Consider the following 54,681-nt stretch of genomic DNA (forward strand, 5'->3'; position numbering starts at 1 on the left):
TTATGCAATTTTTTAGAACGACCCAATACTTTCAATTCGGAAGACGCCTTGGAGCCGCTCAATCTGGACTCATGCTGTTCGCATTCGCCATCCCGTTTGTAAGTCCCCAAAGGTTGGAGTAAAAGTACAATCTCTGACATTCGTGAACACGAGTCATCTTCATCTACTGAACAATGTCTCTGTCTTTTTATTCTTAGATCATAGTCCAAATACTAAGCGGCATCTACATATCCAAAACGGGACGATACTTGCGACTACTTACATTTGGATATATTTTGGCAGCAGCGGGTGCTTCTTGGCAGTCCACTTTTGGAAGTGCTACATCGTGGGCTCAAGTTCTGGTTTGCTATGCGGTAAGAAGTTTGGCAGGTTATGGTCTTTCAATGTCTTCGTTTGAAGGATTCTCCATGAAGTCTATCGTCGTTTTTTGTCACATTCACTCTCATCTCGCGATCTCTAACCCATCACTTCCACAATCATTTAGGTACTGGGAACAGGTATCGCAATGATGGTGCCGCCGCTCGGAATAACCCAACAATGCGTCGCAACAACATTCGAAGAGTTGTCTGCGTGTGCGTCCGCAACGCCATTCTATCTGAGCTTGGGAGGTGCATTAGGAATCAACGCTTTCACTACTGCCCTGAACGACTTATGGATTTCGTATTTGCCCACTCCGTTGGCTTCAATGTTTGCTAGTGGCAATTTTGATTTGAGTACTTTGGATGGTCTCAATGAGAGTGATAGAGATGGAGTGTTGGATGCCTTCTATTCGGCGTTTCGAGTCACATTGTGTGAGTTTGCACTCGTTGGTAACCTTCAGTTTGTTCTGCTCGGCATCTGACTCATTCTCGTCTTCTTTGTAGATGGATACGCGGTGGTGTACGGAGCGTCACTGATACTCACATTCTTCTTAAAGCACAAGGATTTGAGCGAATCACTCATCGTCAGGGCACCTGATGATATAAAACTGGAAGAAAGCCCTGCAGAGACTCAAGTTGTCTCTGTAGATGATGATATACCCAAACCAGTGAATGAAAGGCTTTTGGAGGAAGGCGGATCTTCTCAATGATTTGGGAACAGAAGCTTGGACATGAAGCGAGTGTTTTGTTTGCCTTAATGTATTTTGCAAAATATAGGTTTGTGTCATACTTTTCTAGCAGAGGAGTGTTTTGGATCAAGGCTATGGTTAATTAGAGAATGGTTCTGCTCGCTGAACTGCTGTGGAAGAGGAAACAACTGTCGTCAAACTGCATTGCAAAAGTGGAGGGTTGTGTCTGTGAAACTAGAAACTCGTGCAATTTACAAAGGCTGTAGCTATTGGACTAAGATAGCCAGTACAGTATAGATTCATTCACCACATCGTTATCTCCTTTGGAACCATCTGGTAAACCATGAGCTTCATCACTGCCGCAACTTCCATTTTCGCCGTTATTCAAGTTTCGGATATCATAACACAACACAGGAGCAACCGAAGAAACTGCATGAAAGTCTCATTTACCTGACAAAACAGATATTCCACTTCGTTATCTCACAAAACCCCCCACCAGCCTATATTGCTGGAGGGGTGTTTTGATTTGGCTTTGTGTGCTGCTTAGCCACTGACCAATATCTGAAATGAACAAATCTAGACTCATGAATAAGTAAAAATACTCATGAATACCGACGACGGCAAGCCTATTGCGACGGTGCAGACAACTCTGCATCTCGCTTCTGAGGACAAGCCGACTCCCAATGTGCTGCTGATTGTAATGACGATGGCATTTGTTGTATTTTTGTCAGCATTTGATGGGGTGAGTCTTTCAGGCTGGTGGCTTGGATGGGAGCTAGAGAGGATGTGATTTGATGTTGTGTGTAGTTTGCTCGACATGAGCGTAACCTTGTTCGGTGTTTTTTGCATTATTCGGAAGATGGATGATGGTGGATCTGCACGTCGATTGCGGGATTGTCTGATGTTTTCTGATGTTTCTGACAATTTTTTACATCTTCATCATTCAAATAATCTGAAATTTTTGTCACATCTACTGATTTCGTTTGTAATAGTCCATGATCGTGACAGCATCGCCGAAACTCGTCACATCGCTCGGTGATGCTGCGAAACTAGGCTGGGTAACCGAGCTGGAAATTTCGCGTCACAGTTTGCAGTTTCAACTCTGATCGCTGGTTTTCCCTTGAATGTGTAGGTTGGATCAGCCTACATCCTCACACAATGTGCCTTTTTACCAATTTGGTCTAGACTTTCGGATGTCTTTGGACGTAAAAATGTTCTTTATTGTGGACGTAAGCTTGACGTGGTTAGATTGGAAGCAAGTAGGGCATTCGTGGTGTGAAACATTACTTTTGTTTGGGCTTGTAGTGCTAGTGTACATGGTTGGAAGTATTCTATGTGGAGCAGCGGTCAATATGGATATGATGATTGTTGCGAGAGGTATTGTGGTGTGCTACAAGTTGGAAGTGCTCCTGTTTGTAGAGCCATAATCAGCTTTTTTTGCTCTCCAATAGCATTACAAGGTGTTGGTGCTGCTTTGTCTTGTGGTAATATCTGACAAATTGTCGAATTTTCAGGTCATTGAACTGATGGAAGGTTTATGCAGGGAATGCCATACGTCATAATATCAGAAATCACAACTCAACTAGAAAGAGGTGAAACAAGCGATTCAAATACGCTGATATAGGCGCAAATTGGAGCTCACTTCACATAACCAACGTTAGGCAAATACATTGGATACATGTCTGGCTCTTTAGGTGCTGGGTTTGTCGTTGGACCATGTAAGAAGCAAACGTCCTTATCATCTTGCAATTCTGAAGCGACTCAAGCCTTTTCTCCTTTTATCCAACAGCGATAGGAGGCGTCATAGCAGACTACGTATCATGGAGAGTCTGTTTCTTCATCAATATCCCTATCGTCATAGTCATCTGTGTCTTGATTTTCGTATACCTCAGACTACCTACACAAGAACGAACCATGCTGGAAAAGCTGGCTATTATCGATTGGGGTGGTGCGTTTCTGCTTCTTGTTTCGTGTGTCTTGATACTGCTCGCTGTCACTTTGGGAGGGCACGATTTTTCATGGAACAGTGTACCTATAATCGTCATGTTTGCTATTGGTGGTGTTGCGGCAGTAGGGTTTGTTGTGTATGAGATGAAGGTGCCGAAGTTGCCTATTATCCCAATATGTAAGTGTACTTGTGGTTGAGAATTGCTGTAAATTGGTGGAAACACGTAAGAATATCTGCAATTCCCTTGTTGACCCTTGTTGCTGTTTTTTTGTCCTTTTGTGATTAACTTACCCTCTTTCATGGTACTCATCTTTCAGATCTGTATCGGCTCTCCAATTTCGCAATCGCGAGCATTTGTCTTATGTTCACAGGGTAGGTGATTGACATGCCAAAAAGAAAAGTCACGATATACGCCGTCTGATGGCAGTCCATTTAACTCGTCTTACTTTTCTCCTGGCAAGATCCGCTCTTTGGTCGCTTGGCTACATGTAAACGTTGTATAGTATTGAGTCATATTTGTCTAAATCCACGCACCTTGTCTGACCTCCATATTCTCATCCAACGTTTTAGAATGAACCAATACTTTCAATTCGGGAGACAGCTTGGAGCAGCTGAATCTGGACTCATCTTGTTCGCATACGCCATCCCGTTTGTAAGTTCCAAACTGGCATTTGGAGTACATTCCGACTTCCCAGTACAATTTCCGACTTCACTCCGCATGGAGAGCCCCTGATTTTTTGCGGACATACTTATACCGCCTTTGTCTTGTTTTTTTCTAGATCATAGTCCAAATATTGGGTGGCACCTATATATCCAAAACGGGACGATACTTGCGATTACTTATATTAGGATACATTTTCTCAGTTGCTGGAACTTTTTGGTTGTCAACGTTTGGAAGTTCTACTTCGTGGGCTCAAGTTGTTGGTAGCTATGCGGTAAGAAATCTTTTCGTGATATGGCCTTGTTTGAAGCACTCTGTACCCTTCTTTTTCTGCCCGTCTCCCTCTCTCGTATTTCGCAAACGTTAATGTATCGCTCTACATTTCATCAAACAGGTTTTGGGAGTAGGCATAGCAATGATGGTGCCCCCACTGTCAATAACCCAGCAATCTGTCGCAACAACATACGAAGAGTTGTCTGCGTGCGCATCCGCTACTCCATTCTATCTGAGCTTGGGAGGCACACTAGGAATCAATGCTTTCACAACTGCCCTGAACGATTTATGGATTTCGTATTTGCCGAACTCGCTGACTCCGTTGTTTGCTGGTGGGAATTTTGATTTGAGTACTTTGGGTGGACTCGGTGAGAGTGATAGAGATGGTGCTTTGGACGCCTTCTATTCGGCGTTTCGAGTCACTTGTTGTGAGTTTGGTATTGTTGGTAACTTTCATTTTTGTCTCGCTCGGCATCTGACTCGTTCTGATCCGTCTCTCTAGATGGGTACATAGTGATATTCGGGACGCCGCTGATACTTGCATTCTTCTTAAAGCACAAGGATTTGAGACAAACGCTCATCGTCAAAGCACCCGATGATATAAAGCCGGAAGAAAGTCGAGTGGAGACTCAAGTTGTCTCGGTAGATGATGATATACCCAAACCAGTGAATGAAAGACTTTTGGAGGAAGGTGCTGCTTATTGACGATACATTAGCAGGACGATTATGGGACGATTTGATTTGCTTTAAAGTATTTTGAAAAACATAGGAATGGTTTGTGTCATACTTGTCGAGCAGAGGAGAGTTTTGGATCAAGTCTAAGGGTGATTGAAGAATGGGGTTTGAATGGTTTTGTTCACCGAAGTGGTGTGGAACTAAAAGGAACTATCGTGCAACTACATTGCCAAAAGTGGAAAGTTTATGTATTTCAGACTAGAAATATTTGGTCAACAAAAGCTGGTATCTATTGGACGAATATAAGCAGTCTCGGCTCAAATCAGCCTGCCATTGTCTCATTAAGAATCATCTAGTAAACCGTCATCTTCTCTACCGCCGCAACTTGCATTTTCGTGAGCACTCCAGTTTCGAAAGACGTCCCACAACGCACGAACAACCAAAGGAACTACATTACCTCTGATTGCACCGTCGAGAACAGATATTCCACCTCCTTATCTCCCAAAATTACTACCACCAGCCTATATTTGTAGCGGGGTGTTTTTGATTTGGCTAAGCCACAGATCTATATCTCTTGTTAATAGACGATTCATGGATAGCCACGACGACAAGCTTATTGAGATGGTGCAGACACCTCTCCATGTCGTTTCTGAGGAGAAGGCTACTCCCAATGTGTTGCTGATTGTGATTACGATGGCATTTATTGTGTTTTTGGGAGGATTTGATGGGGTGAGTTTGTCAGGCTGGTGGTTTGGATGGGAGCTAAGGAGGATGTGATCTGCTCGTTGGATGTGATGTGATTGACGTTGGACGTCTCAACTGAACCGTTTTACTTTTGCATTATTCGAAAAATGCCAAGTTGTTGGATCTGCTTGTTTGGGAATTTTGTCTAGTATATCAAAGCTGTCTACTTCTCATTCAATCAAAATTTCGTCTCGCATCTATTGAATTCGTTTCTAATAGTCCATGATCATCACTGCATCGCCAAAGCTCGTCACGTCGCTTGGTGATGCTTCAAAACTAGGCTGGGTAACCGAAATAATATTGGCACACCGTTCACAATTGTGACTCTAATCATCGGCATTGTTGGCGTGTGATAGGTTGGATCAGCATATATCCTGACGCAATGTGCATTCTTGCCAATTTGGTCTAGACTTTCAGATGTTTTTGGACGTAAAAATGTTCTTTATTGTGGATGTAAGTTCATCTAGTTGAATTGGATGTAAAACGATCCTAAGTCTTTCGAGATATGACTTTTTTGATTTTTAGTGCTGGTGTATATGGTCGGAAGTACTTTATGTGGAGCAGCTGTGAATATGGATATGATGATTGCTTCGAGAGGTTTTATGGCGTGCTTGAAGTTGGATGTCCTCCTGTTTATTGACCGATATTGTGCATGTTTTGCTCTCCCATAGCATTACAAGGTGTTGGTGCTGCTTGTCTCGAGGTACGCCACAAAGAATCGCTCCTTGGCGAAACCTACTGAATGATTTAACTCGCTGATCATTTACGTAGGGAATGCCATTCGTGATATTGTCAGAAGTAACCACTCAACGAGAAAGAGGTAAAAACGAGCCATCTGGAAACTAAGAGTGATATCTTCAGGTTCAAACTTGACTCACTCATTGTGTTGCTAGGGAAATACACTGGCTCCGTTGCTGGCTCTCTAGGCGCTGGATTTGTGATTGGACCAGGTAAGAACACAAAGTTCCATATCATCTTGCGTGATTCACGACACTAAAAACAGTTTATTGTTCCAATCAACAGCCATAGGCGGAGTTATAACAGACTACGCATCATGGCGTGTCTGCTTCTTCATCAACATCCCAATCGTTATAGTCATCTGTGGTTTGATTTTCTTATACGTCAGACTACCTACACAAGAACGAACGATCCTTGAGAAACTAGCTATTATCGATTGGGGTGGTGCGTTTCTGCTTGTTGTTTCGTGTGTCTTAATATTGCTTGCTGTTACTTTGGGAGGGCACGATTTCGAATGGAACAGTGTGCCCATTATCGTCATGTTTGCTATCGGTGGTGTTGGTGTTGTAGGGTTTGTTATCTATGAGATGAAGGTGCCGAAATTGCCTATCATCCCGATATGTAAGTGTGATGGAGTTGTGGGGCTAGGTGTTGTGACGAATTCCAATGCTTTGGATTGAGGCTTTTTTGTCTATCAGACTCACTTACCCTCCTTTAATTGTACTCATTCATCAGATCTGTATCGGCACTCCAATTTTGCTATTTCCAGCATTTGTATTATGTTGACGGGGTATGTGTTTGTAGGCAGAAACAAGAGACGACGTCCTCTACTATGACAGTCCTTGACTCAACCTCCTTCTTTCTTTCTTGGCAAGCGCTTGTCTCTGGTCAGCTGGCTATGTGTAAGTCTTGAAATGTATTGAGCTGCTTGGTATTTGTACAATGCTGAAGCTCTGTTGTTTCTGATTTGTCTAGAATGAGCCAATACTTTCAATTCGGAAGACAGCTTGGAGCAGCTCAATCTGGACTCATCTTATTCGCATATGCCATACCCTTCGTAAGTTACATTAGTCTGAGAGTACAGTCTTTGACATCCCTTCCATATAAACTGAACTTTTTCCAAACCACCCTACACGTTTTTCTTATTATTCGTTATAGATCATAGTGCAAATACTAACCGGCACCTACATATCCAAAACGGGACGATACTTGCGATTGCTGACCTTTGGATACGTTTTGGGAGTAGCGGGGGCTTCTTGGCTGTCAACGTTTGGAAGTTCTACGTTGTGGGCTCAAGTCGTTGTTTGCTATGCGGTAAGGAGTGATTTGCATGATTGACCCCTTTCAATGCCTTTCGTTGGAAGGATTCGCCACCAGGTCCACTTTGTTTTTCTCCCCCCGCTCTCGCTCGCTCTCACACACAGACACATATTTTTTCGCACCTAATTTATCATTGCCCAAATTGCATCAAACAGGTCTTGGGAACAGGCGTAGCAATGATGGTGCCCCCACTAGCAGTAACCCAACAATGTGTCGCAACAACCTTCGAAGAATTGTCTGCATGTGCTTCCGCTACACCATTTTATCTGAGCTTGGGTGGTACACTAGGAATCAATGGTTTCACAACCGCCCTGAATGATTTATGGATTTCGTATCTGCCGACACCGTTGGCTCCACTATTTGATGATGGGAACTTTGATTTGAGTTCTTTGGGTGGTCTTAGTGAGAGTGATAAAGCCGGAGTATTGGGTGCTTTTTATTCAGCGTTTCGAGTTACTTCTTGTGAGTTTGGCATTCGTTGGTAAAACTTAGTGTTTCTTTCTGCTATTCATTCTGACTCGTTTCTGCTCTTCGTTGTAGATGGGTATATAGTGATATACGGCACGTTACTGATACTCACATTCTTCTTAAAGCACAAAGATTTGAGAGAAACGCTCATTGTCAGAGCACCCGATGATATAAAGCCGGAGGAAAGTGGAGCGGAGACTCAAGTTGTCTCGGTAGATGATGACATACCCAAACCAGTGAATGAAGGGCTTTTGGAGGAAGGTGTTGTTGTTTGATAATTCTGATACGGAAAGTTTGAAATTAGTCGTGTCTTTTGTTTGTCTGAATGTTGTTTCACATGAAATATAAGTATGGATTAATTGGCAGATATCAACGTGTGAAAGAAATTTAATTTTTGGATCAAGTGTCTGTGGTATTTGAAGAGTGGCTCTATGTGGAGCTTCTGTGGAAGAAACGGACTGTCGTGAACCTGGACCTGTGAAAGTTTTCGGCAGCATCCCCATACACACACCGAACTTTTCCAACAAAAGCTGACATGAATTGAAATTTATTCCAAGGATGTCTGTATCTCAGATGTGTTGTCTTTTGAATTGCATTGCGTTTCCATTTTGGTGTATGCATCTTTTGTGCCTCTTCCTCATTCTGTCGCACTCCTGTCTTAATAGTCAACGATCGTAACTACATTGCCAAAACACGTTACCTCGCTTGGTGAGTGCTTTGAAATTAGGCTGGGTAGATGTTGATGATATTGTGCACACTGGCAGCAATTCGGCCTGTCCGTGTGTTATTCTTTTTGCGTGTTTGAGGTTGAATCAGCATACACCCTGATACAACGTGCCTTCTTACCAATTTGGCTTAAACTTTCGGAATTTATTGACTGTGAGAATGGTCGATTTTGTTGATGTAAATTTGATGTTGTTGGATTGGATGCAAAAAAATCATTCGTAGTCTCATCGATGACATTTCTTTGATTTGGTGGTGCTGGTGTACATGGTTGAAAGCATTTTATGTGGAGCAGCTGTGAATATGGATATGATGATTGCGTCGACACGTATTGTGGTTTGTTTGAAGTTGGAAGTGCTTGAATTGGAATGACCCTTCGTGTTTTTGCGCTTTCATAGCATTATAAGAAGTTGGTGCTGCTTGTCTTGAGGTACGTCACAATGAAGTAAATTAATCGTTCCGTTGCGAAAACGTCAGGTTTATGTAGAGTCGCTTATGTAGGGATCGCCATTCGTCATACTGTCAGAAGTTACCACTCAACGAGGAAATGTAAAAAACCATTTTAAAATCGAGCATGATGTCTTCAGATTCAAACTTCATTCACTTGTTGGAAGAAACACTAGGAATCAAAACTTTCACACCCGCCCTGAACGATTCATGGATTTTGTATTTGCCGAACTCTTTGGCTCCACTGTCTGATGGGGCGACTTTGATTTGAGTTACTTTGGGTTGTCTAAGTGACAGTGATAAGGATGGAGTGTTGGATTTCTTTCATTCGGCACTTAGAGTCACCTCTTGTAAGTTTGGTATTCTCATTGGTAACTCTCACTTTTCTTTTTTGCTATGCATTTTGACTCCTTCTGGTCTTCTTTTTAGATCGGTATATAGTGATATACGGCACGTGTCTGATGCTCACGTCCTTATTAAAGCACAGGGATTTGAGAGAAACAGTCATGACCAAGGCACCCGATGATATCAAATCTGACAGACAGGTCCAACAGAGACGCAACTTGTCTCTGTAGATGATGATATGCTGAAACCAGTGAATGACATGCTTTTGGAGGAAGGTGCGGTTGCTTAATCATTCAGTACCAGAACGCTTGGAATTAGACAAATGTTTGATTTGCGGTAGTGTTGGTTCAGGATAAAATATAGTATGGTTTGATTGTCTGACAATGTGTCGAGTGGAAGAGCATTCTGAAACAAGTGTGTGGTATTTGAAGGGCCGTTTCGTGCCCAGGAGCTATGGTGGAAGAACCGAACTGTCGTGAGCGTGGACTTGAGCAGTTCCTGTTGGTTGCGTCCCAATGTACATATCGAACCTTGCGACAAAATTCCATGAGAATTCATCGTGGATGACGGTTATGTATTCCAAACTTTATAATTGTATCTGATTTTAGAACCTTTTTGGAGCAACGCTCAAAAACACCACTGCCGCAACTTGGTCAAACTCTTTGAAATTACCTTTATGGTGGACTAGGAACTCCCTCAACTGCACCCTACCATCCAACACAAGTCACATACGTCCTATAAACGTACTTTCCTACCGAATGTGGTGTCGCGAATGTTGAGGTGCGATGTGTTTTGTTTGGCAGGTGGAAGAATTACTTTGCCGGCCTGCACATGTCTGCAACCACACCCGCAAAACGAGCAAGAAAATGGAGACTCAAGATGAGAAGCCCGTTGAAGGGCCTGTGCATCTTATTAATGAAGAGAAGGCGACTCCAAATGTGCTGCTGATTGTCTTGACCATGGCCTTTATTGTGTTTCTAGGGGGATTTGATGGGGTGAGTTCTTTCAGGCAGGTGTTGTTTGATTTGGTGCATCAGGAACAAGAATGACGTGCATTCATGTCGAGTGTCGTGTGCTTGACATCTGATGCTACTGCTGCCCTTTTGTTTGGCATGAAAATTGTTGGATCTTGGATTTCTAATCTGGGCATTGTTGCCTATGTTTGCAGCTGTTCTGACGTCTGTCGATACGAAGGAGGCTTGAAACTGACTTGGATCTATGTCTTGCTTCATTCTAGTCTATGATTATCACTGCATCGCCAAAGCTTGTCACGTCGCTAGGGGATGCTTCCAAATTGGGCTGGGTAAGTGACTGACCTGTATTACTACAATTAATGCAGCCCTTAACACAGGTTTTTGGCATGTATTAGGTTGGATCAGCATATATCTTGACGCAGTGTGCCTTCCTACCGATATGGTCAAGACTCTCTGATGTGTTTGGACGTAAAAATGTGCTTTATTCTGGTCGTAAGTTGCAAGTGTTAAGACTGGAAAGATTGTTGGGACAAAAGCTGCGACTTTTTTGTTGTTTTGTAGTGTTGGTATACATGGTCGGAAGTACTCTATGTGGGGCTGCTGTAAATATGGACATGATGATTGCGTCCAGAGGTTTGTGCTGCGCTTGGATTGTAAGCTCCTTCCAGTCTTCTGGCTTACGTAAACTTTCTCTCTCTCTCTCGCAGCATTGCAAGGTGTTGGTGCTGCTTGTTTGGAGGTGAATTTCAATCAAGTAGTCTAGTTCAAGTCACTGTATCATTGTCTCATTGAACTTCTGTGTAGGGAATGCCATTCGTTATTCTATCAGAAGTTACGACTCAAAGAGAAAGAGGTAAAAGGAACATTGATCCGGGACCGTCATGTTTTCAACGTCGAACTCAACTCACGCCGCCACTGCTGACAGGACAGTACACTGGTTACATTTCTGGCGCTTTGGGTATCGGGTTTGTTATTGGGCCAGGTAAGAACTGCAGCCCTACTAAGGTTTGAGTCTCATGCCAATGCCGATGCTGACCTGTTTTCCGTCTCCCTGAATAGCTATCGGCGGCGTCATAACAGACTATGCATCGTGGCGCGTCTGCTTCTTCATCAACATCCCCATCGTCCTCATCGTCTGTGTCTTGATCTTCATATACGTCAGACTCCCTACCCAAGCCAGCACCATGACTGAAAAACTGGCTCTTATTGATTGGGGTGGTGCTTTCTTGCTCGTTTTAGCTTGTGTGCTTATACTGCTCGCTGTTACGTTGGGAGGACACGAGTTTGCATGGAATAGTGCACCCGTTCTTGCCATGTTTGTTATTGGTGGTGTGGGACTTGTCGCACTGGTGTTTTACGAAATGAGGGTGCCAAAGTTGCCGATTATTCCGATAAGTGAGTGGTGTGTTAAAGAATGGAATAACGGTGTTGCGTTCGTGTTTGTGAGATCTCAATTACTACTTCTTGAGCCCAAGTTTTTTCAATGATTAAGTTCACTCTCAACTCACCTTCGTCCGATTTTTTGCAGATTTGTATCAATATCCAAACTTTGCTCTTGCCAGTATTTGTATTATGTTGACTGGGTATGTGTTTGGAAAGCAAAAAAAGCATATTCTCATGTGACTGAATAGTCCTTGACTTTCTGTCTCTTTCTTCGTAGAGCTACTCTTTGGTCTTCTGGATATGTGTACGTTCTTTAGCGTTGACTGCAACACTACGCTAGCGGCGCATTCTGTCCCTCAAACTCATCTTTGGTATTGAACGATTTAGAATGAACCAATACTTCCAATTCGGAAGGGGACTTGGAGCATCTCAATCTGGAGCACTATTTTGCGCGTTTGCCATTCCTTTCGTATGTGTTGAAGAATATCTACTCGAATAGCTCATTATGATCACATCTCTTTGTGATTAGTTGATTATTCACACCGCACTTTATCCTTTCTAGATCATAGTCCAAATATTGGGTGGCGCCTACATATCGAAAACAGGACGCTACTTGCGTTTACTGACGGTCGGATACGTTCTCGCAATTATCGGAGAAGGTTGGATGACAACCTTTGATGGCGCGACATCGTATGCTCAAGTTGGGGTTTGTTATGCGGTAAGAATACATCAGTTGCCTATGTTCATTTGTACCTGATGCAGATCGTCCTGGATTTGTGGTTGCTTTTGGGTCCCGTCGCGATCCTGCAATCTTTTGTTTCTTACCTCTTGTATCAACAGTTTGTAGGCGTAGGAGTCGCACTAATGGTGCCTCCCTTGGCAATAACGCAACAAAGTGTTGCAACAACATACGAAGAACTCTCAACCTGTGCTTCTGCCACACCGTTCTACCTCAGTCTGGGTGGTGCGTTAGGCATAAATGGCTTCACGTCGATACTCAATAATCTATGGATTTCGTATCTACCGACCTCGTTGGCTCCATTATTTGCTGGTGGGAACTTTGATGATAATTCGTTGGGCACTTTGAGTGAGACCGATAGAGAGGGAGTGTTGGCTGCACTCTTCCATGCGTTTCATGTCACCATCTGTGAGTTTGACGTGATGCAGAATCTTCGACAGATTGTTTTTGGCCTTTGATTGAAGGATCGTACTCAAATCCAGTCACCCTTTATTTAGATGGATATATCGCCATATACGGCATCGCACTGATACTCGCACTCTTCTTGAGACACAAGGATTTAAGGGACACGCTTATCGTAAAGGCTCCTGCGGAGGAGTCTATAAGTCTTGACGAGAGCCCAGTGGAGACGCAAATGGTCTCTGTGAGCGATGAAATACCCAAGCCAGTAAATGAGAGGCTGATGGAGGAAGGCGCTGCTCATTGATGTTACGTTTAGAGTTTTGGAGTGGGAATGAATCTTTTTAATTTCAGGTTTGGCTTAATGTTGTTTATGTTGTTTTTACAATTGAAAATATAATTGTGGATTGAATATGTGATTATGTGTTGATGAGAGGAAGGGTTTGGATCAATGCTTCTTCATCAACATCCCCATCGTCCTTATCGTCTGTGTCTTGATCTTCATATACGTCAGACTCCCCACACAAAGCAGCACCATGCCTGAAAAACTGGCACTTATTGATTTGGGTGGTGCGTTTTCGCCTGTGTGTTTATGTTACTGTGGGAGGACACGTTTGATGTGTTCAAATAGGAGAAGAAGGAGCTCGTCCGGTACTATGATGGCATCTTCCTTGTATGGTACTTGAAATCCATCTTGATACTATTGATACAACAGATATTGTTAAGATCGATTAATAGCAAATAAACACGAAAATTAGCATGAAAACTAGCATTTAATGTACAAGAAGTAAAGCCATTTCTCGCTTACATGTCTACAAGTGTACACTGAGAGGAACAATGAGTACACGGCAATTTTCACCATATACACCGATTGTGCTTGATATTTTGTGCAAAGAGGCTAAATTTTATGCAATATGCAAACAAATCCTCGTATCCGCAACGACGAAATATAAACATCATGTTATAATAATCATTATCATATCCCTTTCTCCTTCTCTTTTCCGACTTCAATCAACACGTTGTCGTTTAGCAGGCACAACATACGCACCGTTCGGCTGTTGTTGCTGTGGACCAACATTCTCATTATTCCCATTCCCAACACCACCATTGCCATCTCCTACATTACCACGACTAGTAGTTCCGAATGCATACACACCATCAGCACCCGGTTTAGCACCAAAGTCAGTCGTGGGTTGTTGAGGACGTCTAGCATTGGGATGCAGGGCATGATTGTGATTTGTATTGTTGAAGGCTGCATAATTGGCAGCCGGCGGTTGGTTGTTTGTGTGTCGCCAGTTACTGCTGACTTGTCTAGTCATTGACTGTTGTTTTTTCATGGGCCCGTCGAATGGTTGGTTTGCTACTGGTTGCTGTTGTTGTGGAGCACCAAGAGCTGGGATGGGTAGCTGTCCATCTACTAGTTGCAATACGCGTGAGAAGAAACGTCAGCACCAGACCAAAAAAAGAAAGGTGCAAATTATTCATACCTGTTTTCGTCAATTCCGTTGGGGTAGCCCCAACAAGAACGACACCGCCTATATTACCAGCTGGTTCATTCTCTTTTTCAAGCACTGACCCGGCTCGAATCACATCATCATTACCATTGTTTGACCCAGCATGTCGTAGTTGCTCTTGATGACGATTCAAACCTTCATTCGATACACCGCGCTGTAACTGTTGCTGTTGCTGACGTTGTTGATTTGGTGGTAGAGTATGTGTGGAAGTTGCTCCGTTGATAGATGTTGTAGGTCGACCTTGTGGAAGAATAGGTTGCTGTTGTTGATTTTGCTGTGGTTGCGGTGGCTGTTGTTGAGGCTGGATCGGCATTGCAGGCCCGGCTTGCTGTTGTTGTTGCTGAGGCATTCCTTGCTTTTGCGGTTGTTGGTGCATCGCTTGCTGTTGCTGCTGATGATGGTTCATTCCTGAATGATTAACTGGTTGATTCATAACTTGCAGATTTGGCAAAGGTGGTGCTCGATTGACCGGCGGTTGGCCTGGTTGAGCTCCTTGTGGTGGATTCAGTCCATTATGATGTTGCTGTTGCTGTGGAGGGCCAGCAGCGCCTGGTGGTTGGTGTCTAGCAAAAAAAGCGTAAGTCAGGTCCTAGCATCCTGTTGAAAGCTCTAACAGTGGACTCTTACGACTTGGCGATAACAGCATCCAGTCCTTCTATATCCTCGAAACTGAGTTCGTCTAAATACAAAAGCCTTACGTTAGGATTCGTTCCAAGTACGTCAGACTCGACAGCAGAGTTTTGGATACCATTGAACTCTGGAATCTGCATCTCTGGCTTGATGTTGGTGTTGCTGGTGTTGTTGTTGATGATGTTATTGTTCGCGTTATTGTTGGCATTGTTATTTTTGTTAGCGACGTTCGTCTCTCCAGGTCCCTTCCTCGAGTTCACATTCCCGTAATGTCCAATTGGCTCCTTGTTCATTCTCAGTGGTGATGGACGTCCAAGATTGTTACTCTTGCTATTCTGTAACGCCATTTGCTGTTGGTGTTGTTGGCCAAGCGGCGTTGCGTACGGGGGAGGAGCCTGATTACTATTATTGCTGTTGCTGTTATTGCTGTCGTGTAGATGATTAAAATGCGGCAGTGATAATGGATTTATCATTTGCTTTGCCATATTTTGAGGTTGGTCGTGGTTCATTGCTGACGAGAACTGCATGTGCATGTTGTTGTTGTTTGGTTGAGGATGGGGACGTGGAATGTACGATGCTGGCTTCAAGTGGTCGGCACGGTATAGTTCTGATGGATCGATTCCTGGTGCCTGAAAGAGAGAGAGGGACAAAACGCAAGGCTGAGGATGACAATGGAACTAGTATTTTCAGCGTATTTTCTTACCGGAGGAGCTTTGAGCCTTGCTAGGGCTTTCGTAAACACCTTGTCATATAAGCAGTTTCCGAGACTGTTGCCAAAGCTCCTCAAGGCTCGCTTGATTGCATCTGTAACAGCTTCCTTCTTGGCCTTTTCAAATGCAGAAGCCTTGTCTCGTGCATTAATCATGCTGCCATATCCAACATCCTATGAAAAAGTCGAAGGGAGTCAACATGTTCTTCTGACGATCAACACTTGTACGAGTTTTTGTTCAACAGCAACACACAAACCTCATGATAGGCACCGTCTTTGAGTGTAACTCGTACTATGGCTGATAATCCCAAACTACTGCGGCCATTATCATCCACATCGACCTATTGCAAAATCAGAGAGCGTTAGGTTTCGCAAAATGGAAGATGCACCAACAATCAAACAAGGTGCTTCAACGTTTTTGCTTCAACGACGCTTACAAAGTCCACCGTGATATCCATAACAGTAGAGCTCCATCCATTGAATCCAAACATGTCATTTGCAATTTGTATCGCTTTGGGTGCTTCAATGTAGGCCACTTTACCTATAAACAATGACATGCAAGAGTCAATACACTGAATGAATGATTAATGCACTTGTAAAGCATAATGCAGCTCAGTAGTACACACCACCACCAGGAGCAGGTCTCTCCGACACGAATTCGGGACCAAGATTTCGACTCAGTTCTCGTCTCAGAAACACATGTTCAGCTGGATCGAATGTGGCATTTCCAAATGTAGACGTTGTGGATTCCATAAACTGGTCTCTTGACCGTTTCATCTTGTCGTTCTGGCCTCGATCTTTGTGGTTGAATGTTGATTCCTGAGGTTTGTTTTAACTGTGTTACATGTTAGTTAAATGAAGCGGTAGTTCTCGACCATATTCACCATGCAATATGTACCTTTTACTTGATGCTTCTCTCAAATATTCTTAACCATCAGTCTTCTGTGTCCTTAGTCGTTTACTTGTTTAAGTGACAGAGGCAAAACAGGAAATGTTGCAACGGCGGCCAATGTCGAACTGAACAGTAACGTATATTGAACGAGTGTAAACGATTACAGCTTACAATTTAAACTCTGAAGCTAATAGATCTTATATTTTGAGGTCGCGACAACGGATGATTCATACAAGCTTACATTCTAGCTACTCCTCTACACAGATCACCCAGGTAAATTCATTTAATTCATCCTGAATGCCTTAGCACTTTGCACGAAAATCTTTACAAAGTCACTTCTCTCAAAGACCATCCTGCAACAAGCTCACAACGAGTGAATGAAGCAAAAAGAGCCACTCAGTCCATACCTCATATTGTCGTCTCACAACAACACCCTTAACCAAACAAACATATAACACTTACACTTGAATGCTTTATATTTTGAGGTCGACCTATCTTTGTACAAATTTCCCTACTTCTCTAAAACCAGCAGGTAACTGCTCCACAGTCGCATACAATCATCGAAGTTCAGCTAGGTGCCGCCGAATCAATTCACACTTTTCAACAAGAATCTTGGCAGACTCTTGGAAAAGCTCACGTGGATGTAATACACCTGTAGATTCAATGCTGACTACAACAACCCAAAAAAGTGAATCAGAGATCACGTACACTCGTCACAATGAGTCAAACAATCACACGACTTACACAAGAAATGATCTCTAACCCTCGACAACCGAACCTTATCATCAAATTCCGGATGTCTTAAAACTTCACGCGACACGGTATCCTTTCTCGGATTCACGACTTTTGCTTCAACACTGCTTCCGTCTGCTGTAGGCACACATTCAATCACTCCAGGAGTGAAACATTGTCTGAATTTCTCGGCATCTGCTCCTTTGATGGCTTTGAGGATTTCGATTTTTGGGAGGAGGCGGTATGATGCCGTTGCTAGAGTAAGAATATGATATAAGCTCGCGTGGCAGAAAGGGCTGGAATATTTATGTCAAGCATACCAACAGGAGACCATTTAGCATGAACTTTGCCAGTACCCTTCTCACAATACATTGTAGCCTCGATTTCTTGACCAGGTCGTAACTTTGCAATCAATATGTCGTTGTGGACTGGCGATGCTGCGTCTGATGGGTCCCATGTTTCTTGGACTCCTTGTGCATCCCATGCTAGTTGTGATGAGTATACTAATAAAAAAGGAGCTCCAGTCAAACGAAGATACATGAACAATGGTGTTTGATCACATACCACTAGAATTGATATACTTGTCTTCAGGCAATGTAGCATTTGGTGGTGCCTTTGGGTTCTTTTCACACTTTACGTGTAGAGTGAATACCAATGCGTCTTCGTCTGATGGGTCAGCGTGAGCTATACGAAGTGAAACGAGTCAGTCGTTATGCGGCTACTTCGCCATCTTCCTTTTTGGCGGAAAAAAAAGAAACAGCTGTAACTCACGAGCCTTGTATTTGAACCTCCTCGGATCACACTTGATAGGTATGAGTCCAAGTCGATGAGCTAGCAATTCATCGTGTATAAGTGATGTGTTTTGGTTGATGTATACTGTTTCGATTGCCATCGTTGGGATCTAAGAAAGAAGTATGAATTGTGTCAATCGTAAGGCTGTTGATATCTCTTTTCTTGCTCGAGGAGTGTACCTCCGAGATCAGAATCCTTCGAAACGCGTTGACGAGAGAAGCGTCAATTCCAATAAGATCGAATTCAGCTTCTAGTTCTCCTTCTTCATGCTTTGTTGGCATTTTTGTTACTACGACATCGAATGTCTGAACAAAAAAAGCGATGTCAGTGACAGTATTATAGTGATCTTGGGGATCTCGCAGAACAAATACACATCGACGTACTTGTTTGAAAGTATCTATAGTCCAATCTGTTGAATTTGGCATATCTTCAGTGGGAATCTAATCATGTTTAATGTCAGTTCAGCAAAACATCAAAAACTTTGGCAGTAGCTTACATATTGGACACTGGTAGGCAGTATTCGTATATCCATCGTGTCTTAAAATCAACGATTCAACAACTCCCTTCTTCTACTAGTCTCTCCTATCTCGTCCAATTAGCTAGCTCCAAGTTTTTTTTTGTGTCGGAAGATCAAAAGGCAATGTTCAAGTTCCAGTTCGAGGTACTTTAAAAGGCACACGGTTGAATGATTTGTTGCACTCTTACACGTTCACATACATGATCTGACGCGTTTTTCATCGCCATATAGAACGAAGAAGACGACAGTCCGCAACACATCAACCAACCCCAAATCAAAACAACGACACATGATGCTGCACCATCTAAGCGCTTATCTCCGTTACCATCGCAAACGCCATACAAAGGATCGCTCCTCTCCATAACTCCCAAAACACAGCTATATCAACGTGACGTGGCAGACCTCCGTACGTCCATGCTACAGTCTTCTGCATCTTCCGATGAATCGTGGATCAAGGACACATTCAATGAAAGTGGCAGTGATGTTATACTTGGGAGATATGAAGGTAATGTGTATTGGGAGTTATGCAAACGCAAAGCTGTCCGTCGCTTGATACAAATACACGCAAACGCCAATGTTCTAGGTGGCTTCAAGACTTGGGAAAGCAGTCTAGATCTTGTGGGAGTGCTGGAGCGTATTGACGATGCGTGGTGGAGTGGGAAGAACGTATTAGAGGTACGTTGAAAGTCTGTGACTATTCATCGTCAATTTTGCACTGCCTAAAACGCAAAGTTCTTTCTACTAGTTGGGATGCGGGCAAGCTCTACCAGGAATGTACTGCCTCATTCACGGTGCTAAAGTTACGTTTCAAGACTATGTAAGCATGCATCTGCAGGAGACAGCATACATCTCCATTGCCTCTTCCTTGTTTTTGCGTCTTGACTCACAATTTCGCCATAGAATGAAGAAGTGCTTACACTTCTTACCCTTCCAAACACAATCCTAAACACCTCTTCCCCGTCCCAAAAACCAAAATCAATCACAGCACAATCTCAACCACCTCAGACCGCCTCATTCATATCAGGCGACTGGCTCACAACACCCACTCTCCTCTTACCCAACTCATTCGATGTGATACTCACCGCCGAAACGGTATACCATGCTGAATTCCACGCTCGTCTCTTCGAGCTAATCAAGTATGCACTAAAGCCTACTGGATCAGTGTACGTCTTGTCGACCCAAATTATAACAGCTTTTTTGGCTTGTACACTAAGATATTATGATCTCATATAATAGGTATCTCGCAGCAAAGACCAATTATTTCGGATGTACAGGTTCACTTCCTCAGTTCCGCGCTCTTGTTGCGCAAGATGGGAGTATGGAATGGACTACTGTGTTTGCTGTAACAGAGACGGTGCGACGGGAGGTTGTCAAGATGGTGTTTAAACAGTGAAGTAGCGCAGCGGTGTGTAGATAAGTGCCAATTGTATATAGAAAGATCAACATAAAGAACAAGTACCTCAAATCTTGTTGAATTTGTCTCTATAAGCAAACATTTGTTGTTATTCATTTTGTTTGTTTCATCTGAACAAAGGATCTAACAATTCGTATGTACACATTAGGATGAAGAAGACAATACTCCAACATCACATCAACCGAATTCCCAAGCGACACCAGAACTATTTCACACCGCCTGACTCCTTTCTCCGTCACAATCACAAACATTATCAAGTGCCGATACCTCCAAACCACAGCTGTACCAGCGCACGTGTCGCACGTTACGCAGCAGCCAACACTGCGCTCCAATGCGTCATATTGAATAATATCGATCTTGGAAACGTACGACAAATTTGACCTTGATCATTGACAGTTCATAATGTGCCTACACGGATCGAAAAAGCTGCCTTGGTGATCTTGAAAGCTTCCTCACGAGCAGTTCTTATACTTCAGTATGATGCTTGTTGAATGTCTCAGAGTCCTTTCAGATCGTAAAACTGGCATGCTGTTACCATTCCAGGAGTCGGAGGGATAGTTGGGCCTTCTTGGTTTTCGTCAAGATGCAGATTGGTGGTTGATGGCATAGCGAAGGTGGCCGACCATTGCGTAACATGAGATCTTTATGCGCAGATTTGCTTTTGTCTTAACTTGGAAGCCGGCAAATCCGTTATGGATGAAAGTATGTCTGATTCGACAGGACTTGTGATGTCTTTGGTAATGACCCTGACGTGTCTTGCTCCAAGAATCATTCAAGTTCACTAAATTGTGCAGAACACACAAACAAGCGAGCAAGTGGTAAGTATTTGTTTTGTCAGAGCATGACTTGGTTCCAAGTTGCGCCTACACCACTAGTTGCGCCTACACCACGTTTCCCGATCGTTGGCGAAGAATGAATTGAACGCGTATGCAAACAACATCGTTATGCTCTGTCATTTGGTGGTCCATCCGTGTTCTCTGAGCTTGTCACGTAGGTTGTACCGCGTTGGTCTTTTCTTATTTCTTTGAAAAGGCAGATCTTGAGTTTAGGATGGACTCAGTTCCGGACCACGATGGCTTATGAGCTGCTCATCTGTCCCTTGATCTCGCTCCGTCCTCCTGAAAGCTTGACTGGCTATCAGTCCAAGCGACGGAGATGTTTCAGATCGCCGTCATCTCACGTGTCGTTTCTCACTTTGGAGACTTGTAGTAATAAAGAAAATATAAAAATGAGTAAAAATCACTCAAAACACGTCCTTTTGCGTTCTTGTCTCGTTGTCTCCCCCGTATTTTCTGCTCAGCAATGTCGAAACACGCATCTTCAATTCGTAGCAACCGATCCAACAAGAGATTCATGCGGATTGGTAACGAGGGGGATATAGAAACAAGAGACAGGTATCCGGTGCACTGCAGGTATGTATATATAGCATGGATGGTGCTTTTACGTCGTTCTTTCTATCAGCATATGTCAGTTTTATCAACAAATGTCCCAACTCAAATCTTGTTTTTCTTCGATGTAGGCCACCGAACACCTCAAGGCGCTACTCCATGAGAGAGAACCGAACTACTCAGTGCCCATCCACACCTCTGCATGTCTCATCGTTCCCAGCAAGATGCTGACATCAAGTGTGGTTGCTCTTCAACCAAGTACATTTGCCTACGGAGTGTAAAAACTGAGTTAGAACTAGGACTATGACGCTCCCACCGTCAGCAGAGGGCAGCTGCAACTAGTGGCCATTAGCACGAGATGAGCTGCTCATCGTGCCCTAAACACTCTTCCGACTCGTGAGCCCGGCCATCGAATATGAGCCGGGTCCTGGCCACTCTCGGTTCTGCTGAGATCGACGGCCTTGTCAAGCGAGGTGGCGTAAGGCATAGAGTGGATCCACGTTTACGTGGTTGGGTCGTAGCACTGATGGTAGCTACACCATAAAACCCAAGTACCACAACTCAGGCAACTATATTTGAGCTCTTCCGTATCGCAACTGTCCGTTTTGAACATAGGCAATGCAGCCAATGCCGGTCCCAAGCCCGGAGAAATGCAGAGGGCCTATACTAACAAGGCTTGAACTATATAGTATGAATAAATATACTGACGCTTACGTTTGCCTACAACGCTGCATTTTACGTAAATTTACAATAAAGTATGCTATATAGACAATGCGCTACCAGCTAATCCTGCTTTTTTGTCTCCACCGCTATCTTCAATCAAACTAACCAAACACATCCAATAGCTATTGCTATACATATCCACCGCGCATCCTCTGCCATCAAACCTGAGGAAGAGCCCACAAACAAACTCACTCTCTGAAATCTGAAGTACTAACATGGATTTCAAGAATTTGGAAAAGCATGTCTACATCTCGTAGGCGTTTTTGGAGTGTTTCGATGATGTGACGGTGGCATGGGACCAATGTTTTTGGAAGATATGGCCAATTCAGAGACATTGCTTTGTGGCCAATTTTTTCTCATTGCTCTGAATGGTTGGTTATGATTGCGGGGACTAGGCCCTCCAGGACTGTACTGCTGACGGAATCGTGTTTGTATCGGTTGTTTATAGATTCGTGGCATGTCAATTGCCATAATACAACCAAGTACTTCAGAAATCACTGAATGCTGAACAGCCAATGGTTTTTTTGGGTTTGATACATATCGGTTGTTGTATTGTATATATTTACATAGCTGTTTCTTTGTGTTCTTTTACATTACACCAAATCTTCCCTCAACAAACCTTCACATCTCATCCTCATCACCCACAACAACACCAAACCCACATCCAACCGCAACCTTCCCACCATCTCCAACAAACGTAACACTACTCCCCCCATCCCAAAGCACAACCTTGCCATTCTGCAAAACAACCGCTACAGAATCTCCACATGCATCAAGCCCCACAATCCGACTCTCACACACCGTCTCTGCACCTGTTCCCAAATCAATCACTGTCTTATCACGTATCCCAAACCGTCCAGCCCCATTCACCACATGAACACCATCCCGTAGCTGAACAACGTTCCGTTCAGCATCAAACTGCCATACCCGCCCGGCCTCATCAACACAAAACGTATCAAACACCGTCACATAAACTCGCGGTTCAAGCACAACACGCAGTTTCGTGGTGCTAACAGACGATGACCGTGTGGTGCGCCGTGTAGCCGGTGTAGCGGTAATCAATGGCGAGGTATTAAAAGACGCAAGACACCACTCGTGTGAGGTGGTTGTCGTGTATGAGATTATTGGGTGGGTGGGGTGTAGTGTTATAGAGCTGATTTTGGGAGTGGAGAGGAGGAGTGGTTGCATGCGATCCTACAGAAAAAATTGTCAATACGTCCGAAAGAAGGACTTGGCTTTTGCTCTGAATTCTCAGAGACTTACCCGTCCAACCAACGCAATAAAACCTTCTCCATCATCCAGCACGACAATTGTAGCAATGCTGCTACACGATACGGACTTTATACGGTTTTTAGCAGTCGTGTCGAGTCCCTGCATTGGTTCGATGCTGTTGTAAGAGTCACAGGATCGGCCTAGTGGTGTGTCTTTGTGGGTTCCTGCGGTGGTTGCGATCTAGAAGATGTAAGAGTGTTAATGATAAAGCAAAAAAGGCACTGAGTATCCAAAGGAATTCTCACCAGACGATCCTTTGACACAAACACAACATGCTGCGGTCCAGCATACACATCCACTACATCCGCACCAGCTTTAGGAACCGGCACAAGTGCCACTCCTCGACTCTTTGCTTGGCTAATCCATTCCAGATTCCTAGATACCAAATACCCTTCAAATCTCCACGCAAAAAATAGATATGTATCTCACTAGCAATACTCACTCTCCAAAAGCATACACCGCACCACCCTCCCTCCTCTCTCGTGGTTCCGGTGACGATGAAACAGGCGGCGCCATCACCACATCCTTCTTCGCTCCCTTCTTCCTACCCGTCGTAACCTCCTCACGAGGCGGATCATTCTCACTCGCCTCAGCAGCAGACGCAGTCTTCATACTAACATCCGATCCCACCACATTCGTCGGCGTACTAACCCTCGCGAAATCACCCAGCAGGGATTTACTCCCACTATTAGACTTCACTAACGGTATATTGGTGAATCCACCGGTTGCATCTAGCTGGAAGCCTGAGAAGGAGCCCGTTTGCCATGATACGGGTGGCGTGTGTTTTTGTTTGAGTTTGAAGGGGGAGGAGCCTTTGGGGAGGTAGCCGGATACGAAGCCGAATGCGGGTCTGGTGTGTGGGTTGGTGGTTGGTGTGTGCTTTGTATTCCAAACATCAAACATCAGATAAGCGCGACATCAAATGTTGTATACCTGATGGTAGGAGGAGGTGACGACGTAGGATTAAAGTCCTTCATTCGGTCCGATACGTGCTTTAAGGGGGATGCGTCGCTGGAGAGGAAGAGCGGGTCGTTTGGCATCGCGGTGTCTACAAGTTGTGTTTTTGTTTGTTTTTTAGTTTTTGAGTGATGTAGAGCAGTTCGGGGGATGAGGAGATAGTTCTCATACCTGAATTGGTGGCTGTAGGAGCTGACAGCATGATGGTGCGTTCTTACATGCGGTATGCTTGCTGTAATCGTTTGAAACGAAATTGCGTGAAAGGAGGGGCAAAAAACCAACCAGATCGAAGTGGCAATAACGACGTGTATTCACAAACAACAAGACACGGTATTACTAAATGGGTATGCGAGATTTATACTAACTTCCTACTAGCGTTATATACAAAGCAAAATATGTAATTTTTTGACGTTTTTGACTTGTTCCTCACTCCTTCATACCTCCATCCGCACAAGCAATAGACTCCACCTACTATATGAATCTACCCCCTATTTCTTATTCTTTTTATTCTTCTTCCCACCACCATCCCTCTCCTTGATCTGATTCGCCGAAGCCTTCATCTCCTCCCTGACAGCAGCACTCAACTCACTCCTCGACTGAGCAGCCAACGCAGCGACCCTTGGATCATTAGCTTTGATCAACTGACTCATCTCCGGCACCAACCTCGCAATAGCCTCCAACAGCATCTTTTTGCTCCTGATAGCCCCATGAGCAGCAACCCCCTCCTGCGTACGCAACTGGACACGTAACCTGCCAAACACGAACGGATCTCGTGGATGGCGCTTGTCACCTTCGAGGACGGCGGATAGATTCAATCGACGTACGGCTTCGGCCATTGCGAATATGTGTGGTTCTTTGCATCCGAGGTGTTTGGCGATGCGGCGGCCTTGGGCGACTGTTTTGTCAGCGTCGATGTAGACTGGGTAGATGCAGTGCCAGGATTTAAAGCGTGCGAGGGTGGCTGGGTCGATGGTGGATTGGCCTATGGGTGGTGATGGCATGATTTGTTTTGATGGTTGTTGGGATTGTTGTTGGGGTGGCTGGGGTGAGTAGTTTACTCCTGGGAGTTCGAATTCCCTATATAGTATAGATTGAAAGGGTTGGTTGAAGGGTCAGTTGAATGTTTGGAATGAAGTGTTGGAAGCCAATATAAGACAGTCTATCCAAGCACCTACATGTTGTCGATATCATCATCATCGACTATAGTTTTGGCAGCAGGTCCCTTTCCCTTGTTGGACATTATTGCCTTGCTTGTCTTTGATGTGCTTTTCGATACAATGTTAAGAATTGACGGAGTGAAGATCCGACGATATGACAGCAAACAGTCTACAACACGTGCCAAATCAGCTATATTATCGCGTATTCTATTGATCTACGCGTACATTATTCATTATAAATAGCAAGTTCCTCTCAACCCATCTCCTCCATTCGTGTTTTTCAAATCTACCAAAAAGTGTCAAAGAATGAGCTCATTTGGAGGATTTGGTGGTAAGAGGAGACTCGATACATGCTCTACTGATTGTATTGTTATTAATATCTCATTTATCTACTAGGCTTTGGTGGCCAACAACAGCAGCAACAGCCTCAACAAAACATGTTTGGTCAACCTCAACAACAACAGCAGCCTCAACAGCAAGGAGGTATAATTCATGTAATATCATATATATTAATCAATATTAACCTTGCTTAATAATAGGATTTGGAGGATTCGGCCAACCCCAACAACAGCAACAACAACCAGCATTTGGATCATTCGGCCAACAACAACAAACTCCAAATCCATTCGGCCAACAACCTCAACCTATATCAACCTCATTCGGTGCTCCACAACAACAACAGCCTGCTACTAATGCGTTCGGTGCATTCGGCCAACAACCTCAACAACAACAGACATCCCTCTTCGCGCAACCACAACAACAGCAACAACCAGCATTCGGTGGATTTGGAGGCTTTGGCCAGCCACAACAGCAACAGCAGCAACAACAACAAATAGGTGCATTCGGATCATCCATGTTTGGAACTCAAAATGCATTTGGTGCGGCTGGACAATCCATGTTTGGAGCTCCTCAGCAGCAACAAGTTCAGCAGCAGCAACAGCAGGAAGATTGGAAGAGTCCGAGGGATGTGGAGACTGCGCAACGAATTGGTATGTTGACATGGGGCGTTTTGTTTTTTGGTGACAATGAACTGACGCTGCGTTTTCCATAGTTCGATCACTATATCCAAAAGACGTGATGGATCAGCTATATCTTATGAGGGAAATGTGGAATCAGAATTCAAAGTTTTACGTGTTTCGTGTAAGTGACTTGTCTCTTTATTAGTTCAGAAGGAGCGAAAATACCACTCTCTAAGAACTTTAATTGATATCATCTTCATCATCCCATTACAGCACTACTTGCTCAACTTTGTCCAACCAACTGAAGTCAAACTCTATCAGCCGGGTGAAGGTGATTATCTGTTTGGATGGATGGAAAAGAAACGAGCGATACCTGACGAGATTGCTGACAAGTGAGTGATTCTCAAGCAGAGCTTACACGGAGTTTCTTTGTTGGTATGCCTAACTCGCTTCATCAAAACACCAAACAGGGCCGTTCCAGTCCAGATACTCGGATTTGAAGGTCTGGACAAGAGGTGTAAACAGCAACGAGATAATAATGCTATTCATGTTCGACAAGTTCAGGCATGTTATTGATTGGTTTGTGTATCATTGATGCAAAAAAAATGATGATATATGATGATGATACTTCATATTTTTTAGAATTTGGAGAGTCGAGTTGCCAAGATACGAAATCACCACTTCCTGGATACGACAATGCGTTTGACTGCATATCAACGCAAGAATGCTGAATTGAGTTCTCGTATCGCTCGAGTAAGTGTTGAAAACAGAATGGTCCTTGTTGACGCTTGGTATTCAAAAATCGTTGTAGTCCTCGGTTAATTCTGGTAGTCACATACAACCGTCATGCTGCATTGTGTATCTTTTTGCTACCTCCCATCAACAGAAAGAAACTCACACATTACCCTATCATAGCTAATGTCATACACTCAAGTCCTCCGCACACGCTCCACATCCATCAAACCCGACGAAGAAGCCTTTAAAGCACGCATAGAAGCCCTTTCCCACAAACTCGACCACGAAAGCCAAATACGTGCCCGCATAATGGAACTAAGCACCCGGATCGAGCACTTACGTGACGATCGCACCATGACTGATGTCAACAACACGCAAGGTGGTGGTGGTACTGCGGGACTGGAAGGAGCGATCGCAGGCGACGTTGACCAGCTCAAAGATGTATTGCAGGATCATGAGAAATGGTTGGCGAGTTTGACTGAGATTGTGAAGAAGGATGCGGGGGATGTGGGGAAGATGTTGGCGAGTTATGCAGAGGTGTTGGCTCCTCATACGAGTTAGCGAAGTTGTATAAAAGGGGCTATAAGTAAGATTTGCGCGTAACATACACAAATAGAGGTTTAGCCCCATGAATTTACTGTTTGTATTATTTAAGTAAGTGCGAACTGTGCTCTATGTATTATTGTGTTAGTTACTATTAATATTGTTAGTTCTTTATTGTTGTGGATGCTGCTGTGTCTCATCATACAATGGTGGCCTAAGGACACTACCATCATTACCCCAAAACTGTTGTCCCTGCTGCTGCCCCTGCTGAAACGGATAAAACGCCTGCTGCGGCGCCCACACAATTGGCGCATTCGGATACACCGTGAATCCGTACATTGGATACTGATACTGCTGTTGCTGATAATGAGGCTGCTGTTGTGGTATATGATACTGCTGCTGATGATGATGAGGTCTAGACTCTTGGAAATCAAGCTCCGTCAGCTCTTCACTGCCCGATCCGTAACTCGAGGTGCGTTGTGGTCTGTGGAGCGTGTCTGACGATGAAGCTAGTGATGCTGGTGGGAGAGGCAGGGACTTGAGGGTGTGGCAGCGATGGCATTTATCTCGTGAGGCATAGTTGTAGTATTTGCAGTTGCTGCATGTCCAGTCTAGTGAGTTGCGTCGAGTTGCATTAGCAACTCCAACGTCTTCATCAAACCACACGCGTCTTGCAGACGAGAACACTTACCACCAGGACGATCCGGCACCCTCGTTTTCACATTGACGGCCCCACACGCCCCACAATGCCGTCTCCCATCATTGTTTATCGCACGGCAGGATGCGCAGGTCCATGTTGTTTTCTTGCGGGGCGTGTGAGGCGTGTCGGGACGTGGGGATGTGCATTTCATGCATGTGTGGCGGGAGGCGAAGTTGTGCGTTGTGCAGTGGCATATCCAGTCTATTGTGCGAAGGTTGGCAAAAAAGAAGAAGGTGATGGGGTTGAGGATGGGGAAGTTACCTCCAGGTTTGAGTTCGATGGGTGTTGTGAGGACGGATGGGTGCGCGGGGATTGTGCAGTTGAAGCATGTTTTGCGGGTTGCTGTGAAAAAAAATGAATTTGTTAATGATTGATGGAAAGAGGTGTGAGGAGACATAAGTAGTGTTTTTGGAAGGAAAAAGATTGTTTGTGCATACCGAAATTATAGAACTGGCATCCATCACACACCCAATCTAAACACCAACATTCGTAAGTTCATGATGTTTGGATTTTGCAAGTTATTTTACTCTCTACCTCCAGGCTTCGCAGACTCTTTCGTCGATACCTAAAAATAAACCATCAATACCACAACCATCATGATTATTATAACACTACTAACCGTATCCCTCCTAACATCCACCACCTCACTCCCAACACACGGCTGCACAAGTACCCTCTCGTCCCCGAGCAAGCTATAATCTAGCGCCAGCGCCGTCTTTGCATCCTCATGGCTCCCAAACACGAGATACGCGGTTCCGTTCGGCGACCCGTCAATATGGCGCGAGAGGAGGACTTGTTTGGGTTTTATGGTTTGGGGAGAGAGCCATGTGTCTATAAACCTATAAAACGAAGTGTTTAATAACTATGAAAATGCTTTTTAAAATCAAAGGATTTGGTATGTGACATACGAGTACGCAATCCTCATTGGCAGTCCAACGACCTTGACTATGTTTGACTGGGTTTGTAAAAAGTCATTTAATTGAGATGTCACGTTGATTGGAGCCGTGAACGGCACATCGGGGCCCGTATACGTGCTGCACCATCTAAATATTTCTATAATCATCCTCCCCATCGTCACAGCGGGGCTCTCACGCACCACTTCTGCGTCTGCGTCCACACTATCGCCAAATATACATTTCGCTAATCCGTCTAACCCCACATCAGCCGGCACGGCACGGCTGCTAGCCCGACAATATATACCCACCTCGTCAATTAGATTATAGAATATGTTATAGTGAGGTGGCAGCACGATATTTTGTTGCGCTGCATCGTGGATTAGTTTACCGCGGATATCATACTCTCCGTGCGTGACGAGTGCGAATGTGTGGGATGCGAATGTGAGGGCGTCGAGGGTTGATGTTAGGGTGTCGAGTGCGTGCTCTAAGGTGTCTGGATAAAATACAAAGAGCAAATGTTTGGTAAAAATACAAGGTCGAAGTAAAAGGTACAAAAAGGATAAATGAGAGATCATACCTCCATTCGAATCCACATCACGTATCAAAACACTGTACTGCTCTACAACCTCCACTACCTCGTCTCTGCCCACCACGCACACATGCATCGCGACATAATCACCGTTTTTACCAGCACTGTTACTGTCTTCACGTTCGAAATACACGGCGATTAAATGCGTTTCGGGTGTCGTGGGGCTGGAGAATGGTGGGTTGTCACTGCTGCTGTTGGTCATCGTAGCTGTTGAATCCATTTCCTTTCACCAACGTTTCTCACAACCACGGTGGTGTTGCAGAACTGATCGAGATAGTTCTGGTGCTTGAGGAGTTGTCTGATTGCGTTTATATCTGCATCGGAATGGTACAGGTTGGTGCGTTGCTAAATTTTTTCCTTGGGTGGGGCACTACTTTTTAGTACGTCAGCTAGGATCCATCAATGTTTTCGCGTACTGCTGCAAGAGAAGGAGTTAGAAATGAGGGTACCGATTTCCACAATGGTATTTGCGACTCGCCTTTTGATCCGTTGCTGTGATGCGTGAGCAACAATTGTGACAGTCGTTTTTTGCAAGTTCAAGTAGTTGGCCGCGGTGTTCAGGCTGTGTGAGGTGCACCGGACGGACTAGCTTAAAAGGCGATGTCCGACATGGAACGACAGGTTGATTGCGTAAGCGGACTGACCAGCTTCTTCGCTTTTGCTGAGAATCTCCTGTCCCTCTGCTTGGGTCTTGGATGAACGTATTGGATGAATGTGCTTCATTCGACTATGTTTAATGGTTTAAGAGGCGAAGAGCAGTATGATTTGAGATGAATGGTTAGATTGGGTGTTCTCGACGCCTTCCGATTTCGACATTGGAAGGCACAATTCGTGGGATGCTGTAGTTTTATTGAAGGACGAGGACGGTATTTTGACGGTGATTGGATCAGGTATATCATGCAGGAAATGTCTACTTTGATGGTTTGTTAATTAGGAAACTATGGCCGATTCCGTTCACGTTATTTACAATATTGAGACAAAATCACGTAAAGTTCTCCTTGTCAACACGTTAATGAAATAAATCAGGACTTGTTTTCAAGAGCAATACATCCGCATATATCCTGTCTATCCCTTCCTTCACGTCAGTCTACCAACTATCTCACCGCCACCATCGATCCTTCCAGCGACTTCTCACACTCACCAGTGTTATACAAACCGACAATATCCCGTCTACCACTATAAAGAAGGCCTACCGCTGATTATACCAACCATTACCACCTTATAGCACCTTATCACGCCAGCTTACGGGTCCTGTCGACTTGTAACGCTACTCCAAAAAGCTTTCCAAAAATGATGACAATGAATCCCCCATCTCCAGCTCAACAGCCTATATTCCCACGCAAACATGGACTCGAACCCGACCAATACGAGCCATTCGACTATGGATTTGTCGTCCCAGAGTATAAGAAACTACGAATGGATACATCTGATATGACATTTGGGATTCAGCATCATAAGAGGAAGCTTGATGAACGTGAAGATGGGGAGGAGGAAGACAGTGCGATGAAACGAAATCGTGTGAATGGAGATGATGGTGGTATGGCTGCTGCTGCTCCCATGGATGTGAATGACGATGAGGTGCAGCAGGTGGTTTTCAGTTGGGACGATGATATGCAGAGGATTACAGAGTATTGTTATCGGAAGCCAAAGGTTCGGTTCTTGCTTGCGAATCCTGAAGAGTGTAAGTTAGTCAGTCTGTTGCTCTCTTTGTCTTTGTTTCAAAGCGTACTCACTGCGTTTGAATTTTGTAGCGTTACGTCCTCAAACTATATACGAACTACCCAATATACTACCCGACTGGAACGATTGTCTCAATATTCCAACTATACCACGGGCTATACGCTGGAAGGACGACTCGGACGAACATGATACGGAATACGACAATGACACCAATCACTGCTACACATATACCACCACCACCAATAATGATAATAATAGTGCAGGACCACTCATATCCGAAGTTACTGATGAAGAAGCTGAACGATTCTTGTCCACGTCGCACTACTCGGTGCTTGAAAATGATCATGGAATGGATATGGAGGTAGACGATGTTGCTGACACTCCGGTGCATGAAGTTTTGAGTAATGATATGGCAAGCAAGTGTAATTTGTATTAAGCTGGATCTGCTGCTGCGGCTTGTATATTATGGAGAGTATCTGCATGCACATAATCTGTAGAACGTTTACAAGAATATAATGTATTACAAAAGTGAATTCGACGCGTTTTATGACTTGAGTCCTATTTTCTGTTCGAAACTGTCAAATGTCGAGCAATCGCCTCTCTTTCCCACCTATTCAGCCCTCGGTCGTATTCTTTCTTTCTGCTGATTCACACTCAAAACAAGATTTTCACCCAGCTATAATTCGAAACTCAGTCAACCCAACCCATTGAAATAAGAAAACAAGTCATGAGCGTCATAGCCACAGTGAAGGGAGTGACCATTGCAGCCCCAGTCAAGGCATCAGAGGCAGAAATCCTGACTTTGGAAGCCCAACAATTCGTTGCTACTTTGAACAGAGCATTCAACCCGAGACGAAAGGAATTGCTCGCTAGGAGGAAACTCGTCGAGTCAAAGATTGAAGCTGGGTATGTCTTGCTGCTACTCTATTATTCATTGGTGTTGTAATGGTTGAATACGAAACATTTGGAAACATTGCACATGTCAGCATGAAACATGGTTTTTTTTTTCTGGAAGAGTGGAGCAAGTATACTGGCTTCATATGCTGTTACTGTATTCGTTGCATACGAACTGCCTTTTATTCACCAATACTTTTTCGATTCTAATTCATTTTCGTGACACTTATTTTTTCTCAACCACGACTTCTTCTTTTTATTTAGTCTCTTGCCTGACTTCTTACCTGAAACCAAGGCCATCCGTGAAAACCCAACATGGAAGGCTGCTCCACCTGCTCCTGGCTTGATCGATCGTCGTGTGGAAATCACTGGTCCTGTCGACCGAAAGATGGTCATCAATGCTTTGAACTCTGGTGCTAGTACTTATATGGCTGATTTTGAAGGTATGTATAGAGATGTAGTATTTGAAACTCAAGATGCATTGGCCAGTCGTTCATCTCGAAATGTTCTACCCCCCACTGACATGTGCTTTTTTTTGCTCGAATAGACTCGAACGCCCCAACTTGGGAAAACAACTTGCAAGGCCAACTCAACTTGCGAGATGCCGTCCGTAGAACAGTCACATACGAAGCACCCAATGGTAAATACTATAAACTCCGTCCTGATGGTAAACTAGCTACTCTATTGGTCCGTCCCCGCGGTTGGCACTTGGAAGAAAAGCACTTCCTTGTCGACGGAGAGCCATGCTCTGCATCCATCTTTGATTTCGCCCTCTACTTTTTCCATAATGCCAAAGAATCAGTCAAACAAGGATTTGGTCCATACTTTTACTTGCCCAAAATGGAATCGCACTTGGAAGCTCGTCTCTGGAATGATATCTTCAACATGGCTCAGGACATGCTGGCTGTCCCTAGGGGTACCATTAGAGGAACAGTATTGATTGAAACCATCTTGGCGGCCTTTGAAATGGACGAAATCATATACGAACTCCGAGACCACTCATCTGGCCTGAACTGTGGACGATGGGATTACATATTCAGCTTTATAAAGAAATTCCGTACAAAGCCCGAATTCGTATTGCCCGACCGTAGTGAAATCACCATGACTGTACCATTCATGGACTCGTATGTACGTCTCCTCATCAAAACCTGTCATGCACGAGGTGTACACGCTATGGGAGGCATGGCTGCCCAAATCCCAATCAAGGACGATCCAGCTGCCAATGAAGCCGCCTTGACCAAAGTCCGTGCCGACAAGCTCCGTGAAGTATCTGCAGGCCACGATGGCACATGGGTCGCACATCCAGATCTCGTAAAAATCGCCATGGACATCTTCAACAAGCACATGCCAACCCCAAACCAGCTCCACATCCGTCGTGAAGACGTCCGTGTCTCGGGATCCGACTTGATCTCAACCGCAGGGCTCAAAGGTGGCGTCACCGAAAAGGGATTACGCTCCAACTTGTCTGTCGGTGTCCAATATATGGAATCTTGGCTCCGAGGTGTGGGATGTGTACCCATTCATAATCTCATGGAGGATGCTGCAACTGCTGAAATCTCACGATCGCAATTGTGGCAGTGGGTTCGTCATAATGTAAAGACGAACGAGGGTAAAGCTATCAATCCACAGTATATTGTTGCCTTGCTGGATGAGGAGTTGGCTGCGCTTCGTAAACAGGTTGGAGAGAAGGCTTACAGTGCTGGCAAATGGGATTTGGCGAGGAAGCTGTTTTTGAGTACCGTGCAAGGGGGCGATTATTCGGATTTCTTGACTTCTCTGGTATGTGTGCCAAAAAAGAAACTGGAATGTGATTCTGGCATTCAATTCGTGTATATCGCTAACACTTTTGTCGTCTTTAGTGCTATGACTCTATCGTCACTTCTCCAAAGGGATCCTTGACTGGTGCTCGTCTATAAACAAAAACATAAACACATATAAAAAATGTATTAGGAGAAGGGGAGGGTCGTTGGGTTTTTTTGCTTGCTTGTCATCTCTGGAAGGAAATCATTGCGTGTTTTGTAAAACGTAAACAAAAAGGAAGGAATCAATAAAAGTAGTTTTGTGAAGCAATATCTTGTGTGTCTGGATCTTACATCAGGGTTGAATGATGGTTGAGGAACGGCGATAGGAACTGGGGTTTTGCGGAAAAAACCCCCCCAGCTGCAAGCGCCAATGGTTGAAACTGTTATCAGTTACAAGTCAACTCGTCAACTCCATAACATGTTTAAATCGAATATTTATATAGCCCTACTCCAGACGGTCGAGTATGATGTAACGAACCCTGCAGACCCAGTATTTACGATCTGGACGGTTCAACCAACAAGGTCCAGTTCGACTCTTATGCACAGCAGTTGTGAGTAGATTGAGAGAAGTAGGATTCATTTTAAATTTCATAAGTCTGGATTTGCAGAAATGCTGGCGTATCAAAAGAAAACGAGCATCAGTTCTTACGTATTAGCCAATAGCTTCAGGCATTGCAGAGCACTCTCCACTGAATCAACACGGCAGCACTCGTTCGGGTGACAGAAAGACCTGAATTGGCAGATATTTTAACCTATTTCGTTCACCAAGACACGACTTTGCGTCCAATGTTGACGTGCTGATCCAACACATCATTTCTACATGTGGTTGAGCAGATTCTACTAGCCAAAACTCATAAATCGACTCGAATATTGCGTAATGTTCGACTTCTGTTCAGAGCTCTGTCTCCTACTTCCTCTCGAAAGCTTAACCAGTCCTACCAGATGTCTTAAATCACTCTCATTGCACGAGTCGTTTCTCACTCTGGAGACTTGCCAGGATAATATCTCTCAAAAAACGTTATTTTGCGTGTCTTGTCTCGTTGTCTACCTCGTAGCTTCTGCTCAGCAATGTCGAAACATGCATCTTCTATTCGAGCAACCAATCCAACAAGAGATTCATGCGGATTGGTAAAGAGGAGACATAGAAACAGAGGACAGGCATCCAGTGCACTGGGGGTATGGATTGATAGCACGGATGGCTCTTCTGCGTCCTTCTTCCTATGAGCAAATGTCGTTTTTATCAGAAATTGTCCCAACTCAAATCTTGTTTTTCTTCGATGTAGGCCACCGCACACCTCAAGGCCCTACTCCATGAGAGAGAACCGAACTACTCAGTGCCCATCCACACCTCTGCATGTCTCATCGTTCCCAGCAAGATGCTGACATCAAGTGTGGTTGCTCTTCAACCAAGTCCTTTTGCCTACGGAGCGTAAAAACTGAGTTAGAACTAGGACTATGACGCTCCCACCGTCAGCAGAGGGCAACTGCAACTAGTGGCCATTAGCACGAGATGAGCTGCTCATCGTGCCCTAAACACTCTTCCGACTCGTGAGCCCGGCCATCGAATATGAGCCGGGTCCTGGCCTCTCTCGGCTCTGCTGAGATCGACGGCCTTGTCAAGCGAGGTGGCGTAAGCCATAGAGTGGATCCACGTTTACGTGGTTGGGTCGTAATACTGATGGTAGCTACACCATAAAACCCAAGTACCACAACTCAGGCAACTATATTTGAGCTATTCCGTATCGCAACTTTACGTTTTGAACATAGGTAATGCAGCCAATGCCGGCCCCAAGCCCGGAGAAATGCAGAGGGCTTGTACTGCTAACACATTTTGTGCCTTGTGTACCGAACCGTAGAATGTGTTGTTTGAAAGTATTGATTTGTAGGACTTTATATGGTAGAACGTGTTGTTTGAAATGCATTCATTTGTAGGACTTTAGATGGTGTTTGGATTACTAATTAAAGGTTAGAGTTTACGATTGCATCTAACGCTCCAGAGAACTTTCGCGGATGAAGCGTGTGTACAGAGTGCACCATTCGGTACGGCGGCCTCATATGAGCATGGCAACAGCATTAGCACTTCTTTGCGCTGTTGGCAGGCGAGTTAAATCCTGCTTGCTTGGAAGTTAGGTCTTGTGAGAACCCGTACATGCTGCTTGGACAGAAAGCCCATCCGAGACGTGAGGAGGGTAGTAGATTTCGACCTTTGACCGTATGGCTTGCGAGGCTTCTGCTTTTTCACCTCATAGGAGCACCGTCTCGTCGTGAGGGTGGGTCTCGTCTAAACATATTTTGGATTGAGCAATCCAATACCTTGATACGTAGCTGTCTTTGAAATAACCCAAAGCATATTCTAGACTCGAAACTGAGAACCATTCAAAGCTTAATGCTCCTTTTATCTCCCCTTTCGGTCGGAACAACCGACGCCTTCTAAGCGCCTACAATGAGTTTTGGAGTTTTGACCCTCAACCAGCCCAAAGTCGGACTTTTGGTTTATGACGAGATACCCACCACAAACGGAGACTAATAACCCATCCAGTCTCCTTGATGGCATCTGCATCTAGTGGACAAGCAGATTCAGAGAGGTGACACTTCTTGGAGAATTTTTGCTTTTGCATTCGTTTCAATATTTAACAAGTATTTTCGCCACCGCCAAAAGCTCTGTCGGCACACTCGGTGTATCAGCACTAGTCTCCATCATGGAGTCCAGGAATCTTCATCCACCTACCACCATCACAACACCAGTGTTGAGCGACGGATTGATTCCCGAGGATGAGATTGTAATGGATGCCATCTATCGTGTCGCACATCGAAAATTGCCAAAACTTGACAGGAATGCTACGCACGTCTATGATATTATAGATTCGTTTAATGTCTGCATCGCTGACTTGCGACGAAACGCGGGGAATCGTATGATCGTACCTATCAACGACACGGACTTGAATGTGCTACAATCTGCGGTTACGGCCATGACCCAAGGAGGTGCTCCTAGTGTATTGCAACAAAAGATGAGGTCCATTGAAAGCTTTTATCCTACATATGGGGCTGCTTTGATGCTGGAGGTGGACGAACTGGATGAACAGAGCTTTTGCTATACGGTTCTTGGGCTTGATGAATGGAAGGTTGCTGTACATGTCAGTCAGTATAGAAGTGCAGAGCAACACGCCATTCCTACCCAAGTAGTGTCACTTCCATGTGGTGGATGGGCAGGTAAAGCTGCACATGATGTCACGGTGCCAGAACTAGATCTTGTAACAGGAGGAGCTCCTTCTGCCGTCCAGTCAGCAGTAAGTAAAGCTATCTCAGGATCTGCTTTGATGGATGCCAACCACGGAACAGCTGACGTCGGTAACAATACCACTACTTGGTGGTTGGCATACTATTCGCTACTAGTCTTGCTCAACGAACCCAAACTCCACACAAAGTTCATCTTGAACTTTTATATAATGCAACTATTAAAGAGCCTGGAGCGTTTCGAGCGTGAGTCTTTGGAGGGCAGGATCGCTTATAGACGGGACAAGGTGGATTATCTGTTTTGTATGATGGACACCACCGTGATGGCTGTATTTCATGCCCGCAAGGGCTATCTCAATGACAGTGACGTAGCGTCTGTCGATAGGGCTTGCAAACATGTGCATTGCCATCTAGAGAAACTCCGTGACGAGATTGCTTTAGAAATTGCTAAACCGTATGTGATGAAAGCCGCACCTTCTGACTCAATCGAACAACCCTTGAAAATCTGGAATAAAGCTATGAATGTGGTTGCGAATGTCAATGCAAACACTGAGACCTCGGACGATGTGCGGACCAAAGCTATCGCAGACATCAGTGGAGCGGCATTTGTAGATCCTTCCTACTATGCTACAGGTGTAACCCAGATCCCGTTTATACGTGTCGAATCTTGGGCTGTCAAGTTGAAAGCCAGATCCAATCCTAACGATGCAGACAGCATGTATGTTAGTCTTCTCATAATGGCTAGTATCGAACGATGTCTCTTTAGCTCGGCTGTCTTGCTTAGAGATCCGAATGGTCCAGTGCTGTCTGACGCTGATACGAAAGCGCTTCTTGGCCTTGTCGTCATATATCAACAGATCCTTGAAACATGGCTTAAGAACCAGGAACGATCTAAACATATCATGTACTCAGCTACTAGGACTCGAGAATTGTTAATAGTATGGGTGGCTTGTCTATTACTCCATCGGCATGCAGCACGTGTCTACGAGTCACTGCAAGACTTTGGTATAGCACTTGATCCTACACATTTACGCTGTCTTGTTTGTAACTCTCAGGAGGAACAATCTCTGATTCTGAATTTGGTTGCTTATATTGTATCCTACACTGGTCCTGCGATTTTTGCAGGAAAGAATGGGTTTCAGCACACGTTAGAGTTTGCATACAGAGCTACTTTGGATCCATTGAATGAGCATATGATACGAAGATCCGACACAGAGCAAGCTAAGGCAGAAAACGCCATAGCAAGGCACTGGGAGTTTGTCAGATCTAAACAGGAATTATGCAAGGAGCTGGCTGCTCAAATTGTCGTTCTACAGACTGAAAGAGGTCGTCTTATAGACGAGAGACACTGTCTACAAAAACCAGTGCCCCCTTCCGGAAGGCCACGGTTTGGATCTGTAGATTACGAAATACTACGAGCCCAATATGATGACGATCTAAACCAGTATCGACATGATAACACTGTCTATAACAACGCGGTCAACAGCTACAATCGGCAAATCACACAAGTAGATGGTCGAATCAGTAGTCTAACCGAGCGAAGGGACAGAGAGCAACAAGATGTGAATCCCGTCATAAATCCTTTTCCCGAAGATCCATGGGCACGTCGAGCAGTCATATTCTTCCTCTTAATGCCAGAACCGATCCAAAATTACGTCGATATGCTATATCTGGCTCAATATATGCTAGCTCCACGAGCACCGTATGTACGCAGTGATGCTAGATTCGAACCTTACACTAGATCCATGGCCTCGCCTTCTGCACAGAGTTGGAAAACCTTCATCACCAGTCACGGCAGCCAGCTAGTACCCGATAAGAAGTTTACTCTCAATCATAGTATAAAGTTGCCAGCTTTTCAAGCAAGTGTGTTGAATTTGAGTAATTCCCGACACAATACCTTTTATCCTTCAATCGCTGGGTCGTCATGGATCTGGATAAACCGTATAAATCCATTCCATACTTACAATGCCGAAATCGTGGAGTCATACTACACTGAAGCTTGGTCTGGACATATTGATTCAGAAATATCAAGTATCTTGTCTGCCCCCAATACTCGGAATGGTGGTCGTGGGAACTACATCTATACCAAGGACCATATCAAACCAGCCAATATAGACAGGAAGAGCTTCTTGACTTTAGGCACTCTTCGCAGTTACCCGTTTCAGCAACTCAGAAAGCTCTGTAATGGTATAAAGGAAGGAGCTTTTCCGTTTGATAACGATGACGCTCAAGCAACAATCCGTCAAGCTCTGTATCAAGTCGGAGATATTGATGTTGCTACTAAGACGTTTTTGTGGAGGGTAGACGAGACTCGTGATTTATCTTGTGTCCTAGATGCAGACCTTGTCAAATGGGCAAACATTCTGAAAGATAATCCAGCTGATTATCGATTTGCTAGTATTCTTGGAGAAATTGCAGGTTGGATTGGCCATAAACACCGTGCCCAAAGCCCACCTCAATTCGTCAAGGTTATCGTAGAATGGGTTGCAGATCTAAACCGCCAAATAGAACAGAGACTCGCTGCTCACAACCTGGAAGCGGCTTCAGACTCAACGGACAGTACTTATTTAAGAGCAAAGCAGTGTTTGTTTTACGGATATGGTATCCTTGTGTACTCTCATATGAAGCTTACCACTGCCAATGCCAGGGATCTCGTTACGTTTATATTGCAATTTAATCACACGTCGTATTTTGCTATTGGAAACAAGGACTTTGAAGCTGAAGTACTTTGTTTGAAGACGAAGTGTGCTAGGATTGTTGCTCGTCGATTCCAGGATTTAGTGAAGGTATTGACTAGCCCAGCTGGAAGGCGTATATTGTCTGTAGCCGTGAAGACATTACTAGAAGAATTCTCTTTGGATACAAAGTGGTATCGTGTTGATTTCGTCAACACTGAGTCCAGTACTATGTTTGAAACAAGAATACCTGGAGACTACTATCTAGTTGATCTGCTAAAAGGTATCATCGTTCGTCGTTTGGAGTTTCAAACCTCAATGACTAAGTGCTTTAAATCTTTCTGGTAGGCACGTTGCTGGTACGGGGACGTACACTGGGTCGTCTCCCAAAAGATATCCTAAACAATAAGCTATACCGCCGCTCATTTGGTTCAAACAACTTTGAAGTCTTTACAAAGTCTTCAATTGGGACTAGCTATACTCTACAGAGTATGAGCGAACGTAAAGGTCACTTGTACGAATTCGCATTCAAGGACTCTGTTGTTTCCATTGCTGAACTTTGGAATGACGGATCTGAAAGGTTGGAATTGATCCACCTATCGAAGGATTCTAGCATCTGGGGTTACAATATACCAGATAGACTTGTGAAAGACTATAGCCATTGGTACTGTCGCAAGTACAAGCTGATAGTGTTTAGAGGACGCTCTTTCTTGGATCGCACTATTCATTTCGTAGCAGATCTAAAGAGAACAGGGCGCAAGTGCTACAAGGTCCTGTCTGAAGACTGGAGGAATAACATAAATCCTCGCTCATTGATTGATATAAAGGATGATCTACACCTTCATCCGTATGCAGTCGCTCTTCCGGACGAGTTGAAGGTGATTTTTGGCAAATTCGAGGATAAGATGGAATCTATTGAATGCTTCTCCATTCTGGATAATGGGGAGAACAATAGCAGAAAGCTAGAGATCCATTTAGAACGATTCAACCTGGTGTTTTCAGCAACTTGGCCCGATGCCAAAGGTAGTTTAGATTGGGAGGTTGTGTCGAATGACTTCTTTGATTATAGACTGTCACGAAATCAACAGGTCGACTCTATGCTCGGAGTTTTTACTCAGTATTTGCTACTGGAGCCAAGAAGTCGTGATTCAATGTCAAATGCACGTGTATTGGTGCCATACGGGATGGTTGAAAAGTGTGATGGTCTTGTCCGTGTCAAAGTAGCTGATGAACGACAGAAGAATAGTAGTACAGGAGTCAAAACACCATTGAAATACCATATCTATGAATCTCATCCTCGTCTCCAGTATTGGACTGCCAGCAATATCACCGCTAGACTGCAATTGGCTGCTATTCACGTTGCATCGGCATCGTGGTTGCCTGATAAATCTATAGATCCTGGTAGATCTCTCAGCATGAACTCGGCGCAGGCTGCTATCCGCATTGTCCGTGAGTGTTTCACAAACCATCCATTAGATGAAGAACAACAAGCTTGTTTGCAAAACATCATTGATGTCTGTGAGCACTGTGAGCCAACTTTGCTGGTCTTGTGTCAGAACCTGGTAACAGACAGTAATAGATTACGAGTGCTCTTTCCGAACAGGGTCAGTGTCAAAGCCAGTCTGGCCAGCCAGAATTGTTATAATCTCGTCACGACAAAGTATATTCTAGATTGTCAATCAGTCGTACCGCGCATTGGTCTTCGTAATGAGCTAGTCGACTTGGAACGCACGTTTGTAACTCCAGAAAGAGAATTATTCCAGGAGTTATTCATCAGTGTCGGAAACTCAAAACCACGAATGATGCCAGCTGGATCTAATGAGGACATGCAGCGAGAGTTACATGAACAATTAAGGGTGATCGACTCAGCACCAGTGCCAGCATTCCCTTTCGAGCTCCCAGAAACCTCTCTGTTGGTTCAAGAGCTTTTGGAAGATCTGACGAGAAGCTGGACTGTACACCATAACCTGTCTCGACGCCAACTCCACGGTAACTTGACGAATAGACTGACTGAGGCTCTGAGCACGATCACCAATAGACGAAAGGATCTTCAAAAATGGCTTCTCGAATCACTCACGACGCAGCCATCAGATAAATCTCTTAGATTCAGTCTCTTGATATTGGTTAACCGTATGCCTCGCTTTAATGTAGTTGATGCATTGAAGATGGTATTAGATCCCAGCATAATCTCGAAACTGAATCCACTCCTGAGCCCTGCATCTGAAATTGTTATAAAGACGGGTGCTATTTGCTTCTTGGACGCATGTGTGTTAGAGGACAAGCTCACGAGGATGTATAGGTGGACGCTTGGAAATACTGTTCCTGATGGAAAGATTGTTGAAGAACTGGAATGTAAACGAGTTTGGAGCATCGACGAATATCCAAGTTGGCTTGTATTTGAGGTCGAAAACTGTCTTCAGATCAGGCCTGATCAAGCTACTCTGGCAAAGCAACTGATTGACACCAATTCAACTCTCGGATCTATTGCTCAAATGAACAGTGAGTGATGTTTGAAGGGTTTGTATCGTTATGGATTCGGGACTGACCGAATTTCATCCACAGTGGGTCTTGGAAAGACCAAGGTCGTCATTCCACTGCTGCTTCTTTACTGGAACTGGCGTAAAGATAGTGCCAAGTATTTGATTAGAACTTTCTTCCTCAGGTGCTGGTACAATTGTTGTTGAAGAAATGACTTATGTCCCTAAACATCTCTGTTTCTCGCTCTCCAGACCTCTACTATCAGAATCACTGGAGACATTCAATAACTGTCTCACGGCCAGTGTCTTTAATCTGAAGATATATCAACTCCCATTCCATCGTCAGATCAGCTTGACTGACAAGGACGTTGGCAATATCAAGACGGTCTTGAAACAATGCAGACTGCAAAAGTCGGCTATAATGATTGCTCCAGAGTTTTATTTGTCAATGAAACTCAAGTGCCTAGACCCGACTGCACTGTCAATCCAAACCACTCTACAGGATGTAGTGAATATGCTTGAAGGTCCCTCAGTAGTCAACATCTTTGATGAGAGCGATACGATGCTGAGGCATCAGTACCATCTGGTCTACTCTGTTGGCAAAAAAGTGAAGAGGGAAGAGTTTAATTTGCAGGAACGTCTAGATGTCATCGCTACGGTGTTTAGACTTCTGGGCAAGCTGGACTTGTCACAGGTGTTGGATCTAGTAGATAATACTCAGCACAGCTCTCCAGGAGAAATCCGAGAAGTGAGACTGCCAACGACTGCCACTCCCAATGATAGGATGTTATTAAAATCAATTCTCATTGACACCCTGATTGCCAAAGCTCGAGCTCCCCAAAAAAACATCCAACAAGCTCAGGAAGTACACGAGTTTTTATGGATAGAAGAGTATGCAGGGAATGCATTCATGATGGATCGAATTCGTGACGCCGTTATGAACGCAGACGCTGAAATAGACATGAATGTGCGACCACCAGAACCAGGCCTTCGAGACCGTGAATACTGGAAGGTCTTGATGTTACGAGCATTGTTTGCCCATGGTATATTAGAGTTAGTCTTGACTTTGAGATATAGAGTAGATTACGGTATTCGCCCTGATGATCCTGCTCACCCTCGATCAGGAGATGATGGTGGCTTCTTTGCCATACCGTTCAAGGGAGCAGACACCCCATCCGATCGAACAGAGTTTTCGCATCCGGATGTGCGCTTGGCTCTTACGACTTTATCGTATTATTATAAGGGATTGACGCAAATGCAAATGAAAGAAGCTATTACCGGGTTACTTTCGCTAGGACCTGCTGCTCGAGATTTCCATTATCGGAGGTGGTGCAACTCCATTCATGATTCTCCAGGCACTGGAAGAAGAATCGTATCGGTGGAAGATCTGAACAGTATTGATGAAGTCGGAAAGCTCAATTTGTCCAACGCTCTACAACACAACGTATTATACAAAGCTTTTGGAAAATGTGCTGAAACAATTAACTTCTGGTTGGATATGTTCGTCTATAAACCCTACGTCAATCAATATCCCGAAAAGATCCAATGCTCTGCTTGGGATTTGCCAGGACAGGATTCAATCAATATTGGATTTTCTGGTACAAATGATAACAAGGTGTTGATGCCATTGTCGTTAAGTCCAATTGACCAACAGGTATGCCAAACGAGCTCGACTATGAACAACTCTGACAGTTTTTTGCTTAACAGAGCAAAACTCTTTTTGCCACAAACGGCAAAATGTTGGCGACTTTACTAAGAGGGCCCGAGCTCCAAACAACTGTTACGCTGATACAAAGCGAAAATGAACCGCTGTCAACTAAATTGCTCAAACAAGCAGTAAGTGTAGACCGTGTCGACGCTCTCATCGATACAGGTGCTTTGCTAGCAGGTTGCACCAACAGAGCAGCTGCAGAGCTCGTCTGCGAGCTTCTGGAAGATTCAGCCAAGAAGGGTGTGGTATACTTTGATGTTGAATATGGAGATAATGGCGCCTGGATGATGCTAGATAGATCTACCAGACTCCATACTGTAAAATCACGATCACCCATTCAAGAACGGGAAGCGTTTGTCATTTTTGATGAAGCGCATACCAGAGGTGCTGATATGAAGCTACAAAAAGACGCTAGAGCTTATTTGACTCTAGGACCTAAAATGACCAAAGACAAACTTATGCAGGGTGCTGGAAGATTACGTATGCTAGATTACGGCCAAACTCTGATTCTTGTCTGTCCTCCTGAAGTAGTTCAAAGCATTGAATCGATGAAGGTCGAGTATGGTAGAAATATCCCAACTCTTTCTGTAGCCGATATTGTACTATGGACTCTTGTCAATACTGGCAATCAAATCTCGGAAGGTTTTTACCAATACTGTCGACATGGGCTACACTTCCAGTTGACGAAGATAGACGCAGATCAAGCCTTTTTAGTTGAGAAATGGAAGGTAGAAGACTTTCAAGATGTAGAAAGACGTTCCAATGTTAATATGTTGGTCCGCAACCTAATCAACGATTGGAGGGCGGAGATGCCGGATCAAAGTCTACAGATCGATAAAGCCATGAATCCCATCTTAACGAAATCCAACAAGTATGGTGCTGCTATTGAAGTCCTCGTATCTAATGGCCAAGAAGAATGCGAGAGAGAAACGAGCAAAGTAAGCTACGTATACCAATGTTACTCTGAATGACTTCATTTAAGCTCGGACTCTTTTGATTTACTCTTTTAATTTACTTAGGAAGTGCAGACACAACATGCAGTCACGGTCATTAAACATACGTGCAATCCAATCTTGGAGACACCTTGGGATTACACCGCCGTGCGAACCATTACCACCATTTCGGAACTTCATCGTCACTCTTGTTTTATCTCGACAGTTGGCCAGTTTTGGCGCCCGGTTGATGGGAAAGGAAATGAACGAGCTGTAATAAATTGGCCTGTCGATGACCTTAACACTCTTCAGCTCGTGAGGAATCGAATTACTCTGGAAACCGGTGACCAACTATTTGGAACTCTTAACTTCTTTAAGACTGTTGAGAGCCAAACTGCCAATACATCATCATATCAATTCTGGAGATTTGTAGATGGAGTACTCTTGTTTCCAGATGGAAAGGTAGTCATGCTCTCTGATCTTGAATCTGACGGGATTCTAAATGCATTGTGGAACTGTCCTGAAGCATCAGTGACATTCGTAAATCTATCTCGACTCAGACAGCAGGTATTTGAGAATCGTCGTCAGTGCCCACTCTTCGCTGGAAGGAAATTCAATGATCCTGAACTATACTACAATGCTTTAACCGGATTAATGCTTTTCAACGGGGACACGACATTCTCTAGTGACGGTATTGGACGTTACCTGATAGAGCAATGCTTGAAACCAATGGTTGCTGCAGCTAAACCGGAAGCCATTGAAGCGTTTATTGGAGGTCGTGGACTGTTGATGACATATGATACATCTGATTTGGAAACGGTCTTGAAGTATAATAGACCAGTTGTAGCCAGAGAACCAATTGAAGAGTGAAAGGTGAGTGTGGTAAAGGCTCTTTCTAGGTATGTTGTTGAAGTCAATCTAATACCAACTTTTGCTCAAATAGGCACAAGGAGTGTGATCTTCATACTATTATAAACTCCTCTGATTATCCCCAAAAGCAATCAAAAACATATACCCCCCCCCCCCCCCCCCCAATTTGTGTTAACCTTCCAAAGCTTCCAATGAGTATCCAGTCTGAGCCATTCGGATTAATCATTGTCGGTAGTATTCTTTGAACTCGAAATATCAGCTTTGTTTTAAGTAACTCCTGTTGGCACTTGTCTTCCTTTGGTTCAACTTACATGTCTCGTCCCGTTTCGTCATCTAAAGAAGTGGCTATGAAACAATTCACAGATCCGAATTGATATCCTGGAATTGAAACCCTGCTTCCCCTTGAAACAGACGTTCACACAAAACCATCCCTAGTCGCTACATAACCTACACCATCTCACAACATCCAAGACACTCCTGCAAATCCAACAAGCATCAAATTCTTTGGAAATTTGTTATATTTGACTTGTTTGAAATTTGGATAAATGGATTTTGCTTACTAAACAGACTGACTGAACTGACTACTGCAAACACTATATACAAGAGACCCACAATTACTGCTTGTAACAAGTAGCCCTTTTACGATACTGGAAGCCCTTCAGCGACTACAGCTTCACCACGGATGCCCCACTACAGAAAAGTGATTGAGTGAGTTCACATGAGTTCACACAAGTATTCTTGGCTTTTTTGGGCTCAACAGCACCCAGTACAGTCAAAACACAAAACCACCACATACCGATTCAAGCACATCCAAATATCTCGCCACCATCGTATTCCTCACATGCTTCACAATCCACCTGGACTTCATAATCGTAGCCGAAATCCGTCCCTCACTCGGGAAAATATCAAAATGACACCAAACAGCCCCCTGCGAAGACGGAAACGTGCTCATCGACACATCTCTAATATGCTGATCCCTCGGATGCGATCCCCCATCATGTGTCCGGACATTAACAAACACATGCGACCTGAACTTGTTAATATTGCGGTCGACAACAAAGTAAGTTTTGCGGTCCAGGAAGGACGTCATTGCTTCGTCGAGGGACATGTCGTGGAGTGGGAGGTTCATTACATCGTATGTTTCGGCGAGGCCGTTGCCCGTGTAGCCTGGTTTGACAATTCCGATTACAGAGCAGAAGCCGACGTCTTCTGAGTGTGGGGAGGAGGAGCCTGGGCGGAGGACGTAGAGGAGGGCTGCGACGAAGGCTCCAAAATGGCGTTCGGGATGGGCGACGCGGGCGTCGAGGGTAAAGTAGTTTACGGTAACTTGAGGAGGGACGAGGCCGGACAGACGGAATATGCGGACGTCTTGTGGGAGGAGTGGCAGACGGCGCATGGCTTCCTCGTTCATCAGTCGGTGGGTTAATATGCGGTGTGTTGGGATATCCTAGGCGAAGAGGGTTTGATCGTAAGTGATTGTTCTTGATTATCCATCAATAAAATGTTTTTTTACCTTTCGATCCAAATCCTCATAAAACATTCCCAAATGATCCTTATACAATCGATGACTCTCCAACTCAAACACCATATGATTCATTCCCAGATACGCAAAGCTGAGTGTCGGACATACGACTACCACCAACATGGTGTTGAGTCGTGACAAGTCGTGTTTCAAGACTTGTTGCAGCTTTGTGTGATCAAACATGAGCTTTTCAGGCACAACGATGATTTTATGGCCCTTTTCTTGGATTATGGCTCGGTTGGACATGGTGCCGAATGTTCGGGCGATTATTTGGGGGAGGCCGAGTCCTTTGTAGATTACACGGCTTCGGAGAGCTGGGTGCTGGATGGTAGTAAAGAGAATGTCAGCTGGATGCCAGAAAAATAGAAACGAGAAAGTGCATCATTCACCCTTTGGCAAAGTAGTTCACAAGCTCTATCCAGTCGGTCAATATCAATGGGCTTGCTCTTATTTGGTTGGAATCGATAGATGAACTAGAATTGAAGAGTGCGTGTGTGAGATCAGTTCCGAAGAAACTGCTAAAGATTCTGTCATACCTGAATGTTAAACTCATACGTTATTCGACGTCTATAATGATTCAACACAATCCCAGCAAACGGAACCGGGAATTCCTCCTCCAGATACGAACCAACACATCGTAACGCCGTCTTTGGTACTTCGTATACCGATCCCGTAGAGAATTCACTTGATTCATCCAGTGCATTCGAAGTACTAATAGCTTTTGCAATAGTACTCGGCTTTGTTCCCGGCTGAAGCAGCAGCACAGCATCAATGCGGTATTGGTGCTTGTTGCGCAAGTGGAAGATGAGTCTCATGACACTCATAGAGTTGAATCCGGCTTCGAGCAGGTCAAAGTCTTTGCCGCTCAAATGGGGAGAGCCAGATAAAGAGGCACAGAATTTAGATATATCCTGTGCTATTGTATCGTTCTCGTCTAATGCGGTGCCGACTTGCATTGAATCGGCGATGAGTTTATCAGCAATTAGCTGGAGCTTGGCGAGATGGCGTTTATAGGATACGGTCATTGGGAAGGTGTCCAACTGTTTACTAGCGTTGAGATATGCGTTATTGACTCCTGCATGCTGGATCACTTGTCGAGCATGTATCAATACGGGATCCAAGTGTTCGGCGTCTAATAAAGGTGTAGCTCCTAGAGTCGTTACATCTGATGACGTGCTCATCGAATCACGTCTACTGCGAGTCTCTGTATACAAAAGCACGAGCATATTCGAAGTCGATGACTTCATAACTGCAACGTCCGATACCAAGTGACTTAGTTCAGCCTTTAAGAGTTCATCCAAGTACTCCAAGTCGACATACAATCCGTTGAGCTTGATACGACGGTTACTACGACCCTTTGGAATCAATTTCCCACCATTTCTGTATTCTACCCAGTCGTGAAGAACTAGCATGTCTCTACCGTCCCTAGCTTTCCTAAAGGAGTCTGACGAATTAACGCCATAGTATCCACTAGCCATCAAACCAGGTGATACGACCGCCAAGATAGCTCTGGTACCATGTACCTTTGGCATCTCATTACCATCCTCATCTAGCAATACGATATCCTCTACTTGGCCCTTTACAGGTGTATACTCAATAACCGTATCGGCAGTGATAGTATCCAATGGCGAGAATTCCGTAACAAAGGAAACCCACATGAGTTCAGTCTGCGACCATTTAGCACGTATTACAGCTTTAGGAAACAGGCTCTTGGCTGTCATGAGAGATACCGGAGTCACCATTTCACCAGCGAGAGTGACGATGTCTACTTCTTCCCAGACGCGAGCGCCGTTTATCGAGTCTCGTACCAATGTCAGGATGCTTGGCGTGATGTGTACGTTGCGAACACCAGCGTCTAGTGATTTTATATATCCTTCGGCGGGGGTGACTTCCATGGCGGAGTCGGGTGGTGGTAGTAAGAGCGTTGATCGTACGTAAGGGGCGTTGGATACGGTAGATGTAGCATACAAGAATGTGGGTGCGGAAGCAAGGTCTCGCAGTGCGTATTGCTTGAGTGCAAATGCTGGTATGGACAATGGCGCTCCTTTTGCGATTGTTTCCATTGTGATTAGAGTTGATTTTGGAACTCCTAATGCATAATTGTTTTGAGTCAGTCACTCCGACAAATACAGGGTTCCGAATACTAGTGCAAGTCGTTACCTGTGGTTCCAGAGGTATGAGTGATCCAGGCATACAGGGGAATGTCTTTAATAGACTCGGAATACATCTGAATTGAAACATGTCAGTATTTGTTGACTCAAAAGTTGTATCGACGCACAAATTACCAACCTCGTTAGAGACTTGAGAAATATCAATGGAACGGACTCCAGACATATCCACCGGATGTCCCAGCTGCGAATATAGCATCACATGGATATTTAAACGTTCAGCGAGCGCTGCTCGAGTCTCGGCAGTCCAGTCCTTGTTAAAGACACAAGCTGTACCTCCGACCAGCCAAATAGCATATACACCCAACACAAAGTCGATCTCAGCTGTTACATGCAGCCCGTATACTTTCATGGCATTTTGTCGTCTTGTAGCGACATTGTTGTTACCAGCATCATGAGCACTAGCAGTGCTGATTGTGTATGCAATGCGGCGGATAGAGTGCCAAGCTTCAGAGTACGATATAGAGGTATTTCCAGACTTTAAGAAGATCAATTCCGGTTCTTCCTGGGCGACTTGGACCAGCACTTCCAGAGGGGTTGGCTGCATGTTTCTTAAGAGTGCAACCAGACCTGTTTTATGGTGTTGGGAAGTAAGCGGTCGCTTGATGTTGAAGAGTAAAATGATTACTTACAATATAGTAACAGCGACTGGGAGCTTTAGGTTGGCACTGTTTCTTGTCTGATCTCGTCCGGTTGTTGTTTGTGGTTTCTGATAGAAAATGACCAAAATAGAAGTTGGCGGAAAGTAAGGAAAGATTGGAAAGCAAGATACCGCAAAGGGTTTCAGGAACCCACCGTGAATATTTCAATCGATGCTGCACCATCGGACCTCCAATTTTTTCAATGCACTGCTGCCTTTACATTTCGTAATCGGTCTAAATTTGTTTAGTTGTTGGGAGCTGTCGCAATCACGTGAATTTCTGGCACAATAACTCGTTGATACATGAAGATACAAATTATTTCAGGGTGGATTCCATCGAAATACTTGTGCCTCTGACTGCGATGGACGCCCGTAACAAGATGTTGTCAAACTGTAACTGGTTGCTCCCTTCCCGACATTCCCAGAGTGTAAGAGAAGCTTCCAACCAGCTCGTTACAAGCTCATTCAGCGTGTCAGCATTTAAAATGACAGGTATAACCACATGCGTCATGCCACAATTCTGTTTTGATGAGTAAATCATGTGTCAATGTTTCCAATAAGGACGCGTCGATCTGCATCTCCAGCTTGAATTGATACGAAATTGACTTGTATCGGCGGTCTAAGGGCTCAAATGCAGTTTGTCCACTACCTCAAAAAATCTTTGTTCGTCCACTGCCATACCGTTTAAAACACTCGCCAGAAAAAAACAAAAAGGAGCAGAACAAGATCAGTAGAAGCAGTAAGTCCAAATATTTCTTCCCTTGTCAAGCATGAATCTACTCGAGAACTATCCCTCATCTAACTTTCATCTCGTCTCAAAGGGAAACGTCAAAAACATAATTGATTTGACAGGAGAAACAAGATGCTCGCCAACACGTCCAGCGCCCCGCAAACTACAACCGTAGACAAAAAAGCATCATTGAAAGCCCGTCTCAGAAGCGAGCTGGATGAGTCTCTTGTAAAACTCGCTCAAAAGTCCACCCAGTTGGAAGAAAAGACATCACAGCATGAAATACTCACGAAAATAAACTCGGCCCTCCATACCGAGATAAAAAGCATCAGATCACAGTTAAAGGATCAGATGGATGCCTCAAAGGGAATAGAGGACTCGTTTTGGGCGTTGGCTCGTATTGTTGTAGGGGATGCTGAAATCGCTTCAAAGGATGTTGATCATGTTATGCAAGTCGCTCAACAACGCATGGATGTCGATCTGCAATCACCACAACCGATGCAGACGCCTAGTGACGATGAGCATTTGGCTGCTCTGTCGCGGATCTTGTATGGGGATTTGAAGCTTACGACTAGCAAAGTAAGTGTATTTGGCTGCTTCCAGCAAGCATACAGTCGTCTTGTCGACGCGCTTCTTATTGGCTCACGGATCGTTTGCTTCACACTCGCAGGGCGCATGGAAGGCCGTCTGTGCCGACATAACCACCCTCAAGAACGAAGCCAACGCACAAACCTCCCTCGTAGCCCAATACGAAGCCCAGATCCAAACCCTCCTATCTCAGCACCGCTCATACGAAACATTGCTCGGCCAAGTCGCTCAGGAAGCTGCATCACGAACATCCCAGCTTGATTTCGAAAAAAACCAAATCATGCGAGAGGCTATTGAACGTACGTCTGCATCTGACAATGAACGATTACGGGTTGAGAATATTGCTAGTGAGCTTATGATGAAGGGGAATGAGGAAGTCGCTCGGCTGGTTAGAGAGCTGGAGGCGTTGCAGGCTATGGATAGAGATAATGTTGCGGTCAAGACAGAGTTGGAGAATCGGTTGTCGGTTATGCGAGAGGTGGTGAATAAGCAGGCCGCACCACACTTCTTGGGAAGTGCTACTTTAGGTCGTTTAGTGTACGGAGGTATGTGATATTACAGTGGCTTTTTTGCTGGATACCATTGTAACAAACACAATATTTCGCTAGACTTGCACAAAAGCTTTGCAACTCACTGGAAGCCCGACAGTGAAGCCAAATCATGCTCACAATGCTCTCGTGCATTCGGCACCTTAACTCGAAGACACCATTGCAGGAGCTGTGGGGATGTGTTCTGTGCATCTCATGTTGCCAAACAGCTTAATCTCACTCTAGGAGATCTGACTATTTCAAGCACACTTGGGGTTTCTGGTAAAGTGTGTGATGCGTGCTTTAATCGGCTTCAAGTAAGTCATTCTTCTGCTGTGGTCCCTTGTTTTTGTCCTATTTTCTGATTGTCTCTTCATGCTCAGGGCAATACGATTCTTGACCTGGAATCTTTGCATCAGGGTGATGTTGTAGCTATGGAATTGTAAGACAAGGACTTTTCAAAAATATCTGTAAAGAAACAACAAATAATGTATCATCTAAAAACGATTCATATGTAACAGATTTGTATGACAATAACAGACAACAACAAGGACAAATACAATGGCTTTGACGTAAAATCTCTGTTAGTTGAATGTGTGTACTTTAAAGAGAATTCCAAGACTGAGATGATATGACTTCTACAACCGAGGTCGTTGTTTCCGGCCAACTTGCTCAACTGTAATGATTTCTTGCTGCTTTCAACTTTGACGTCGATTCCGTTCAGGTAGCCCGAACGAGCAGGTCGTTCAAACAGGACGTTCAGCAATGATTGCAAAAAATGCCATAGCTCAAACCAGTATTGATGGAGTGTCGGAACGCGAGCCAGACTCATCATCGTATCAAACAAGTCCAAATCTCTCAACGGGGTTGATGAATGTTTCACGACGGTACCATTCTTGGCTGCCTACTTGACCGCTGTATGCATCTAGATCAGACTACTGAGAGGGTCAATTTGAGAACACCTGGTACATCTTGCACGCCATCCCGGCATATAATTTTTGGTTGGAACTCACTGTCGGCTCTGCAATCACGATAGCATGCAATGACAATTCCACAACGGTAACAAGACTGTGCGTTTCACCACTTGATATGTCCTCCAATGATTGTTTCTCCAGCACGGAACTCATGATATGAGACAGCGACTGTCAACACGTTGCTGCTCCATATGTCTGAAAGAGAGTGCAGTGAGCTTACTGACGGTGCAACAAAAGCCTGTAAACCTTGCCAATACATCTCGAAAAGTCAATTTCTCCAACAACGCTTCCTATTCGACATGACCAACGTAATTCCTCCCGGTAGATTCTGATGCGAGGTGATTCAAACGAATTCTTTTTGCTTTTTGTCCAACTCTTACGACCACTGCATCAATGTTCAATTTGGAGCGAGAAAAAAGTTTAAGAGAGATGAAAAAGCTGTAGTTTGAGTAAGCAATGACGAGACGTTCGATACTACGCACGTCCAGCTCCAGAATCTCCATAATAGCCAGCATTTCACCACCCCGACGTTTCTATTCACCATCCTTGAAAATGGGCTAGAGATCTTTGGACTTGACTGAAATTGTTTAGTTCAAGATACGTCATAGTACAACACTTTCTTTTCCGAATCAGCAGTCCGACAGGATGCCTCTGCGATCGACAAGCAACTATTTTCAGGAAATGGTCCAAACACAAAAACAATAATACCCGACTCTCACCTGCTCTATGCTCTCAAAACAAATGTGATTTGACCTTTGTCACGTTCACAGGCGCCAACGAGTTCAATGAAAGCAAGAGGACGAGCTTCAATTCACGTTCTACCTTCAGTTTCAAGGCAGGTTCTAGGCTCGTGGGCATGTCTACGATTCTGTCACAGTTCAAATCCCCGCAGAGCAACAGACGATCACCAAGGAGAATGAGACAAGGAGGAGGATCATTTGTATAACTTGGAGAGGATTACAATTCATTACTATTTACAAAGTATCAGTTCAAGAGAATTCACCTAATAAACAAGAAATACAAAGTAGGCCCTCTGTGTTTGGAGTGTAATGTGTACACCAGGCTTGGGACTGGCTATGGCCACATTACCTACGTTGAAGTTAGTCCAAAGTGAGTAGTTCAAAAAGCCAAAACAATTGAAACCTGGTTTTACGATTGTTTGCGCCACCAAACAACCAACCAAATTGTATTTGGGGTGCAAGCGCTATGTTCCCTGGCAAGGTGCTCAACTGCAGATCACTATCATCACAGAT

At 44.4% G+C, this 54,681-nt stretch overlaps 9 protein-coding genes across 9 annotated transcripts; 4 read left to right on the top strand and 5 right to left on the bottom strand.

The window, feature by feature from the left end:
* Positions 1 to 13,861: 13,861 nt before the first annotated feature.
* SmJEL517_g05835 (uncharacterized protein) lies at positions 13,862 to 16,515 on the bottom strand (the record flags this gene model as incomplete). The annotated part of the gene is made up of 8 exons (XM_031171761.1): positions 13,862 to 13,869; positions 13,934 to 14,302; positions 14,373 to 14,962; positions 15,027 to 15,658; positions 15,733 to 15,912; positions 15,996 to 16,079; positions 16,176 to 16,279; positions 16,365 to 16,515. 8 exons carry the CDS (start codon positions 16,513 to 16,515, stop codon positions 13,862 to 13,864), a joined length of 2,118 nt encoding a protein of 705 aa, XP_031022266.1.
* A 672-nt stretch (positions 16,516 to 17,187) lies between these two features.
* Positions 17,188 to 18,686, bottom strand: SmJEL517_g05836 (DNA-directed RNA polymerase; the record flags this gene model as incomplete). Its single annotated transcript, XM_031171762.1, has 8 exons — positions 17,188 to 17,300; positions 17,375 to 17,617; positions 17,683 to 17,865; positions 17,927 to 18,046; positions 18,134 to 18,263; positions 18,334 to 18,459; positions 18,538 to 18,594; positions 18,651 to 18,686. 8 exons carry the CDS (start codon positions 18,684 to 18,686, stop codon positions 17,188 to 17,190), a joined length of 1,008 nt encoding a protein of 335 aa, XP_031022269.1.
* A 108-nt stretch (positions 18,687 to 18,794) lies between these two features.
* SmJEL517_g05837 (uncharacterized protein) lies at positions 18,795 to 20,064 on the top strand (the record flags this gene model as incomplete). The annotated part of the gene is made up of 6 exons (XM_031171763.1): positions 18,795 to 18,815; positions 18,903 to 19,176; positions 19,255 to 19,346; positions 19,417 to 19,488; positions 19,572 to 19,834; positions 19,908 to 20,064. 6 exons carry the CDS (start codon positions 18,795 to 18,797, stop codon positions 20,062 to 20,064), a joined length of 879 nt encoding a protein of 292 aa, XP_031022268.1.
* Positions 20,065 to 24,913: 4,849 nt separating this feature from the next.
* SmJEL517_g05838 (uncharacterized protein) lies at positions 24,914 to 25,665 on the bottom strand (the record flags this gene model as incomplete). The annotated part of the gene is made up of 2 exons (XM_031171764.1): positions 24,914 to 25,502; positions 25,601 to 25,665. The coding sequence occupies 2 exons, from the start codon at positions 25,663 to 25,665 to the stop codon at positions 24,914 to 24,916; spliced, it is 654 nt and encodes a 217-aa protein (XP_031022265.1).
* Positions 25,666 to 25,888: 223 nt separating this feature from the next.
* SmJEL517_g05839 (uncharacterized protein) lies at positions 25,889 to 27,837 on the top strand (the record flags this gene model as incomplete). The annotated part of the gene is made up of 8 exons (XM_031171765.1): positions 25,889 to 25,913; positions 25,979 to 26,065; positions 26,122 to 26,571; positions 26,634 to 26,722; positions 26,815 to 26,933; positions 27,012 to 27,090; positions 27,184 to 27,294; positions 27,457 to 27,837. The coding sequence occupies 8 exons, from the start codon at positions 25,889 to 25,891 to the stop codon at positions 27,835 to 27,837; spliced, it is 1,341 nt and encodes a 446-aa protein (XP_031022264.1).
* A 153-nt stretch (positions 27,838 to 27,990) lies between these two features.
* On the bottom strand, positions 27,991 to 30,206 carry SmJEL517_g05840 (uncharacterized protein; the record flags this gene model as incomplete). The annotated part of the gene is made up of 8 exons (XM_031171766.1): positions 27,991 to 28,430; positions 28,511 to 28,720; positions 28,781 to 28,861; positions 28,957 to 28,992; positions 29,054 to 29,084; positions 29,139 to 29,358; positions 29,428 to 29,899; positions 29,993 to 30,206. The coding sequence occupies 8 exons, from the start codon at positions 30,204 to 30,206 to the stop codon at positions 27,991 to 27,993; spliced, it is 1,704 nt and encodes a 567-aa protein (XP_031022256.1).
* A 2,205-nt stretch (positions 30,207 to 32,411) lies between these two features.
* On the top strand, positions 32,412 to 34,494 carry SmJEL517_g05841 (malate synthase; the record flags this gene model as incomplete). Its single annotated transcript, XM_031171767.1, has 4 exons — positions 32,412 to 32,590; positions 32,843 to 33,021; positions 33,126 to 34,357; positions 34,438 to 34,494. 4 exons carry the CDS (start codon positions 32,412 to 32,414, stop codon positions 34,492 to 34,494), a joined length of 1,647 nt encoding a protein of 548 aa, XP_031022257.1.
* A 12,424-nt stretch (positions 34,495 to 46,918) lies between these two features.
* On the bottom strand, positions 46,919 to 50,516 carry SmJEL517_g05842 (uncharacterized protein; the record flags this gene model as incomplete). The annotated part of the gene is made up of 7 exons (XM_031171768.1): positions 46,919 to 46,969; positions 47,076 to 47,726; positions 47,793 to 48,122; positions 48,191 to 48,274; positions 48,338 to 49,890; positions 49,962 to 50,028; positions 50,091 to 50,516. 7 exons carry the CDS (start codon positions 50,514 to 50,516, stop codon positions 46,919 to 46,921), a joined length of 3,162 nt encoding a protein of 1,053 aa, XP_031022258.1.
* A 955-nt stretch (positions 50,517 to 51,471) lies between these two features.
* SmJEL517_g05843 (uncharacterized protein) lies at positions 51,472 to 52,900 on the top strand (the record flags this gene model as incomplete). The annotated part of the gene is made up of 4 exons (XM_031171769.1): positions 51,472 to 51,918; positions 52,010 to 52,472; positions 52,536 to 52,771; positions 52,838 to 52,900. The coding sequence occupies 4 exons, from the start codon at positions 51,472 to 51,474 to the stop codon at positions 52,898 to 52,900; spliced, it is 1,209 nt and encodes a 402-aa protein (XP_031022259.1).
* Between the last annotated feature and the right edge of the window lie 1,781 nt (positions 52,901 to 54,681).

Source organism: Synchytrium microbalum, assembly GCF_006535985.1.
Source record: "Synchytrium microbalum strain JEL517 chromosome Unknown SmJEL517_scf0061, whole genome shotgun sequence".
Classification (NCBI taxonomy): domain Eukaryota; kingdom Fungi; phylum Chytridiomycota; class Chytridiomycetes; order Synchytriales; family Synchytriaceae; genus Synchytrium; species Synchytrium microbalum.